Source organism: Gigantopelta aegis, chromosome 15 (assembly GCF_016097555.1).
Source record: "Gigantopelta aegis isolate Gae_Host chromosome 15, Gae_host_genome, whole genome shotgun sequence".
NCBI classification, from domain to species: Eukaryota; Metazoa; Mollusca; class Gastropoda; order Neomphalida; family Peltospiridae; genus Gigantopelta; species Gigantopelta aegis.
Genome location: NC_054713.1, coordinates 14,875,462 through 14,947,550, shown reverse-complemented (window position 1 = coordinate 14,947,550; position 72,089 = coordinate 14,875,462). Strand labels below are relative to the sequence as shown.

At 38.9% G+C, this 72,089-nt stretch overlaps 3 protein-coding genes across 4 annotated transcripts in view; all 3 read right to left on the bottom strand.

The window, feature by feature from the left end:
• The window catches only part of LOC121390704 (DNA ligase 3-like), a 37,085-nt gene extending 13,689 nt beyond the window's left edge, over positions 1 to 23,396 (bottom strand). For both annotated transcript variants that reach the window (XR_005960245.1, XM_041522593.1), the window contains exons 1-13: positions 22,589 to 23,396; positions 20,864 to 20,971; positions 18,673 to 18,840; positions 12,117 to 12,223; positions 11,393 to 11,437; positions 10,668 to 10,754; positions 7,603 to 7,682; positions 5,169 to 5,246; positions 4,292 to 4,454; positions 3,354 to 3,509; positions 2,470 to 2,601; positions 1,576 to 1,655; positions 1 to 66 (exon numbers count right to left, since the gene is read on the bottom strand). The exon at positions 1 to 66 is cut by the window's left edge and continues 22 nt beyond it. Coding sequence is in view for 1 of the 2 variants with exons in the window: in XM_041522593.1 (XP_041378527.1) it covers positions 1 to 66; positions 1,576 to 1,655; positions 2,470 to 2,601; positions 3,354 to 3,509; positions 4,292 to 4,454; positions 5,169 to 5,246; positions 7,603 to 7,682; positions 10,668 to 10,754; positions 11,393 to 11,437; positions 12,117 to 12,223; positions 18,673 to 18,840; positions 20,864 to 20,971; positions 22,589 to 23,147 (1,829 nt within the window). In the remaining variant the exon portion in view is untranslated. The remainder of the gene's footprint in view (positions 67 to 1,575; positions 1,656 to 2,469; positions 2,602 to 3,353; positions 3,510 to 4,291; positions 4,455 to 5,168; positions 5,247 to 7,602; positions 7,683 to 10,667; positions 10,755 to 11,392; positions 11,438 to 12,116; positions 12,224 to 18,672; positions 18,841 to 20,863; positions 20,972 to 22,588) is intronic.
• A 14,880-nt stretch (positions 23,397 to 38,276) lies between these two features.
• Positions 38,277 to 45,867, bottom strand: LOC121390517 (putative ferric-chelate reductase 1). The gene is made up of 4 exons (XM_041522347.1): positions 45,587 to 45,867; positions 40,418 to 40,631; positions 39,611 to 39,687; positions 38,277 to 38,891 (listed from the first exon to the last, which is right to left on the bottom strand). Exons 1-4 carry the CDS (start codon positions 45,780 to 45,782, stop codon positions 38,623 to 38,625), a joined length of 756 nt encoding a protein of 251 aa, XP_041378281.1. The 5' UTR covers positions 45,783 to 45,867; the 3' UTR covers positions 38,277 to 38,622.
• Positions 45,868 to 66,419: 20,552 nt separating this feature from the next.
• Positions 66,420 to 67,602, bottom strand: LOC121389645. Its single transcript, XM_041521289.1, has one exon. The coding sequence runs from the start codon at positions 67,349 to 67,351 to the stop codon at positions 66,749 to 66,751; it is 603 nt and encodes a 200-aa protein (XP_041377223.1). The 5' UTR covers positions 67,352 to 67,602; the 3' UTR covers positions 66,420 to 66,748.
• Between the last annotated feature and the right edge of the window lie 4,487 nt (positions 67,603 to 72,089).

Sequence of the window (72,089 nt, the reverse complement as noted above, 5' to 3'; positions counted from 1 at the left end):
AACATTATTCTGTTGGGAATTTCCTTCATCTCTTGTTGCAGTATGGCCCGGCGCTTCTTGATAGGTCTACAAAAGCAAAACAGTTTACATATTTAATCTTTTATCAGTCTTGTAAACAGAGAACATAGCAAATTTGCTGTTGTGTACAATGGGCTGTCAATGCTTTTTTTCAAAGAGTGTACAGTTTATTATTATACGGGCCTTGGCGGCACAGTGGTTAAGCCATCTGACTACAAAAAAGGGATACGAAGTGCAATTACAATAAAACATCTAAAACGAATTGAATACGAATTGAATATGAAGCTAAATAATGATGACACAATGTAGTGTCATTGAGTGTAAGTGTAAGAATTTAACGCCGTTCGACTCGTTTTGTTTTTGTGGGATTTTTTGGAGGATCGCTTTGTCAGGTATGTTTGCACAGCAGTATTATTAAATAAATGTTAATAAAGAATTTTTATATTTAAATTTCTTTTTAAAAGTCTATGGTCAAGTAAATTTTCTGGAAAAGTTCCATAGGAAAAAATATATCATGGCATTACGTGTTTTCGACAGAATAAGCGAAAGATATTACCAAAAAGCGAAAAATATTATCAAAAATTAGGAAAGATGTATATAATAAATAGACCATTTCATGGTGTTTTTTCCGAATGTAATTTTTATGTCAGGTCGTGATGTGTGAAAATATTCGAAAACCCCCCATGAAATAACCTCTATATATTTGAATATATTAGTAAGTTTTATATCACAAGCCTTGGTGGCTCTAAGACTGGTACGTATTGTGTTCTCATCATCCTACTGTCCTGGACAGACAACCCAGCTAACTGAGGTGTGTATTCAGGACAATATGCTTGAACCTTGATTTAGAAAAAAAACCCCTCACTTTTGTTTAACGAACCCACCAGAGCACCAGAGCACATTGAATAATTAATCCTCAGCTACAGGACAAAAACATTTGGTAAATCTGACACACAGCTTTCAGAGGAAACCCGCTACATTTTCCCCATTAATACATGTAGCAAACAATCTTTTATATGGACAATTCCCAAAGACAGAACAGCACATACCACAACCTTTTATATACCAGTTGTGGGGTTTACCCTACAATGGGTCCACCAAGAGGTTCAATCATTTCAAATTATTTTCGTGCTTATATCTAATTAAAGTTCAAGCATGCTGTTCTGGGCACACACCTCAGCTATCTGTCCAGGACATTGGGTTAATTGTTAATATTTAGTGGTCAGTGAGAGAGACAAGGGTGTAGTGGCCTTACACCTACCCACCGAGTCATTAAAACTCACTCTGGGTGGGAGCCGGTACCGGGCTGCGAACCCTGTACCTACCAGCCTTATGTCCGATGGCTTAACCACAACACCATCTCCAAGGCCGGTTCAATCATACAAGCCAAGCACCTCAGGCGAGTGCTCTAACAACTGAGCTAAATCCCGCCCCTGAACATAAACTAGATTTATGAACAAAAGTTCATTACAAAAAACCCTTTTCCATTCTTACTTCTACCAACTAAACTCATTCCGCCCACAAAACCTTAATAAACATAAAGTTTTCCATTCTTACTTGTCCATCAGGTTTTCTCCATTGATGTGAAGACAATCAAAAATGAAGAGACAGACTTGGGCATCTTTGAACGCAGCTTTCTGAAATAAATAAATAAAATCTTTAAATTCTACCCCCCAAAAACTATATACTGCTTAACCATCAGATTGCTCTACCAAATATAATTAGAAAGAAAATTTAATTATTATTCATTATTATTATTTTTTATCATGCTATAATTCTGTTTACTTGCTTATTACTCCAAACAAAAACTGATTTTTTTTTTTAGATCCTGCATACAGTCTGTAAAAATCTGTATTCTGTATGCATGACCAATATACATGTACGTTTTGCTCCAATCAGTCAACAAACAATTTTAGCGGTTTTGGTGTGAATGTGCCTTTAGAATACATCTTATGTACAGTATCCATTTAATCTCAACTCAATTTGAATCTGGATTATGACCAAGAAAATGAAGAAAACCAGTCTACTGTCTTTTGAAAGAGTCAATAAGAGGAAATGCCATAAGGGAGAGGTCAGGTTAAGAAAAACCCCAAAAATTGTTAACAACTCAGTTACACCATTTGTTCTCATACTACATCAATGGGTTATAAAAATTTGTTTTGCGTAAGCCTTGTTTTTAAAGAAACCCATTTTCAAAATAATGTAAAACACAAGAATATAATTTATTAAAGTGAATTTCATATAAATTACCAGCAAAAATTAATGAAAATGGCTGCAGTTGTTGACTGGAATGAGTGCAGAGATGAGTAGTACTGTACAAGTTCTCTGTCGTCTTCCTCTACATGTCTGACACCATACAAACAGCCTACCTTGTGTACTCCCAGAGTGAAAAACGGCATCGGTTTCCCGGTGTTCGTATCAAACAATGGTTATTGACCATGACCAGCCTACCTTGTGTACTCCCAGAGTTCCAAACGGCATCGGTTTCCCAGTGTTCGTATCAACCAGGAGAACCTCTGAGTCCAGAATCAGATCATCACCCGACTCAAACGCTTTCGGAATGTAGTCCTTGAAGTGGGCAACCTGCACACAAAAATACAAAGAATTTTGATATATACGGTAGTCTAAGAAAGAAAACCTGCTGCATTTTTTCCATTAGTAGGCACCATCCCATAGACAGGATAGCACATACCATGGCCTTTGATATACCACTCATGGAGCAATGGCTGGAGGGAGAAACAGCCCAATGGGCCCACTGATGGGGATCGATCCCAGACCGACCACGCATCAAGAGGGTGCACAAAAATACAAATGTGATGAGACTATCTTTAAAAAAAAAAGGGAAATCAGTTTGCATTTTATTTTTCATTCATTTACAACTAACAGAAGAGGTACAATCTACAAAGGTGATGACACTATCGTTTGAAAAAGAAGGTGAGTCATTATTTTATTTTTTTATTTATTTACAATTAACAGCAGAGGTTAAAATCCACAATTATTGACACTGTCATCAACAGGGATAACAAAAGACATTCATTTTTTTTTTTTTTTTTTAAATCCCACTGTCCCCATTCCTTTTTTCTCCTCTAAATTCCATCTTATTTCTTCCTTATCTGGCAGCTCCTATTTTTCAACTTCTTTGCCTGTTTACCTCCACATCCCAGTCCTTGTCTCTTCAACTGCAATAGGTACTTATCCCTAATTTGAGTTACCTTTCAACTTCTTTTTGCTGTCCACCTGTACATCCCAGTCCTTGTTTCTCTAACCACAACATGTGTTTGTCTCTGGTGGCCATCTGTACCACACACCTGTAAAATCCCACTGAATGTTCTCACCTTGTGTGCCATGACAGGCTTCAAACTGCGACTGAAGTAGCGGAAATCGTCTCCTTTCTTATGGACCTGCACTCTCTCCCCATCGTACTTGATCTCGGCGTAAAATCCATTCGGACATTTCCTCATCGCCTGCTCAACCGACCGGCAAGCTTCAGCCTGAAGAAAAGAATGAATGAATGTTTAACAACACCCCTGCACACAAATACACATTGGGTATTGGATTTTAGAGAAAAACAAATCTGTTTAAAGACACCTCATCATATTTTAACCTACAGCCAACTGATGTTTAACATTAGGTCTAGATAGTGACGGAAAAGAAAAAAGATAAATATGTGATGACATTGATTTATTAATCATTGGCAATTGGATGTGAAACACTGGGTAATTCTAACACAGACATAGAGGAAACCCATTACATTTTTTAATTAGCAGCAAGGAATCTTTTTATATGTACTTTCTGACAGACAGGACAGCACATACCACCCTCTTTGATATAGCAGTCGTGAGACACTGGTTGAGATGGGGGGGGGGGGGGGGAAACAGTGTCAGAGAATGGGTCCACCGAGGTGGTTTGATCCTACGATGCAAGCACCTCAGGCGAGTGCTTTACTGACTGAGATAGACCCGTATATTAGATCAATACAATGATATACTTATTAAATTATTACAAAAAAAGTCTTTGTTTTAAAGCATTTAAAGTACTTCAACACTTGGTATATTATTAACAAACACATGCCAAATTCGTCAATTGCGAATTTTTAGAACAATTGGTGAATTTTATTTTAATTTGGTGAATATTTTTTTTAATAATAATTGATATTTTGTTGGAAAATAGCTATAGGTTTTCATTTTTAAGATAATTTGGCGAAATTTTCTGATCACCCAATGCTAGCCCTGAAATGACACACAAACGAGACTCGTGCAAATAACATTCATACCAACATTGGTAGAACGGGCGTCATCAAGTTGGCTCGGATGCTGAGTTTCTTTGTCATCCCCGGTTTTGATTCGGTGGCGTTGCTCATCACTCGCTTGACCACGTCATGTAAGTTGCGGGACGCCTGAAACGCTTCATACGCATTCGGGTCCAAACCCTCGAGGCTGTGACAAAGAAATAAACTTAATACTACAGCGAATTTTTTTTTCAGTATCACGTCACAATTCGGCGTGAAAGAGTGGACTAAAATGCTTAAGAAGACACAGATATAAACAGAAACGTGGCTAGACAGACAGACATACAGACTGTGCATCTCGAACAAGACTGTTAAAAGGCTAAGAACCATGCTGAGAGTACTGCTAAAGCAATGCATGTCCCCTACCAGGCCCAACAAGTTTTGTATCTCCTAAATTCAAGGACCATAACTCTATCAAAAATTAGGCCAATCCACATAAAAGTCAAACTTGATGTGTAACTCTGTGTGATAAAAATAAACACTACTTTTTTTTAATACTATTAAATAGTCCGATCCTCTCTTCTTTTTCTTATTTATTTTTGGACTGTCCTTCTAAAATGCTCCAAATTATATAAATATTCGGTAGTCAATGTTTTTGTTTTTTTTGCATAACATTTTCTTTAATTAAAAAAAAAAATTAATTAACTTTTTTACTAATAGCTATTTTCAAAATTCTGCCCATTTTCAACTCTAACCTCCCCCTCCCATCCCGAGTCAGGCCACCGATCTTATCGGGGGTCAGACTCTGGATGGGCATGTTCGAAACCCTAGTGGTATATGAGCACGTTAAAATAGTTATCTATCTATCTATGGACAGGCAGACAGACAGCCAGCCAATGAGGCAGTTTATTAATGGACTCACATGTGTTTGGCACCAGCGTTGATTCTCAGGTCGTGTTTTATGAGCCGTACGACCATCTTTAAATCATTACCCGTACATCTAGAAGACAGAAAGAAAGGAAGGTTTGTTTAACAACACACAGAAGATGATTCAGCCACACGTGTGTCATCAATCTATATTTAGAGAAAGAAAACAAAAGGACTCTAGGTGTTAAAGACCCAATTTAAGTCACTATTAGTGTCATAATGGCTGTATAAAATATATATATGTAGAACTACATGACAACTCATTTCCCATGTTGTTTATTGCATGAGTTTATAGTGTGCAAGAATCAGTGGTGTAGTGTGGGTTGCCAGTGCCCGGGGCAAGGCAAGTATTGCGCCCCCTAACCAGCGGACCGTTAGCACTCCCCGAGTCCCTTCCACCAGTCCAGAATTTTGCACCCATGGCAACCGCCTTGGTGGCTCCACCCATGCTACACCATTGGCAAGAATAATATAGTGTGCAAGAATCAGTGGTGTAGTGTGGGTTGCCAGTGCCCGGGGCAAGGCAAGTATTGCGCCCCCTAACCAGCGGACCGTTAGCACTCCCCAAGTCCCTTCCACCAGTCCAGAATTTTGCACCCATGGCAACCGCCTTGGTGGCTCCACCCATGCTACACCATTGGCAAGAATAATATATCACGAGACTGCATAGAGATCGAGTGGTATAATGAGTGAAGTAAACAAACAGGAAATACAAATTGATTTTGCCCATGTGTAGCGAAATAATAAAAACTATTCAAATTATCCTGTGTATGAACAAGCATTCTGAGAATACAGCTAAAGCAACACATGTCCCCTACAAAGAAAGAAAGAAAGAAATGTTTTATTTAACGATTCACTCAACACATTTTATTTACGATTATATGGCGTGAGACATATGGTTAAGGACCACACAGATTTTGAGAGGAAACCCGCTGTCGTCACTACATGGGCTACTCCTTCCGATTAGCAGCAAGTGATCTTTTATTTGCGCTTCCCACAGGCAGGATAGCACAAACCATGGCCTTTGTTGAACCAGTTATGGATCACTGGTCTGTGCAAGTGGTTTACACCTACCCACTGAGCCTTGAGGAACACTCACTCAGGTTTTGGAGTCGGTATATGGATTAAAAATCCCATGCCTCGACTGGGATCCGAACCCAGTACCTACCAGCCTGTAGACCGATGGCCTATCTACGACGCCATTGAGGCCGTTCAAGGGCCATAACTCTGTGCAAAATGGGTAAAATGCCATGGAAGTCAAACTTGATCTGTAACAGTACAGGATAAACCTACATGTATACACAAAATTTCAGCTCAATATATCAAGACATTATGACAAAAAACATCCAGACAACAAATTTTCATATCTACTAAGTTCAAGGGCAATAACTCTGTCAAACATAGGTAAATTGCTATGAATATCAAAACTGATTTGTAATCGTACATGATAAAGTAATACACAAAATGTCAGCTCAATATCTCAAATCAATGTGAAAATAAAACATCTGGAAAATTATAAGTGGGACAGATGAATGGACAGACAGGACGAAGACGAAACCTATAGTCCCCTCCGTTTTGACGTTAGGAACGTGTAGCAAAAAAAGTTTGTTTTGTTTAATGTTTAGCAGACGCTGCATTGATTGAGAGTGGACGTCAAAAAAATAGGAAAAAAACACTTTTTTGGTCATTACAGGGAATACACACCCAATCATACGCTAAAATAGATTTAAAAGATATAGACCTAGATTATAGAATTGGCGAAAACTTGTGGTAAACAAAAGTCGCCAGTAAATCTGTTGAAAGTAGGAAAAACACTTTTTTGGCTCATTACAGGGAATACAAATCATACGCTAAAATAGATTTAAAAGATATAGCTCTTTGTTAATAATGTGATTATAGAATTGGCGAAAACTTGAAGTATCTGGTAAACAAAAGTCGCCATATTGCAAATGGCGGCCACACCTTGTTAACCGGCACACACAACAAGTAAAATTTGGAAAAAAAACTTGTTAACCAAGTGAACACACAACAAGTAAAATTTGGAAAAAACACTTGTTAACCAAGTGAATTACGCCAAAATAAATACACTATCGGGTTGTAACAATATGTAGGATAAGAAAAAACAATAAATGACTCCGAATAAATCAGAGCCAAATAAAAAGATGTCCAAACCAAACAGCAAAGGAAAAAAGAAGGAAGTTACAGTCATGTGACCGGAACTAGAGAGAGCATATAGTAGAAGAATTTAGGCAGTCCCATTGGCTTTTGGGATGTTCGAACCAGACTACTAGCCGGGGGTGTGTGGGGAGGGTGTGTGTGTGTGGGTGTGGGTGTGTGTGCGCACTTGTTTGAGGACAAGTAATGTGGAAAAGAAATAACCTTTGACGATATAACAATTGAAAACAAAAATCAAAGAATGTTCGCCATACTTGTTTGCAATCCTTTTGAGAATTCTCTGTTGATCATCCTCTCTGGTTACCTGCGACAGATCGGTGAGAAACTCGTCTACCTGAAATATCAAAATACATGTGTACTATTAACTATAAGAGCACTCTTAAAGGGACATTCCTGAGTTTGCTGCATTGTAAGATGTGTCCGACTAATAAAATATTTCTACAATTAAATTTATATATATTTTAAATATATTGTCTTGTTTAGAATATCAGTGCCTGTATTTTCAATGTGTTTCTGGTCGTCTTAATATTTGTAAGGAGGCCAAAGTGGATTGTTTCTTCAAATAACTTCGTACGTACAAAATCTTTTATTTTAAGAATAAAATGAAATATTTGATATTTAATTACAATCGTTAAAAAGTCTCTGTTGGTTGATAACATCTTAAAAATTGCAGCAAACTCAGGAATGTCCCTTTAAAGAATACCATGAATGGAATACAGTAGTATTGTTTGTTATTAAAAACAGTTAATAATGCTATTATACACTTAAGAAATAACATATTAATAAATAAATAAATTACTTTTTCAAACTGACAAAAAATGAAGTTAAAAAACAATCTATTAAAACACACCATGGCTTATATGTGCCCTTTAAAACCAGTGCTGTGACATCAGCAGAGGAAACCATTAAGTCACGTGGGTCGGCTTTTGTCTGCATACATGTGTGTGGGAGTGCGGAAAGAGAAGAAAGATTTAAAGACAAATGGCAATTTTGACAGTAAAACTTGAAAGCCAAAATAGAATATTTGCACTGATGGATATATTACACATGAGCAGGATATAGCTCAAGCGGTAGCGTGTCTGCCTGTGAATCGGTCGGTCATCGGATCAATCCTTCTCAGTAGACCCATTTGCAGTTTGGGCTATTTTCCATTCCAACCAGTGGTCCACAACTGGTTCTTCAAAGGCCGTGGCATGTGCTGTCCTGTCTGTGGGAAAGTGCATACAAAAAAATCCTTGCTGCTTATCGGAAAGAGTAGCCTATGTGGCTGCAGCGGGTTTCCTCTAAAGAAATATGTCAGAATGACCATATGTTTGACGTACAATAGCCGATGATAAGATAAAAATCAATGTGCTCTAGAGGTGTCGTTAAATAAAACAAACTTTGCTTTATATTACAGATATTTATCTTCAATAATTATATATATACTCTTCAAAAAAAGAAACGCAAAAGGGTACAAATGGGTTATAACTCCGATTTTATGTTTCCTACCGGTTCATGCTTTGTGAATATAAGGTCATTGCATGTCCCAAACACATTCCCACGGTTACATTCGATAAAACGCAGCTACTGTACAATAAAGTTCCAAAATGTGAATATTCGCAAAAACGCAGCCACGTGCAAACCATGTCACCACTGCACGTGCGTTGTCTGCACGTGCAACATGAACACCGACAGTATAAAAGTGCAGGGTGTTCGCTTGCCTGGCCTCTGTATCTGGCCGACAGTTGACAATCCAGGACATGCCACGTCTCAGTGAACCGCAGAGAAACAATGCCATCGGCCGACTAGACGCAGGCGAATCCAGAACGGCCATTGCCAGGGCATTCCATGTGTCCCCAAGCACCATCTCCAGACTGTGGGACCGTTACCAGCAACATGAATCAACACGTGACCTCCCTAGATCCGGTCGACCATGGGTCACTACCCCCGGGCAGGACCGCTACATCCGGGTACGCCACCTTCGGGAACGATTGACTACTGCCACCTCCACAGCCGCAGCAATACCAGGTTTGCGCAGGATATCCGACCAGACCGTACGGAACCGCCTACGTGAGGTAGGAATTCGTGCCAGACGTCCAGTTCGAGGTGTCATCTTAACACCACAACACCGTCGACTCCGACTGCAGTGGTGCCAGATTCATCGACAATGGCCTCAACTGCGATGGAGACAGGTGTGGTTCAGTGACGAGTCCCGATTTCTGCTCCGACGTCATGATGGAAGATGTCGCGGTGAACGTTATGCGGCAAACTGCGTGCAGGAAGTGGACAGATTCGGCGGGGGTAGTGTCATGGTGTGGGCAGCCATCTCACACACTGGCAGAACTGACCTGGTCCACGTGCAGGGCAACCTGAATGCACAGGGCTACATTGACCAGATCCTCCGGCCACACATCGTTCCAGTTATGGCCAACGCCAACGCAGTGTTCCAACATGACAACGCCAGGCCTCACACAGCACGTCTCACAACGGCTTTCCTACAGAACAACAACATTAATGTCCTTCCTTGGCCATCGATATCTCCGGATTTGAACCCAATTGAGCATCTATGGGACGAGTTGGACCGACGCCTCCGACAGCGACAACCACAGCCCCAGACCCTGCCCGAGCTGGCAGCAGCCTTGCAGGCCGAGTGGGCCACCATCCCCCGGGACGTCATCCGTACTCTGGTTGCTTCAATGGGCAGGCGGTGCCAGGCAGTTGTCAACACACGCGGAGGCCACACCCGGTATTGACTCCAGATGACCTTGACCTTGGTGGTGTGTCCTATCACTTACTCACAATGGACTAGAGTGAATTGTGAACAATCCTGCAACATTTTGGTAATTATCGGACTCACCATTCAATAATGAAATCAATTCTCCAAATGTTACGACAATGTGGTTTTGCGTTTCTTCTTTTGAAGAGTATATATCATAATGAAAACCCGGGTCGCCTACCAATACCATATACAAACTCGTAACCTTAAATACGAACTATTCTACTAGGCAAGTGAGCGAAGCTTAGTAACATGCTTATCGGATCAAAGTTGCACAAGTTTTTGGTGAATGCGACTTAAACACTGTTCGATGAATAACATTAAGTGGTATAGACAGAAAGAATATCATTCTAGGAATGGATTTCTAATAATATTTTGAAAATGATCAAAAATATTGCAATAATTTTTGAAATGTTTTAATGTGAACTGTTGATCTCTTCATGTAGTATTTTAAATGTGGTAAAAAAATATCAACCAGTTTTATTTATCTATCATTCAACTCAAAATTCCATAACAGGAAAGTTACATTTTCAAATTCCAGGATTTCCCTGAGATACAAACCTCTTGTAAACTAAGCAAGCTTTTCTTCTCGGGTAAAACCTTTTTACTTTTTTCAAAGAAAATCTTCACAGTCTCTGCTACGTCTCCCTGCAAAAACAACGGAAGAAGTTTAAAAGTTTATTTTGTTTGATGTCATCATTAGAAAACACCAGTAGAGCACTTGACCGAGGCATTTGGGATGTAGGATTAAACCTTCACAGCAGACCCATTGAGTTTTTTCCCATCCCAACCAGTACCCCACGACTGGTATATCAAAGGCTGTGGTATGTGCTGTCCTGCTTGAGGGAATGTGCTGTTAATGAAAATATGTACTGGTTTTCTACTTACCAAACGTTTAACATCCAATAGCCTATGACTAGTATTTCAGTGTGCACTAGTGGTGTCATTCAATAAAAAGCAAACTTTGACACTCGCCAAATTGGCCAACTGCGAATTTTAAAAACTGGCGAATTTTATTTTAATTTGGCAAAATAATTTTATGTTATCATTTAAATTTTGATATAAAATAACTGGGTTTTAGCTACATTTAAGTTTAACAGATAATTTGGTGACATTTTCTGCTGACCTAGAGCAAGCTCTGCTTTAGGTGAACTCTTTATCGAAGAACAATGACATGAAGAGATTTTGATTAGTGCTAAAATACAGAATTCAGGAAAAATCCGAAGGATTCTGGTTTCTGATTTAATCTGCTTAATGCCGTCTTATAAAACAGTAACATACATTACCTGATCTAAGTCTTCCACCATTTCTTGTAGGTTTGTTCCAAATATCTAAAAACAATCACAAAAAACACAATCAGTAAGGTATTTAATCAGAAATAATATCACAAACTAACTGTCTTTTGTTGTACTAATTACAGGCTGTTAATTATGACAAAATATCAAGTGAAACTGATTTCATACAACATGATCATGTTTATAATATACAATTTATTAGTATTATTTAAAAAAACCCACATTTATATTATGGGAATCTAATTGGATCCATTAATGTTTCTGTATGGGAATTGAATTCCCAGATTCCCACCAAACAATGAGCTATGCACTGTACATCATGGTTAGTTTAGAAATATTAGTAAAACTTAGACTAGCTCGATCACATTCAGCAATATTTATTCAAAATCTTTTTCATTTCAATTTACTTTCGTGCTTATAGCCAATTAAGGTTCAAGTACACTGTTCTGGGCACACACCTCAGCTATCTGAGCTGTCTGTGGGTTAGTTGTTAGTAGTTAGTGAGAGAGAAGAGGATGTAGTGGTCTTACACCTACCCACTGAGTTGTTAAAACCTGCTCTGGGTGGGAGCCGGTACCAGGCTGCGAACCCAGTACCTACCAGCCTGTAGTCCGATAGCTTAACCACGATAGCACTGAGGCCGGTTTTATTCACAAGTTCTCAGAATGTAACAAAGGAAAACAACTCTAAATAACATCAGCCATTACTAACTTACCTGACTGAAGAGTTTGACCAACTGCTTGTTGTTGAGATTGTAAACAGTTTTCATGACGCCCGGCAACAGAAATTTGATTACTAAATGCAAGTCTCCTTTGAAACCATCTGATGAATAAAAATAGAAACAAAATAAGTTTGTATTATAAAAGTAACTAATAAATGGTGGCGGATCCAAAGGAAGAAAGGAAGGAAGGAAATGTTTTATTTAACGACGCACTCAACACATTTTATTTACGGTTATATGGCGTTTGACATATGGTTACAGACCACACAGGTATTGAGGGAGGAAACCTGCTGTCGCCACTTCATGGACTACTCTTTTCGATTAGCAGCAAGGGATCTTTTATATGCACCAGCCCATAGACAGGATAGCACATACCATGGCCTTTGATGTACCAGTCGTGGTGCACTGGCTGGAACGAGAAATAGACCAATGGGCCCACTGACGGGGATCGATCCCAGACCGGTTTGCTTTGCCACTGGGCTACGTCTTGCCAAAAGGCTACAGGGTGTATACTACCAAATCAAATCCCATAGATGACAATAGTAACATATGTGGCTAAACCTCCTACTTGCATTGTATCAATCGACATAAATGCCATGGATATAAATACTACCACCCCTCACCATTAAAAATCACTGACACCATGGCTAGTGGAGTTTATAAAAATTCTAGAAGTTAATACAATGTTACTAAATAATAGTAATAGTCAGATATGTCACCTGAAGAGGGAGATCGAGCTTAAAAACACTAACATTGGGAGTTTGGGGTGGGGGCAGGATATTCATATTTACAAAATAGACTTAACTGCAACATTTGACACACACAAATTCATTAGCCATTGGGCATGGCAATAGAAGTTATTTACTAGCTGAAAACTGAATGTCCCTAGCTATGGTAGTGGGGCGACCATAATCTAGAAGCCCCGTCAGGCATAGCAATAGTAATTTATTTACTAGCCCAACACTGAAAATCACTAGCCATGGGAGTGGGGCAACCATAATCTAGAAGCCCTGTCTGGCATGGCAATATTAGTTATTTACTAGCCCAATATTGAATATCACTAGCCATGGGAGTGGGGCTACCATAAACTAAAAGCCCCGTCAGGCATAGCAATAGTAATTTATTTACTAGCCCAACACTGAATATCACTAGCCATGGGAGTGGGGCAACCATAATCTAGAAGCCCTGTCTGGCATGGCAATATTAGTTATTTACTAGCCCAATATTGAATATCACTAGCCATGGGAGTGGGGCTACCATAATCTAGAAGCCCCGTCAGGCATAGCAATAGTAATTTATTTACTAGTCCAACACTGAATATCACTAGCCATGGGAGTGGGGCAACCATAATCTAGAAGCCCTGTCTGGCATGGCAATATTAGTTATTTACTAGCCCAACATTGAATATCACTAGCCATGGGAGTGGGGCTACCATAATCTAGAAGCCCCGTCAGGCATGACAATAGTAGTTATTTATTAGACCAACACTGAATATCACTAGCTGTGGGAATAGGGCTACCATAATCTAGAAGCCCCGTGAGGCATGGCAATAGTAGTTATTTACTAGCCTAACATTGAATATCACTAGCCATGGGAGTGGAGCTACCATAATCTAGAAGCCCCGTCAGGCATGGCAATAGTAGTTATTTACTAGCCCAACATTGAATATCACTAGCCATGGGAGTGGGGCTACCGTAATCTAGATGGCCCATCAGGCATGGCAATTGTAGTTATTTACTAGCCCAACATTGAATATCACTAGCCATGGGAGTGGAGCTACCATAATCTAGATGGCCCGTCAGGCATGGCAATTGTAGTTATTTACTAGCCCAACAATGGATATCACTAGCCATGGGAGTGGAGCTACCATAATCTAGAAGTCCCATCAAGGAGTTGAGCTACCATAATCTAGAAGTCCCATCAAGCATGGCAATAATAGTTATTTACTAGCCCAACATTGAATATCACTAGCCATGGGAGTGGGGCTACCGTAATCTAGATGGCCCGTCAGGCATGGCAATTGTAGTTATTTACTAGCCCAACATTGAATATCACTAGCCATGGGAGTGGAGCTACCATAATATAGAAGTCCCATCAGGCATGACAATAGTAGTTATTTATTAGACCAACACTGAATATCACTAGCTGTGGGAATAGGGCTACCATAATCTAGAAGCCCCGTCAGGCATGGCAATAGTAGTTATTTACTAGCCTAACATTGAATATCACTAGCCATGGGAGTGGAGCTACCATAATCTAGAAACCCCGTCAGGCATGGCAATAGTAGTTATTTACTAGCCCAACATTGAATATCACTAGCCATGGGAGTGGGGCTACCGTAATCTAGATGGCCCATCAGGCATGGCAATTGTAGTTATTTACTAGCCCAACATTCAATATCACTAGCCATGGGAGTGGGGCTACCGTAATCTAGATGGCCCATCAGGCATGGCAATTGTAGTTATTTACTAGCCCAACATTGAATATCACTAGCCATGGGAGTGGAGCTACCATAATCTAGATGGCCCGTCAGGCATGGCAATTGTAGTTATTTACTAGCCCAACAATAGATATCACTAGCCATGGGAGTGGAGCTACCATAATCTAGAAGTCCCATCAAGGAGTTGAGCTACCATAATCTAGAAGTCCCATCAAGCATGGCAATAATAGTTATTTACTAGCCCAACATTGAATATCACTAGCCATGGGAGTGGGGCTACCGTAATATAGAAGTCCCATCAAGCATGGCAATAGTAGTTATTTACTAGCCCAACAATGGATATCACTAACCATGGGAGTGGAGCTACCATAATCTAGAAGTCCCATCAAGGAGTGGAGCTACCATAATCTAGAAGTCCCATCAAGCATGGCAATAATAGTTATTTACTAGCCCAACACTGAATATCACTAGCCATGGGAGTGGAGCTACCATAATCTAGAAGTCCCATCAAGCATGGCAATAATAGTTATTTACTAGCCCAACACTGAATATCACTAGCCATGGGAGTGGAGCTACCATAATCTAGAAGCCCCATCAAGCATGGCAATAGTAGTTATTTACTAGCCCAACATTGAATATCACTAGCCATGGGAGTGGAGCTACCATAATCTAGAAGTCCCATCAAGCATGGCAATAATAGTTATTTACTAGCCCAACACTGAATATCACTAGCCATGGGAGTGGAGCTACCATAATCTAGAAGTCCCATCAAGCATGGCAATAGTAGTTATTTACTAGCCCAACATTGAATATCACTAGCCATGGGAGTGGGGCTACCATAATCTAGAAGCCCCGTCAGGCATGGCAATAGTAGTTATTTACTAGCCCGACATTGAATATCTCTAGCCATGGGAGTGGGGCTACCATAATCTAGAAGCCCCGTCAGGCATGACAATAGTAGTTATTTATTAGACCAACACTGAATATCACTAGCTGTGGGAATAGGGCTACCATAATCTAGAAGCCCCGTCAGGCATGGCAATAGTAGTTATTTACTAGCCCAACATTGAATATCACTAGCCATGGGAGTGGGGCTACCGTAATCTAGATGGCCCATCAGGCATGGCAATTGTAGTTATTTACTAGCCCAACATTGAATATCACTAGCCATGGGAGTGGAGCTACCATAATATAGAAGTCCCATCAAGCATGGCAATAGTAGTTATTTACTAGCCCAACAATGGATATCACTAACCATGGGAGTGGAGCTACCATAATCTAGAAGTCCCATCAAGGAGTTGAGCTACCATAATCTAGAAGTCCCATCAAGCATGGCAATAATAGTTATTTACTAGCCCAACACTGAATATCACTAGCCATGGGAGTGGAGCTACCATAATCTAGAAGTCCCATCAAGCATGGCAATAATAGTTATTTACTAGCCCAACACTGAATATCACTAGCCATGGGAGTGGAGCTACCATAATCTAGAAGCCCCATCAAGCATGGCAATAGTAGTTATTTACTAGCCCAACATTGAATATCACTAGCCATGGGAGTGGAGCTACCATAATCTAGAAGTCCCATCAAGCATGGCAATAATAGTTATTTACTAGCCCAACACTGAATATCACTAGCCATGGGAGTGGAGCTACCATAATCTAGAAGTCCCATCAAGCATGGCAATAGTAGTTATTTACTAGCCCAACATTGAATATCACTAGCCATGGGAGTGGGGCTACCATAATCTAGAAGCCCCGTCAGGCATGGCAATAGTAGTTATTTACTAGCCCGACATTGAATATCACTAGCCATGGGAGTGGGGCTACCATAATCTAGAAGCCCCGTCAGGCATGACAATAGTATACTAAAACGCAAAAGAAACGCAGGTTCTCATTAAATTGGATATAAAATATTAAAAAAACAAAACGAAATGAAGATTTCAACATTTATTTTGGAGCTACACCAATTCGGCACACATTGGTGTTGGAAATGTTTGATTGAATTCCTTTTTGGCTATTGTTTCATGTCATAAAGTAGGGTGGGGGTCCATGTTAAAAATGTGAAAGAGACGACCTGTAGCATTGTCAAAGTCAGTATCGCGTGTGACCACCCTGGGCATTCAAACAGGCAGTGCAACGTCTCCTCATTGAGTTGACAAGCCGTTGAAAGAATGCCTGAGGGAGTGAGTTCCATTCATGGACCAATGCTGCCTCCAGCGCCTGCATATTCTGAGGTTGTCCGCGAGCCTGAAGGCGACGTCCGATTTCATCCCAGACGTGTTCGATAGGCGCCATGTCCGGTGATAAGGCTGGCCACGGCAACGTTGGGATGTTGTGCTGAGCCAGCAACGCCTGTGTTGCCCTGGCAGTGTGCGGCCTGGCATTGTCTTGCTGCAGCAAGCGCACACGTGGGTGAGCGGCAAAGAAGGGAACGACGTGATTGTTGATGACGTCATTTTGGTACACGGCGGCATTAACGCGTTGTCTGAACACATGAAGTTGTGTTCTGTGGTTGAATGAGAACCCACCCCACACCATCACACTACCCCCGCCCCATCGGTCGGCCTGCAGAACGCAGCAGTCGGAGTAACGTTCATGTCGACGTCGCCATACTCGGATTCGGCCATCAGCGTTGGAAAGATTGTAACGGCTCTCATCAGTAAACAGAACTTGTTGCCACTGGCCACGTCGCCATCTTTGATGTTGTTGCGCCCACTGTTGACGTTGTTGGCGGTGCCGAGGGGTCAATATTGGTCCCACATAAGGACGGCGGTTACGGAGTCCTGCTGCCCTCAGACGGCGTCGGACGGTATCGGCGGACACTGGACCACGCACCTGGTGAGCGGTGTTAGCTGCTGGCAGCATCCGATTCCTAAGGTGGGTCACCCGGATGTACCGGTCTAGGGCTGCGGTTGTCACCCTCGGGCGGCCGGTGCGTGGTCGATCGTTCACAGATCCAGTGATTTGGTGACGTTGAGAAAGGCGTGCGATTGTCGAAACATGACATCCCAATTGTCTGGCTACAGCAGTACGGGTCTGTCCGGCTTGCAACATCCCGATGGCCATCCCTCGCTGGAGTTGCGTCAGTCGCGGCATTTTTAAAATGTGATTCTGTTGTCTGTCACTACTCAAATTGAATTTATGCGATTAAATCCAGGTGTGTAGGCTTTATAAGCATTTCAATGAGTGTGTTTGCACTGGATTCATGATACGGATGATCCAGCACGTGCAAACAACGTGTTTTGAGAATTCGTGACGTCACACAGGTAATGAAATTGACACGCAGGTGGGACTGCGGTGTGGGTGTGTGCCATGTCCTTTAACACAGTTGAGGTTCAATTCCACCAAAGATACTGCTTTACAAAGTGCAATTCTTTCGCATTTTCAGGACCTGCGTTTCTTTTGCGTTTTAGTATAGTTATTTATTAGACCAACACTGAATATCACTAGCTGTGGGAATAGGGCTACCATAATCTAGAAGCCCCGTCAGGCATGGCAATAGTAGTTATTTACTAGCCCAACATTGAATATCACTAGCCATGGGAGTGGGGCTACCGTAATCTAGATGGCCCATCAGGCATGGCAATTGTAGTTATTTACTAGCCCAACATTGAATATCACTAGCCATGGGAGTGGAGCTACCATAATATAGAAGTCCCATCAAGCATGGCAATAGTAGTTATTTACTAGCCCAACAATGGATATCACTAACCATGGGAGTGGAGCTACCATAATCTAGAAGTCCCATCAAGGAGTTGAGCTACCATAATCTAGAAGTCCCATCAAGCATGGCAATAATAGTTATTTACTAGCCCAACACTGAATATCATTAGCCATGGGAGTGGAGCTACCATAATCTAGAAGTCCCATCAAGCATGGCAATAATAGTTATTTACTAGCCCAACACTGAATATCACTAGCCATGGGAGTGGAGCTACCATAATCTAGAAGCCCCATCAAGCATGGCAATAGTAGTTATTTACTAGCCCAACATTGAATATCACTAGCCATGGGAGTGGAGCTACCATAATCTAGAAGTCCCATCAAGCATGGCAATAGTATTTATTTACTAGCCCAACACTGAATATCACTAGCCATGTTATCTCACCTCCGTCGTTCCCATTCTTGATGTAGTCACTGACAATCCTCGTCTTCTCCGTGTAGCTACTCTCCTCGGCGATGTTGGCGCACAGTCGGCGGAACTGCCGGAACGAATTATCACGCTCGGTTGAAGCGTCGACAACTTTTGGGACATGGCCATTTTTGTCATTTGCATCTGGAATTTAAAAAAAAAACTTTAATGAAAATTTAAAATGTTTAGATTATGAAATTTATATACAGTAAAGTACACTTACAACGAACATGCTTAGAATGAACTACAGCATAGAACGAACTGATTGTAAAGTCCCGTTTTATCTCCCTATAGTAACTCTTTGAAGTTGTACATGTAGGTTGTTTTTCCTATATTACAAAAATATGAAATAATGTTTGTATAACATAAGTGAATACATTTCTAACAATGTTTCCTTTTATAATTAAATTATTTTGTTGCCATTGTTTGACTAAAGAGTAAAAATACATTATCTCGCCTTCATGTAAAATTCTTTAATCTCATTGGTTGTTTGCCATTGGACAAATCCCTTATAGCCCTGTGGGCGGAGCCAAATCCTCTTATACCCCCATCTGTAATTTCCAACAGTTTCCAGCCACCCCAGTTACTGCTAAAGCAATAATTAGATTATAAATAAATAAAGTTTAAAAAAAAAAATTAATATCTGTTTCAGACAATTTCATATTACAAACATTTGAAGTTAAAAACTTGTTTATCGATTGAACTATTTTTCGTCACTGGCAAGTGGTTTCGTTCGCGTCCGCATGGTACGGCTCCGATAATAAATTGTTAACAATTATTGTCTGACGTTATTTTGATTATTTGGCTATATGGTTTAACATGTCGGCAAGATAAATTCATTATAGAAGCATCTCTCGGGGTATATGGCTTTTAATGTACCCTCTGTGTGCTCTTTTATCCACTCGCCTTCAGCTCGGGGTAAAAGAACACACAGAGGGTACATAAAAAGCCATATACCCCTCGTGATGCTTCTACAACTTATATTATACATTAACTATACACTATAACTAAATCTATTCATTAGTAATACACGGCCATGCAAGTAACTTTGTGTGTAAATTATATCAGGGCTAGCTCTAGCAATCGCCAAATTCGAATTTTGAAAATAACTGGCGAATTTTATTTTGAGTTGGCGAAATAATTTTACTACATTTTATTATAAAATAACTGGTTTTCTGCCATTTTTGAAGTTTAATAAATAATTTGGCGAAACTTTGTGTTCACCCAGAGCTAGCCTTGTATATATACACAAATGTATCAACAAAATAAATATTAAATGTTTTTCTTTATAGTGTTCAAGATTAACAGTATCCCGATACCCTGGGGATACCAGAATTTAATTTTGGATACCAGACTTCAATAAGCCAGTATCCCGGTGGGATACCATATAATGTTTTTTTTATTTGTTTTTTAATCCTGTGTTTGTATTTGTCATTGAAACAATGAAAGTCGTCATTTACTGATGAAATTAAGTAACAGGTAAGTCCAAGTTTGTTATGATGTTATTTATGAATTTCATTTAAGTGGGATACTAAATCTCAGGTGGAATACCAGATTTTGAAATGCTAGTATCCAACTGGGATACTACGCAAAAATTTTAATCTCGAACACTGCTTTATAATTCTCATGTATTATGTTTAAAGTAATTATTTGTCATACATGCTTGTTTTGTCTTTTTACAGAAAAAGTACAATGTGACCACTTCATCTGTACACTTAGCTTTCTTTCAAAATGAAGCCAGATTATCTATTAAACTTTAAAAATTGCAAAAACATACATATTTTGTACCAAAATATCAATTATTATATAAAATTATTTTGCCAAATTGAAATAAAATATGCTAATTGTTTTTGAAAAAGTTTGTTTTGTTTAACGACACCACTAGAGCACACTGATCCATTAATCATTGGCTATTTGATGTCAAACATTTGGTAATTTTGAAATATAGTTTCAGAAAGGAAACCTGCTACATTTTTCCATTAGTAGCAAGGATCTATTATATACACAATCCAACAGACAGGATAGCACATACCACAGCCTTTGATATCGATCCCAAACTGACCGCGCATCAAGTAAGCGCTTTACCACTGGGCTACGTCCCACCCTTGGTTTTTAAAATTCACAATTGACGAATTCCGGAGGCAGCCCTGACTTGGTTATGCATTACCTTCGGTTTCTTGTTTTTTCTTCACTGGACTTGGCGTGAATGGTAGTTTCGCTTGCACTACAGCCTTCTTCTTGGCAGGAGATTTCAAATTAGCCTTGGCCAAGAAATCTGGAACAATGACGATGATCAGGTTAGTAAGTAGAAGAAAACCTGAACAAAACATGTTTTTAAAAGACGCCAAAATACGACTTGTAACACAAAGACATTGACAAATTTAGGACGTCACAATACATTATACAGATGATGATATCACTTTATATTGGAACTTTGTATTATTGAGTATAATAGTTCAAGAATACTAATAAGAAGGAAGGAAGGATATGTTTTACTTAATGACGCACTCAACACATTGTATTGACGGTTATATGGCGTCAGACATATGGTTACGGACCACACAGATATTGAGAGAGGAAACCAGCTGTCGCCACTTCATGGGCTACTCTTTTCGATTGGCAGCAAGGGATCTTTTATATGCACCAGCCCATAGACAGGATAGCACATACCATGGCCTTTGATGTACCAGTCGTGGTGCACTGGCTGGAACGAGAAATAGACCAATGGGCCCACTGACGGGGATCGATCCCAGACCGGTTTGCTTTGCCACTGGGCTACGTCTTGCCAAAAGGCTACAGGGTGTATACTACCAAATCAAATCCCATAGATGACAATAGTAACATATGTGGCTAAACCTCCTACTTGCATTGTATCAATCGACATAAATGCCATGGATATAAATACTACCACCCCTCACCATTAAAAATCACTGACACCATGGCCTTTGTTACACCAGTTGTAGAGCACTGGCTGGAGCGAGAAATAGCCTAATGGGTCCACCGACGGAGATCGATCCTAGACCGACCGCGCATCAAGCGAACGCTTTACCACTGGGCTACATCCCGCCCCTAGTAATAATTAAAAAAATAATATATCTATATATAAAATCTTATTTTTGTGCATTTGTTTCCCAATAAGTATTCACAATTTAATTATAAAGATTGTCTGTCAAACAGTGTCATTTCTTTTAAGTTCATTGGTGTATAAACACAACAAAAAATGCATGGTAAAGTTTTATTTAAAATTGGTACACCTCTGTTAAATTAATATATTACAATAGACATATATTACATATATATATTGAGATTTTTTGGCAAAAATATTGGGATGTTTTAGGGTCACTTTCATTTGGGAATGGGCTCATCTTCAGACCCATAGGATGCCTGGATAAACCCCTGCATAACTCGGTCAAAATGGGTAAATCGCCACAAAAGGCAAACTTGATTGGTAACAGTATTTGATACAGCTATGTAAAATTTCAGATCAATATGTTGAGGCATTGTAGAAAAAATGTCCAGAAAACTATATGTGTGACAGACCAACGGACGGATGGAAATAAAACATATACTCCCCTTCACTTGGATCAATAAGGGACTAATAACAGATAATCATTAACATTCAGACTACTGGATTAATTTCTGACAAAAAACACTTTTACTCACATACATGTATATTCACTTAATTTTTTGTTATAAATACATAATATAAAGTTCATGTTTGAATTGATAAGTATTATTTTCGTGGGTTTTTTAATTTTTATATTTATATCAGTTAATGTTGATTAAAATTAGACAAAACATCAAGACACAATACAGTGTACAATGTGTGGACTTGCATGACGTCGGGCGTGATAACTCACCTGCAGTAGTTAGAAGGTTAAGTAATTTGTACCTGAAATTAATTTGCTGATTGCATCTTTATCACTCTGCTCCAGGTCATCGAAACCCTCCAGGTCATCTGGGTCTTCGATCTTTTTCGTTGTCGCTCGAGCTCTGACAAATGTTTCAAAGATGCATTGTGGGTGATACCACTGTTTCATGTCGCCTCCTTCATCAGAAAACGGATTGGATACCACTTTGCCAATACGCAGCCCTCCTTTGGCAATTTTCTGCTTGCATTTTTTACAGCCTGACGTCCCAAGTTTCGCATATCCCGTGACATATCTATTTTCAGTCATGTTAGAAATATCAGAATGACACAAGGATAATGAAGTACACGAACTGGGTAAGGGTTTTGGTTTTAAAGTTTTATAGAAAATACAGACATTAAGTATGGATTGTAATGGATATAATTTTCTTTGTGGAAGATGTTGCAATGTTACAAATGTCTGTCTGGAGCTGTTATTTAGAGAAAATGATCTCAGTCGGATAAACAGACAGTGTTTAAAAGTTCCATGCAGAGATGTCCAAGCTTTTGGTATAATGCAAAATAGAAATGGTTGTATCGGCATCCACGACAACTGTTCCAAGTGATCAGCTCAATCTAAAATCAAATGAAATAAATTAAATTAAAGAAATTTTGAGTCTCTGCTAATACTAACAGACACAATGAATACAGGTTATAACCACCTCAGTTTGAAAACAGAGAAGACCCTGAAAATAATTTATCAAAATGACACAAGGGCTAGCTCTGGGTGATCAGAAAATTTCGCCAAATTATCTTTAAAAAAAGAAGCAAAACCTATAGCTATTTTCCACAAAAATATAAATTATAAAACAATATTTTTTTGCCAACTTAAAATAAAATTCGCCAATTGTTGTCAAAATTTGCAATTGGCGAATTTGGCGAGTGGCAAAGCTAGCCCTGGACACTAATACTAATAATGTGAAATGGTTAAAATGCAAATAATAAAAGGACCCTAAGTGCTATTAAAATACAAAAAATGCAACTAATTTTGCCTGACCTATTTTTCGGTTCGCACATTAAATTTAGGATACCATTTCCTATACATAACAGGTTTCCCAAAGAAGCTAATAATTCAAAGAATACCGGGGCACTGTAAAGTGGCTGGAAACAGAAAAGCCGACAAGTTAGCAAAAGAGGGATCAACGAATGAACAAGTCGACAACAATATCTCTTTCCAAGAAGCTAAATCTATCATAAAGTCTGCCATGAAAACAAAATGGAGCAAACATCACTCACTCTATGATAAACATGATGCTTATTATCAACTCGGCTATAGAAAACAAGTAATAATCTTCCAACTAAGATGCGGACACAACAGACTGAGACATCATTTGCACAAAACATTCAAAATTGGCGATTCCGAAGACTGCCCTTGTGGACAAACGGCTGATACACCCGAACATATCCTATAACACTGCAGCCTACACAACACATCCAGACAATTAATATTGGCAAACACAACAACACTTGCCACAAAACTGCATGAAACAGTCACTGAAATAATGAACACCACCTCTTTTGTGGGAATGACAGGTCTGATGATTTGACTAACGAAGAACGAGAAGAAGAAAACAGGTTTCCTAAATGTATTATGCACAACCCACAAATGACATTTCCATCAGAAAGTAAAGAAAGAAAGGTTTTATTTAACGACACACTCAACACATTTTATTCACGGTTATATGGCGTCAGACATATGGTTATTGACCACACAGATATCGAGAGGAAACCCGCTGTCGCCACTTCATGAGCTACTCTTTCCGATTAGCAGCAAGGGATCTTTTATTTGCGCTTCCCACAGGCAGGATAGCACAAACCATGGCCTTTGTTGAACCAGTTATGGATCACTGGTCGGTGCAAGTGGTTTACACCTATCCATTGAGCCTTGTGGAGCACTCACTCAGGGTTTGGAGTCGGTATCTGGATTAAAAATCCTATGCCTCGACTGGGATCCGAACCCAGTACCTACCAGCCTGTTGACCGATGGCCTAACCACGACGCCACCGAGACCGGTAAACCATCAGAAAGTAAACAGAAACATAACTCCACATCATGTATCCATTAACACTGGCTAGGAACAAGTTCTTTACCAAATAAAAAATATGGAAAAATATTGTTCAAAGATCGCAAATCTTAGCACAAAAAGTTTGTTTTGTTGAACACCACCACTAGAGCACATTGATCTATTAATCATTGGCTATTGGATGTCAAACATTGGGTAATTTTTACATATAGTCTTAGAGAGGAAACCTGCTATATTTTTTTCCATTAGTAGCAAGGGATCTTTTATATGCACCATTCCACTGACAGGAAAGCACATACCATGGCCTGTGATATACTAGTCATGGTGCACTGGCTGGAACGAAGAAAGGAAATGTTTTATTTAATGACGCACTCAGATATTGAGACAGGAAACCAGCTGTTGCCACTTCATGGGCTACTCTTTTCAATTAGCACCAAGGGATCTTTTATATGCACCATCCCATAGACAGGATAGTACGTAGCATAGCCTTTGTTACACCAGTTGTGGAGCACTAGCTGAAATGAGAAATAACCCATTGAGCCCACCGACGTGAACTGATCTTAGATCGATCGCGCATCAGGCGAGTGTTGTACTACTGAGCTATGTGAAGGCCTCTGGATGGAATGACAAATCATAGCAATGCTATGGTTAAATCTCACGCTGAAATGATTTTTGGTTTAGTCAATTTTCAGAAACATGTAATGATGTGTAAAGACTAAAATATTTCCTTGAAAATTATTTAAAAGTGGGTAATTTCTGGAATATTTTATTAGTCAACGACTAAATTTAGCTGTAAAGTAAAATTAACAGTTAATTTGGTAATGGACTGGTCCTGGTTCAGCCATACAGGGTTGCGAACATTATGAAAGTTTACATTCCCTCCCCCCCCCCCCCCCCCACCAAAGTTCATGTTCAATCATGTTGCCGCAATTTATGCAAATTATAACAAATAAACAATCACAGCCTAACAACAAAAACACTGTGGACTATCCTTATTGTCTATCTGATATATGTATATTTACTTAACGGTTAACCCCTGCAACACCAACCACTATTGCATAATGACATGAAATACGCACGTTTAGCGGCTTACATTTCACAATTACACAAGCATACTCATACTGATTGTAAATATAATGCCAGTTAAAAATAGTTAAGACAAAGCAAGAATTTAAAATGATACATATCACAAAATATGTTTCAACATTAAATTAAACTAATTAGCTGACATTGCTTCTAAAACATAACAACAGAAAAGAAAAACAAACAAGACAATTTCTTTGTCGAAGCCAAAGAACCGGATGCCGGTATCTTTTTAAACATTTTTACCGAAGAAGAGTAAAAAAGGGAAATAACTTGTTCAGATAACAAATGTTCTTGAAGCAGCTGTCAGTGTTCACCATCTTTTAAAGTCTAAATAGACATACAACTATATAAAGAATAAAATTAAAATTCATATCAAAACATATTATTAAGCAGTGGTGAATCCAGAAAATCCATTTAGGGGGCCCCCATTTGAGGGAGTTTTGGAGGGGTATGAAAATTAATATATAATAAAATTACAACTGTCGCAAAATTTGGAGGGGGGGGGGCCTGGGGCCCCCTAGATTTGCGTCTGTTACGTGTTAAACCAATACCAACTGAACTGAAGCATTTTAAGATCCACCCCCCCCCCCCCCCCCACACACACAAAAAAAGAAAGAAAAAAAAGGAAGATCAAAACCCAGTGCAAATAAAAAGTTTGAAATTACCATCAAATTGCATAGATTGAATCTGAATGTTTTGATACAGGTATGCAATCAACTGATGGAACAGCCAAGGTAAAGCACGCACAGTTCTACATTTAGTCTCAATGTACTGCATTATCGATTACTTCGATAACAATGCAGCTGAAGCTGTATCCCGGGCTGTGCTGAAAGTTTGGCTTCACCCCTGTATTAAAAATCAGATTTAATCTATATACAGGGGCGGGACGTAGCTCAGTGGTAAAAGCGCTAGCTTGATGCGCGGTCGGTTTTGGATCGATCCCCGTCGGTGGGCCCATTGGGCTATTTCTCGTTCCAGCCAGCGCACCGCGACTGATACACCAAATGCCGTGGTATGTGCTATCCTGTCTGTGGCATGATGCATATAAAAGATCCCATGCTACTAATTGAAAAAAAAATGTAGCGGGTTTCATCTCTAAGACTATGTCTAAATTATCAAATGTTTGACATCCAATAGCCGATGATTAATAAATCAATGTGTTCTAGTGGTGTCGTTAAACAAAACAATTTAATCTGCATTGTATATACTTTGATAGTAATTTAAGAAACGTGTTTTTATTTACACATATATTTTTAGTAAAAATGTTATTTGAGTTGGATTGGTTTTAAAACTCAATACATGTTTTAATATAAACTTTAACATTATTCCTTATAGAGTTATATATGTCAATTTTCCGTTGCCTTTTGATGCAAACGGACTCTAATATATTTCACTAATGTCAAATCAGGGGCGGATGCAGTGGCGGGGGCATGGACCCATGGGCGGGTCATGGGGTCCATCCCCCCCCCCCCCCCAATCAAATCTTTTTGTTTTCTGTTTTTACTATATTAAATTTTATAAAATCATACATTCATACATACATACATACATAATAGATACATACATGGTATGGGTTGCCTCCCCCAATATGGGTTAAGGACCCCCCCCCCCCCCCAAGATAAAATCCTGGCTACGCTAGTGTGCGGATACAGAGTATTGCTAGGCAGACATGCAACACGCTTCCGACACTGTACGCTTTCGCTCCCACCTCTCGCTCGATGCGTGGTCGATCTGGGATCGATCCCCGTCGGTGGGCCCATTGGGCTATTTATGCGCTCCAGCCAGTGCACCACGACTGGTATATCAAAGGTCGTGGTATGTACTACCATGTCGGTGGACTAGTGCATATAAAGGATCCCTTGCTGCTAATCGAAAAGAGTAGTCCATGAAGTGGCGACAGCGGGTTTCCTCTGTCAATATCTGTGTCCGACGTCATATAACCGTAAATAAAATGTGTTGAGTACGTCGTTAAATAAAACATTTCCTTCCTTCGCTCCCACATCTGTACACTCGCCCTTCTGTCGGACTACATACCTTCCCGCAACCCTGATATTGTAATATACGCTCGCGCACCCGCCTTCTAGACTGTACCCCTCACCCGCCATTGTTCGCCCTCCCTCCAGCCAGACTGAACAAATCCTATTAAACTGAACATCCCTCCACCGCTCTCCAACCACTGTACGCCCAACCACCCTTTGACCAGATTGTCCATTCGCCCTTCCACCACTGTACGCCCGCCTGCCTTCACACTAGACTGCCATTCTGCTCAACCGTTCGACCGTCCGTCCATCAACCCGCAGTTCGGCCGATCGATTTGTTTCATCATACACCAGTAGCGAATCCAGAAAACCCATTTGGGGGTGGGGTGGGGGTCGGGGACAATGACATCTGTTGCCAAAGGGATTCCTGAACATAAAACATAAAAAAAGAAGAAAACGTAGCCCCCCCCCCCCCATGACATCCGCCACTGCACTCCAAAAATAAATATTATCCATATGTAGATTTAAAGATAACGTTTATTTACTTTCATGTACACTTAAAATGAGAAATTACGAAAATGATATTACACTAAATATAACATGGATGACTGAATGGATGTATATGACATATGACTGAATGGATGTGTGGATGAATGAATGAATGGATGGATGGATGAATGTATGGATGGATATAGAGAATAAAACATGCGTGGCCGTTTGATACGTTTATTAAACGAGTTGTGAGATAAATGGTATCTAACGGACACGAATATATTATTCTATTTCTTGCATAGCCCTCAAAAACCAGGTTTTAAGCAAATTTTAACATCTTTTTCGACTAAACGTTATTTACAGCCGTTGCACTTGCAGCTAATTTACGCGTCACAGACACACAATTGTCGGGTTAACTATACGTCACAGTGTAATATATTTCCACTGTGTTGTTTTTCATTGAATGCATGACACTGGTGACCTGGTCATCACCTAGGAGCAGCCAGTCGTATGTCTTGAAATTGTTAACACACGTACGTGTGTAAACAACCCATGTGTTATCAAAAATGACGCATGATGTTCTCACCAACGGGTGTGCAAGAAAAATATATAAATAGATGAATGAATGAATGAATGGATGGATGGGTGGGTGGGTGGGTGGAAAAATGAATGAATGGATGAATGGGTGGACGGATGGGTGGATGGATGGATAGATAAATGAAATGATAGATAGATGAAAGGATAGATATATGGATGGATAAATGGATTGATATAAATATAAATGGTTGGATGGCTGGATCAGTGGATGGCTGGCTGGGTGGACGGATGGACGGGTGGATGTATGGGTGGCTAGCTGGATGGCTCGATAAGCAAAGTAATAGGTAAATAGGTAGACGAAGGGACAAAACCCCAAGAAAAATATCAAACAAATAGGAAGGTAAACAAATAAATAAACAAACAAGCAAAATCTACGCCAGTTCATTAAAAAAATCCCATCTTTTTTCTACACTACTCGAAACAACAGTACAGAGAATGTAAGTTCACGTATGTAGCCGTGTCGCAGGGAACCCCCGCCTCCGCCGCATCCGCCGACGCATCCACCGCCGCCACCGCCGCCACCGCCGTCACGCTGTTTTCCGTAACGCCGTTTTAGCACGGCGTGTTTGAGGAATTCCTGGTCTTGTCCGGTTTCTTCCCGGCCACGACGAAACACAAGGACACCCCCCATCCCCCGTTCCTCCCCAGACTCTCCTCGATCTCCAGCAACGCCGCGGCGACGTTCTTCTTCGGGATGTCAACGTGAACGTCCTGCCAGTAAGTTGGCAGTAGATGCTCAGCGACACAGACTCGATGAAGGCGAGTTGTCAGGTCAAGTCATACTAATAGGCTTAACGTGCACATTCAGAGCAAGCTGTTGTAGCGCACGCCTGTCATGGGCGCAGGTGTCAGCCTAAGCCGGGTCCTCCATCCAGGACAGAATATGTTGTTGTTGGCGGTGATGACGTCGTCGTCTCCGTTTTTCACCCGTGTCTTCACGGAATAGACTGGTACGTCCCGGTTGTTCTTGCGTTTCACGATGAAGCTCCACAGCTCGCGAACTGGGTGTAGTAACCGGTCATCGCGTTCAGTGTAAATGATGACGAACACGACTCCCGACTACACCCGTCTGCTTCGAGACGACGTTGTCTTCCGCCACGGCACCGGTTATGTCCACGCCTTTAAACAGAGCTGCCTTCCTTTCTTCGGTTCCGGGATGTCGTCCGCCAGCAGCTCAAGGTGGCAAAATGGCGTCACCGTTACCGTCTGCGTTGATCAATAACGTGGCGTCGATTATGACGACGTTGCCGCTGAAGTCGCTCCGCTTTGTGCTGCCGCAATTTCGTCCAAAATTCGAGTTAGCCTACATGACCCCATGATACGGGTTTTTTTTTGGGGTGGGTGGGGAGGGGGCAATCTGATTAAAATTAGCTCTACTGGTCTCACCAGCAGATCTAACAGCATTGCGTGGACTCCCATGTATGCGGCCATTGGAACTGATTGAACGCTGGAACGCTTCTCGTTTCGACAGCCTGCACCATCAGGTTGGATTCTTTTTTAGCGAGATTCCTTGCCTCCACGTCTTTTCTCCTTCTGACTGTCGACTTGTTTTTTTCGTGACTTGTATGACGGCCATTCTGCAGAACGCCACGGTTGTTCGCGTTTAGTCTCTACATGTCCGAGCCTGTCCTAGCAGCACTGGAAGATTGACTTTCCCACTCTAAGAAGAGATAGGAAGCGGGGTCGGCCCCTACTACTCTTTTTCTAGACTTTACCTTGCTTTATAGTGATACCATCTCGTATCCTCCGGAGTCGGGCCCGTCCGCACCACTATACCAACCCATGACGACTGGACTATACCCTAGTCTGATACTCTCTCTCGTTCAGACGAATCCGGCTTCACAAGATCTGTATTTCAGCACAGCACTACACCTTCAACGTCTATCGACTGTCAATCTAGGGGTTTTCTTGACGGGATGCAACCCATCTCGTCCCTTTAAGCTGTGCACCCAAAATGTTATGTCGAAATTACTTCTTTAAAATTTTTTTTTTTTTTATTAAATAGTCCGATCCTCTCTTCTTTCTCTTATTTAATTTTGGACTGTCCTTCTAAAATGCTCCAAATTATATAAATATTCGGCCGAGCAGTCATTTCTTTTTATTTTTGGCTTGTAACCTTTTCATTTTTTAAATTTATTCTATTAACGTTTTTATTAATTGCTATTTTCAAAATTCTGCCCATTTTCAACCCCCCTCCATCCCGAGTCAGGCCACCGATCTTATCGGAGGTCGGACTCGGGATGGGCGTGTTCGAAACCCTAGTGGTATATGGGCACGTTAAACTAGTTATCATCATCATCATCATCATCCCATGTCCAGGTAACATTTCATATATAAATAACAATTTAAATATCGACAATTACACTTCGCCTTCTATATATAACGTTATTTGGGAGCATACAAATTCTAAAAATATAGGTCGAGACTATTTATGCAATAGGCGAACTTGTTGGTCTATTTCAACATTTTGTTTTTCGTGTTGAAACGAATTTTATATAAAATTTTATATTGAAATTAGTTTCCGGCATACTTCGTAATTCACCCGAATCATTTCGTATACTCTCGGCATAATTCCGAATGTTTCAAATTCTTTTTCAAATCACTGGCATGATTTTGCAAGTAAGCTTTTGATTGGTCGAATGAAAGGTCAACTGGACATGAGCTCCAACGATGTGCACATCGTTTTTTCGGTTCATACTTGCATGAACCAAAAAATAATTGCGGTCAATTCTTAAATAAACATAAGTACGTTACATTGATCCTTTGTTGTATCCATATTGTTCACAGATTAAAATGAACAGTGAATTTGAATTATCAGGAAGAAAAATATACTCCATAACAGCATAAATAATAACAATAGCGCCATGGTAATATTATATTATGCACTTTACAAGTGTCATTAACTTCCTGTATCGGTTTCTCGTCTGCGTGTGTAGTGACATTTGTAGAGACTCGGTTATCGGTCTTACACTTAGCATAGTTGACAATGCAATTGAAAAATACACTGTTCATATTTAACTAGTTTTTTTCGTTTAACGACACCACTTGAGCACATTTATTTATTAATCATCGGCTATTAGATGTCAAACATTTGGTAATTTTGACATTTAGTCTTAGAGAGGAAACCCGCTACATTTTTCCATTAGTAGTAGCATGGGATCTTTTATATGCACCATCCCACAGACAGGATAGCACATACCACGACCTTTTGATATATCAGTCGTTGTGCACTGGCTCGAACGAGAAATTGCCCAACGGGCCCACCGACGGGGATCGATCCCAAACCGACCGCGCATCAAGCAAGCGCTTTATCACTGGGCTACGTTCAGCCCCCATATTTAATTATTAATATACTAAAATGTCTTAAGGTGTATGTGTGTGGGGTGGGGGGGGGGGAGCAAGTACCTTTAATAATACTAAAATTATCTAGCGTTAATGCTATATAGAATCTGACCGTTAAAACAGTTGCGTCGTTTCATCTAGGAAACGATGTATGTTTGTCGCTGACCTATAGTTGACTCACTCTCATAACTGAAATACCTTGACTGAATCCATAAAAGAAGGGGCGGGACGTAGCCCAGTGGTAAAGCGCTCGCTTGATGCGCCGTCGGTTTAGGATCGATCCCCGTCGGTTGCCCCATTGCGCTATTTCTCGTTCCAGCAAGTTCTCCACAACTGGTGTGACAAAGGCCGTGGTATGTACTATCCTGTTTGTGGGATGGTCACTATAAAAGATCCCATGCTGCTGATCGAAAAGAGTAGCCCATAAAGTGACGACAGCGGGTTTCCTCTCCATATATGTGTGGTCCCTTGCGTATTATAATTATTGATTATAACTAAATATATGAAGGAACTAGACTGAAAAAAGAACTAGTGTACATTTTCAATAGATCAATATTTTATAAAGCAATAATAATTTATTAATATGAATTCATTAATATGTCAGGTCAGGTCATAGGGTTTTACGTGCACATTCAGAACAAGCTGTTGTAGCGCACGCCTGTCGTGGGCACAAGAGCCGGCCTTGGCCGGCTCCTCCGTCCATGACAGGAAAGGTGGGGTAGGGGAGAGGAGGGACCGCCTGCACTAGCAGGTGCAAGGGAGCACCAGCAGCCCGATCAAATCGGTAGCAGGCGGGTAGGGGTGGTGGTGGTGCTATGGAATTTGAATGGAGCAGTTAAATGCCAAAGAAAAAAGGGTGCGCAATTTTGATTGAGGGAATTTGGCGCAATTTTGAACGGTCGGTCGAAAAGTAAATGGCCGAGCTAATATAGGTTTTGATATTAGTGAATCGAGAGTAGCTCGTTAATTTTAGACCTCTACGATGCTGTGGTGTCTCCCTAGGTTGCCCATAGCGCCCTTATAAAGGACCTGACCGCTTCTGGTCGTGGCATTAATATGTATACGGAACCCCCTACTGGCGAAGTCAGAGGTCGGATCCGTGGTGGGCGTGCCTGAACCTTCGTGGATATGGGCACGTTAAACGAGTTTCCATTCCATTCCATTAATATGTATTTTTGTCTTTTTCTAATAGACCTCGACGTGAAAAATATTGTGGGGAGCTGATGTCATTGAACTAATCTTAGGGAAGGCGCTTGACGTAGCCCAGTGGTAAAGCGGTCGATCTAGGATCGACACCTATCGGTTGGGCCATTGAGCTATTTCTGGCTCCAGCCAGTGCACCACGACTGGTACATCAAAAGCCGTGGTATGTGCTATCCTGTCTATGGGATAGTGTGCATATAAAAGATCCATTGCTGTTAATCGAAAAGAGTAGCCCATGAAGTGGTGACAGCGGGTTTCCTTCTTCAATATCTATGTGGTCCTTAACCATATGTCCGACGTCATATAACCGTAAATAAAATATGTTGAGTGCGTCGTTAAATAAAACATTTCCTTTTATAAATATCTATTTTTGGAAATGTAATATGCAATAATAACTGTTTCTGTTTAGTTTTGTTGCCAAAACAGCTGTTCAGACAATTAGACAGCCACTCTTAATCACTGGTTAGACATTTATCCGCAGGTCGGAGCTGCTTTAACTTTAATCCAGGGTTAGGGTATATTTAACTCATGGTTAGCGCTAGCCAACGTTCGAACAACGCATTTTTCAATCGGTGATTAAATTTAACTCTGGGTTAGGCACTTAACCCAGGGTTAGCGCTAACCTAGGTTTCGAACAACCGGGCCCTTGTCCTAAAATGTCAATATATAAGTTCTTGTATATATGGGCTTACAGAGGCAGATCTGGGGTGGGGGGAGGCAGGAGCCGGGGCCCCCTAAATTTTGTGAGTTATAATTTTATTGTATATTAATTTTCTCCTTTTTTTCACGATCCCCCTACAAACCTACCCCAAAGTTCCCTTGACATTCCGTCTTGTGTCATTGGTCCCCCCTAAATGGATTTTTTTTTATCCGCCACTGGCTTAAGACCTTACATAGAATAAAGAATTGAATGGATCATTACCACCATTGTCGTATTTTATCTTCTATACGTTCTGTTTCTTTGTTTTATTCCCCTTTTCCCCCCATTTTCTTCTTCAGATTTTTCCAAAGAAGATAATTTAAGCAGACGACATGGACACCACAGTGAAAACCTACATACCTATGCAACTGCCCCCCACCCCCACCCCCAGTTTGGATGAAATCCTCAAATTCGGGCAAAAACAATAGAGAAATTCGGGAAACATTAACTGGCCTGAACACTTTTCACCATGTATTTTCATAATTCTACCCACAATATTAATTGTAATCCATATATGGGTGGCGATTCATTTACAACCCTATATAACTGTTTGGCAATAATGCTAATATGAAAAAAGACCCGTTGTAATCCAGATTCGGACACTTCTGTTTAATTCGAGAACAAATCGGCCCGCTCCTACAAAAATGGGAGTCCGTAGGCCTATGGGGCCTGCATTTGGTGTCCATGTTGGAAATGACAGCCATTTTGATGCTGGTCCCATTGATTTCAATGTCGAGTACCAGTCGTTTCTGTCTGCACAGGATGGTACATATAAAAGATCCCTTGCTGCTAATCGAAAACAAATGTTGATTGTGGTTTACGATTATGGACTTATTAGGACAATATGTAAAACCGAAACATGTAGGGACCACAAACATACAGCACGCACTTTAAATACATCACTATCACACAGTATGCATTGACTAATGATAACAATGCATCCACCCACAAATAATGGCCAACCACCTAGTACTTAATGAAAAAAGTAAAGTTTGTTTTATTTAACGACGCCACTAGAGCACATTGATTTTTAATCTTATCATCGCCTATTGGACGTCAAACATATGGTCATTCTGACACTGTTTTTAGAGGAAACCCGCTGTCGCCACTTAGGCTACTCTTCTTTACGACAGGCAGCAAGGGATCTTTTATTTGCGCTTCCCACAGGCAGGATAGCACAAACCATGGCCTTTGTTGAACCAGTTATGGATCACTGGTCGGTGCAAGTGGTTTACACCTACCCATTGAGCCTTGCGGAGCACTCACTCAGGGTTTGGAGTCGGTATCTGGATTAAAAATCCCATGCCTCGACTGGGATCCGAACCCAGTACCTACCAGCCTGTAGACCGATGGCCTGCCACGACGCCACCGAGGCCGGTCAGTACTTAATGAGGAGTCGGGCAAAAAGAAAACTGGCTCCGAGTACACAATTGCTTGCACCCAGAGGGGATCGGACAAAAGAAAACCGCCCTCCCCCACCCCCCCCCAAAAAAAACCCCCCAAACAAAAACCTACCTGCTGCTGGTGTACTTGACGGATAACATCAGATGGGAGAGATGGAAGAGGAGGATAACATCAGATAGGAGAGATGGAAGAGGAGGATAACAACAGGATGAAAGAAAGGACAGATGGACACCAACAAGAACCTGCCGGCCTTGCCCCTCCCATACACAATTGCTACGAGTCTCCCCTGGATTGTCATGCCACGATCTGAACAGATCAGGCCCTTTTAAGGGCCCCTATGGGCAACCTAGGGAGATAACTCAACACCGTCTTGGTCCCCTTATCGAGCTACTCTCGGCATACTAATCTTCCAAAACTATACGTAGCTCCCTATCTTTAATTTTTTGGCGGACCGTTCAAAATTGCGCCTAATTTCCTTCATAAAAATGCGCACCCATTCTCTTTGGCTTAATCCTATGGGACTTTCTAAATTCCAACCGGCCTCGGTGGCGTAGTGGTTAGGCCATCAGTCTACAGGCTGGTAGGTACTGGGTTCGGATCCCAGTCGAGGCATGGGATTTTTGATCCAGATACCGACTCCAAACCCTGAGTGAGTGCTCCGCAAGGCTCAATGGGTAGGTGTAAACCTCTTGCACCGACCAGTGATCCATAACTGGTTCAACAAAGGCCATGGTTTGTGCTATCCTGCCTGTGGGAAGCGCAAATAAAAGATCCCTTGCTGCCTGTCGTAAAAGAGTAGCCTATGTGGCGACAGCGGGTTTCCTCTAAAAACATCTGTGTGGTCCTTAACCATATGTCTGACGCCATATAACCGTAAATAAAATGTGTTGAGTGCGTCGTTAAATAAAACACTTCTTTCTTTCTTTTTCTAAATTCCATAGCACCATACCACCAACCGCCTGTTACCGGCCCCGGTCGGACTGCTGGTGCTCCCTTGCACCTGCCAGTGCAGACGGTTCCCCCTTCAACCCACCCCACCCCTTTCCTGTCCTGGACAGAGGAGCCGGCACCTGTGTCCAGGACAGGCGTGCGCTTGTTCTGAATGTGCACGTTAAACACTCTGACCTGACCTGACCTGAATCGAAGAGAGTCGCAAATGAAGTGGCGACAACGGGTTTCCTCCCTCAATATCTGTGTGGTCCTTAACCATATGTCTGACGCCATATAACCGTAAATAAAATGTGTTGCGTGCGTCGTTAAATAAAACATTTCCTTCCTTCCTGTCTGTACACATATAACAAAGTACATGTATACCAATTGTCATACCTCTGTCGTGCTTTGAACAATTCTTGTGCACCTGGCCCGCAATCTGATTGAAATTAGCTCTATTGGTCTACCAGTTATTAACCAGTGGAGTTAATGTTAATTAGTTTGTCTGGCCCGTTCACTGCTGTTCTAAAATCTATCATCCAGACATCGAGCACCAGTATAGCCAAACCAAATCACGATCGAAGAATGGCAATCTAATTAAAATTAGCTCCACTATTACATGTGGATCTAACAGCAGTCCGTTGGAGCTCATGTCCAGTTGACCTTTCATTCGACCAATCAAAACTTTACTTGCAAAATCATGCCAGTGATTTGAAAAGAATTTGAAAACATTCGGGATTATGCCGAGGGTATACGAAATGATTCGGGTGAATTACGAAGTATGCCGGAAACTAATTTCAATATAAGACGAAAAAAAACCCCAACCCCGTGATGGTATAGCCATATAATCTGTTTATACTAGTATACAATCCAGAGTTTATTACTGCACTTTTACCCCTGTTTTTTCAATGTTGAAACAGACCAACAAGTTCGCCTATTGTATAAATGGTCTCGCCCGATATTTTTAGAATTTCTATGCTCCCGAATAACGCTATAAAAGGCGAAGTGTAATTGGTCGATATTTAAATTATTATTTATAGATGAAATGTCACCTGGACATAGGAGTCCACACAATGCTGTTAGATCTACTGGTAGACCAGTAGAGTTAATTGTAATCAGATTGGAAGAATGGCATTCGACCCGAGAACAAAACATTTAAAGGTGCAGTATCGCAGTTACAAGTACCATGTTTTGCTATTTTTATATTTATTTGTTATATAGTTAAAAGTGACAGTCTAGTTTTCAAACACTAAAGCATATTTTTCATTATCGAAACCGTTTTTGAAAACTGAAATCATACTTTACTTAGATTTTATTGTCTAGATTTTAAATGTCTGTACATCCGCAGTGTTTATAGTCATCTTGGTGTTTTTAACATAACAAAATGCATTTTTCATTTTTTCTTTTAAAAACGCGCGTGCGTCTAAGAAGTAACTTTTATGGAGTCGCGGTTTAGTCTATTTTAAGGGTATTTCAACGTCACAAACTCTTGTTTCACTCTGTTGTACCCCAATTAGTAAATTAACTAAACTGAGTTGCCATTTTTACAGGTTGAAACTGGAGTCTAGGTGAAAATACGCCTTAGTTTTAGTTTATTTTTATTAGTATTTCACCGTTTCAACCTAACAGACTCTTGTTTCACTAAGTTGTAACTTTATCCAAATGATTTGCAGGTTTGATTATTAACTAGACTTGGTGTCTATTTTTTTTACGGGCGGAGACCAGGGACTGCGCGTTTAAATATGTAATGTTTACATTTCAAAGCAAAAAGAAAGAAAGAAAGAAATGTTATATTTAACGACGCACTCAACACATTTTATTTACGGTTCGATGGCGTCAGACATATGGTTATGGATCACACAGATTTTGAGAGGAAACCCGCTGGAGCTTTGAATTTTAATTCAACACGAAACCAGATGATGTTTTAAATATTTATTTCCAAAAGAACAATAAAACGCTTGTGTAACACATTATCGTTCAATAGTACCAAATGTGTTTCATACCAGTGCGCCGAGGAGTTGATGCAGCAGGTATGGCAATAGTTGCTAATCAACAAATTCTTTTCTTTAGTGCAATAAAACTCGCATTACTGTGTTCTAATTATTATGTATGTATTACAAAATTGTCTATACATAACCTATATATATATATTATTGTATACTATTATTATTTTTCATGTCCAAAAGATATGAAGATCATTGTATCTCATATGGAATGCAACGTGTCTTTAAGTTTTAGAGTTGTGTGCCCTTCTTCATGATTATTAACCCTGGCGTCCCTGACCTTGATTGTCTCTGGATCCCACCGATTGAGGCGTGGCCCCTTGCTGTGCGCCTACGACGGTCGGATTGTAATAAGGATAATATGGATCATAGTAAATTTGGCTATTCTGTCCTTTGTTCGCTCCTTGGGCGTTCTGAGCACCATCTTTCACCATCTTGACCTGTTGTTCTCTAATGAGTTTCTGCTGAGCCAGTATCAGTTTTTGCTGTTCGGCCGCCATCTCTTGCATAACAACATCGAGATCACGATCTGTAAAACACCAGACACAATGTAAGCATTAAAAACTGATAGCATAATAGGACAACGAAAATCAACCACCAAAAGCAAAGCAAGAAATCCCCCCACAACAACAAAACAAAAACAAAACAAACAAAAAACAAACACCACCCCCACCCCCCCCAAAACCCCCCACAAAACAACAACCCCACAAACAAACAACCAAACCTGACAAAAAACAACTATATATATTTTTGAAATATCCCCCCCAAACACCCCCCCAAAAAAAAAAAAACCCAAACAAAACATCTACAGAAAAAACATAAATAAAAATAGCACAACCACCTCCCAAAACGCAACACACAAGCAAATGTAAACACACAAATACACGCATGCAAACACACACACACACACACACACACACACACACACACACACACACACACACACAGTAAATACGCGTGCGCGCAAATACCGTCACACAACAAACAGCAACAAAAACACACAGACACACAAATACCAACACAGACATGCAAATACTTAAACACAAACACACGCAAACACCAACATCAACACACAGACACGCAAATACCAACAAAGAAACACGCAAACATCAACACCAACACACAGACACGCAAATACCAACACACAAACACACGCAAACACCAACACAGACAGACATACAAATTCCCTTCCCTTCGCCGTAACTAAAAAACTAAAAAGAAAAGCTGAATCACAAATAGTGTGCTTACATTGCGTCATATCCGGTTCTAGATAATCGCTTCTGACGTTGCTCCAGTACAAGGTGAAGTTGTAAACAACAGTGGCACTACAAAAATAATTTAAAACCCTTATTAACAACAGCTACAACAGCAGCATATAACATATGTCTGCCGTGAGAGATAACTGTATAATAAAAACACGGAATGGATGCCTACCTACCATAGGGTAGGCAAAGATTCCTGCTTTAATACAACAATAACCCTATGTTTTTCGAATTCACCGATAATAAATATTTCGCATATTAAACAATAATACACACACTATATTCAATAATGTTCCGGTTAAATACGTAGGTACTGACGGGTTTCTTCCTGTAGTGTGTGTATTAGTAATATATATGTCAAATATTTCTTATCAGCGAACTCAAATATGATCAATGTAATGGTCTAGAATCGATCCCCATCGGTTGGCCCATTGGACTATTTCTCGTTGCAGCAAGTGCACCGCGTCTGGTATGTCAAAGGCCGTGGTATGCTATCCTATCTGTGCGACGGTGCATATGAAAGATCTCTTGCTACTAATGCAAAACATTTAGCAGGTTTTCTCTCTAAAACTTTCCCATAGACAAGACAGTATATACCATAATATTTTATGTACCAGTCGTGGAGCACAAAAGAAATTTTAACTTTTAACACGGTTATTTCGTCAATCGATGGCTATTCTTACCGTTAAAGCAGCAAGACATTTCCTCAGACAGGACAGTATATACCACATCATTTGATGTACCAGTCGTGGAGCAAGAAAACCAAACAAAAACACCCCACCATTTAACTTACACAAACTGGATGTTTCCGACGTGGGCGCGTTTCGGGGGAGTCCACACCAAGGTGATGGCCATTTTCGTGCTGTTGTCGACGTGAGTCATGCCGCAGCTGGGCACGGCCTTCTCCCCCATGGTGGTGTTGAGGACGCTGCCGTCGAACATCCCCGTCGTCGTGTCAGCCGTCACGAAGAAACCCTTGAACGAGACCCCGTTCCCGTGAAGAGTGACTGAAACATAACGAAGAACATAGTCTTTATTTTTACATGTACGAATATTCCTCATTATTATATAACATTTAGTGAAATATCTTAAAATATCAGTGAAATAAAAGTGTCATCAGTCACTCGATGACGATAATTTCACTGTAAGAATGAATGAATGTGTAAGAATGAATGAGTGAAGTTTGCAACCATATCATACTCGACGCGCAAGCGCGACTCGTGAGATATGATTGCAAACTTCACTCGATGAGATATAAATCATATTTGACAAAAAACATGAAATATCCTCTATTTCTTACACACTCGTCGGTGCGAACACCATGTATTATTTTTGATAACTCATGAGTTGTTAACACACGTACGTGTGTTAACAATTTCAAGACATACGACTGGCAGCTCCTAGGTGATGACCAGGTCACCAGTGTCATGCATCCAATGAAAAACAACAGTGGAAATAGATTACACTATGATATATAGTTAACTTGACAATCAAGTGTCTGTGACGCGTAAGTTAGCTACAAGTGCAACGGCTGTAAATATCGTTTAGTCGAAAAATATGTTAAAATTTGCTTAAAACCTAGTTTTTGAGGATATGTAAGAAATAGAATAATACATTTGTGTCCGTTAGATACCATTTATCCCACAACTCGTTGTTTAAAAACGTATCAAACTCGCTTTCGCTCGTTAGATACTACATTTTAAAACAACTCGTGAGATAAATGGTATCTAACGGCCACTCATGTATTATTCTCTGTTTACTAGTTAATGTACTATATATATTACATAGGTGTATATATTTTATATACTATTGTGTACCTATATACCTATATATATATATATATATATATATATATATATATATATATATATATGTATGTATGTATGTATGTGTGTGTGTGTGTGTGTGTGTGTGTGTGTGTGTGTGTGTGTGTGTGTGTGTGTGTGTATGTGTATGTGTATGTATATAAGATTTAAAAAAGTACATAATATTTACTGACGTCCTATAGAAAATGTAAATTGGAATAATTTGATAAATTCGGAATGAACTAATTTAGAAACCACTTTACAAACACTTTGCATGTATCACGAAGTGCACTGTTACAATTAGATGTTGAACTTCATGATACTTTCATATCCCACCATACCGTTTGTTGGTTTTCTATAATACAGTTTCAAGCCATATAAAGTTTCTTTTGGACGTCAGTATAGTTTATATCATTGGCGGATCCAGTGGTAGTGGTGGTGGTAGTGGTGATGGTGGTGGTGTGTGTGTGTTTGTGTGTGTGTGTTTGTGTGTGTGTGTGTTTTTATGTATGTGTGTCTATCCCTCTCTCTCTGTGTGCGTGTGCGTGCGTGCTTTTGTGCGTGTTTGTGTTTGTGGTGGTGTTTGTGTGTGTGTGTGTTTGTGTGTGTGTGTGTGTGCGTCTGTGTGTTTTTGTGTGTACGTCTCTCTCTCTCTCTCTCTCTCTCTCTCTCTCTCTCTCTCTCTCTCTCTCTCTCTATGTGCGTGTGCGTGTGTGTGCGTGTGCGTGTGTGTGTGTGTGGTTTTTAGTGTGTATCTCTCTCTCTCTCTCTCTGTGCGTGCGTGCGTGCGTGCGTGCGTGTGTGTTGGGTGGGGGAGGGGCTCACGGGAAACCTGTGATCTTCCACGCTCGTTACAAGTGTCCTTTTAATGACTTTAAAACAAAGTAAGTTGCTAATACTGGAAAATGTAGCGGGTTTCCGCTGACGATTATTTGCAAAATGTTAGACATTCAATAGCCGATGATGAATTAACCAATGTGCTCTAGTGGTGTCACTAAAATGAAATTTACTTTGTAACCGTTATGCATTTGATTACGTTATCTATTTAAATACTTTTGTGTGTACTTGTATGTCACATACTAAAGAATTTAAATTTAATTAATGTGCATTTTTGAAATTAAATTTTGCGGCACATTTCTGCTCGTATTTTATTTACAACAAAATAAGCAAAATGAAATGTAAGGAATACTATCTATTGCAGAGGCGGATCGGGGGGGGGGGGGAGGGGCCCGCCCCCCCTAAATTTTGTGAGTTATAATTTTATTATATATTAATTTTAAAAAAAAATTACGATCCCTTTCCAAACCTTCCTCAAAGTTCCCTTGGCATTCCGCCTCATGTCATTGGGTCCCCGCCCCTAAATGGATTTTCTGGATCCGCCACTGTATTGTATGTAGCAATAGTTTAATGCATCAAAGATAATAAAAGGACATTAACTGTGATCTAAACAACACATTAGATAAATCACATCGCCTATGTTGTGTATAACATATAGTTCTATCCTTGTATATGTAAAGAATACTACACGAGTGGCCGTTAGATACCATTTATCTCATAACGAGTTGTTTTAAAAAGTATCTAACGAGCGAAAGCGAGTTGGATACGTTTTTAAACAACGAGTTGTAAGATAAATGATATCTAACGGACACGAATGTTGTATTCTATTTCTTACATATCCTGAAAAAAAAGTTTTTAATGCCTTTTCCAGCCAAAAACCTAGATTTACGGCCCTTGCGCTTTTATTTAACTTGTGCGCCACAGGCAAGTCAATTGCAAGTTAACTTGTACGTCACGGAGTGATCGATTCGACTGTTCTTTTTTTTTCATTGGATTGTATGACATTGGTGACCTGGTCATCGCCTAGGAGCAGCCAGTCGTGTGTCTTTTAAATGTTATCGCACGTATATGTGTTAACAAGTATGTGTTATAAAAAATAACGAATGATGTTCTCACCAACGGGTGTGTAAGAAAACGTTATATCATACCATATCGCATCGCATCGCATCAAAAAAGTGCCGTTAACAATGAAAAATTAATCTATATCATATCATATAAAATATTATCATATCACATCGTGTCATAATGTATCGTAGCGTAGTATATCATATCATATCATATCATATCATATATCATATCATATATATATCTTATTATGTCCCTCGTGAAATCATTTTCATTTCAAGTGAAAATTATTTTACTCCGGATATAATTTTAATAATAACTGGGACCTCGTTTATTATCCTCTATATATCATATCATATCATATCATATCATATCATATCATATCATATCATATCATATATCATATATCATATCATATCATATATCATATCTTATCTTATCATATCATGTCATGTCATATGTCATATCATATCATATATCATCTAGAAATTAGATTGCATTATTACATTATTAATGAAATATCTAAAAATATTACTAAAATAAAAGTTTCGTCAGTTACTAATAAACACCCTTTTTCATTTAATTTTTTTTACTGTCATTTTACAAAAGTTAGAATCTTGATCAGATCAACATGGCCTAACACGAAACTAATGAAATGATACTGAAAATGTTGTTTTAAAAAACTATTTTTATACATTTATTTTCGTTTCTGTTTTGAATTTTCAACACCGCTTCATTTCACAAGGGATTTATTGTTGATTCAACTCAAACGTAAGATATTAGTAATAGTAATAGTAATCGTAGTAGTAAAAGTAATAATAATAACAATAAAAGTAATAGTAATAGTAAGTGTAATAGTAATAGTAATGGTAATTGTAATAGTAATAGTAAAACCCGGCAGACAGTTATTAATACGATCATCTTTCATTAATAAAAAAAAAACCCAAAACAATTGCAAATGCATTCATTGCAAATATAACAAGAGAATTATTATATTTGTATTTGTTTTTAGATTATTATTAGTAGTATTATTACTACTACTACTACTAACTACTACTACTAACTACTACTACTACTACTACCTACTACTAGTACTACTAGTACTACTACTACTACTACTAGTACTACTGCTGCTACTACTACTACTAGTACTACTACTGCTGCTACTACTACTACTACTACTACTACTAAGTACTACTACTACTACTACTACTAATAATAATTACTACTACTACTACTACTACTATTACTACTAACTACTACTACTAGTACTACTACTACTACTACTACTACTACTAGTACTACTACTACTACTAGTACTACTACTACTACTACTACTACTACTACTACTAGTAGTAGTACTACTACTACTAGTACTACTACTACTACTGCTACTACTACTACTAATACTACTAACTACTACTACTAGTACTAGTACTACTACTACTACTACTACTACTAACTACTACTGCCAGATGTGTTGCACAAAGACAGGAAACATATCTCAAACATCTGCCTGAAATAACGTTACAGAGTGTTTGTCTCAAATGAATGCACTCAATGTCGTCGAGCGTCCTCTAAAGACTGTTAATGTTTTACTACTATTAAATTTAGTTGGTTGCAAATTTACAGGCATTTAACTGAATGTATATATTTTACATTTCAAAACAAAAATTAGACACGAAACTGCCATTATGCAACTTTAATATTACACTTTTTTCTCTCCTTTTTTTGCCATCATATTTAATTCACATATTAACTGGAAAACAACAGCTTAAACCTAAACAGGATATATATTACATATTTTGCATCTAAAACACTAAAAAAAACCCCAACCCATCCGCCAACAAAAAAAAAAAAAAAAAAAAAAAAAAAAAACCCACACAAAAAACCCACAAAAACAAAACAAAGACAAAAAGCCCAAATAAAAAGTCAAAACAAAACCGCACGAAAAAATCACAACACTCCCCCCCGCCCCACCCCCCAAAAAAAAACAACAACAAAAAAAACCCCATACAAACAAACAAAAAAACAATACTAAAATGTCCAGAGACTGGAAAAGGCAGATGGCTTTATATCTCCACCATACGATTCCCACTTTCTAAAATATATATGAATGCATATAAAGAAAGGTAGCCCCCCCCCCCAAAAAAAAAACAAAAAAAAAAAAAAAAAACCCACACCCACAAAATAAACCAAAGAAACCAAACACGGTAAAAGAATATTTAAAAATTTTAAAATAAAAAACAACTTACTAGAAATTGGTTCTGACGGGCGGTATACTCCAGTAGCGTTCATAACAAATTTGTATGGCGCCGGTTTGTTATTCGGAAGGTTGGTTTCATGCACAGGTCTGTTAAAAGTCCCTGCACACAAAAAAGTCGGCGCGCCATTTTTGTAGGCGGAAACCGAAACAAACGCAGAAGCCGTCAAAAGAACCAACAGAAACATTTTGGGGAGTTTTGTTTTGCGATTGGTGCTAAACAGCGGACCGCGAGTTGCTCCAGATTCGTCCGAAGTCCTAAAGAAAATGACTTTATAGGACAGAGTTAGTATATATTTAAATGTCGTGAGAGCAAGATGACAAAGCGACTGTCATTCGTCATTGGCTGGGATTGTTTTATGACGTCCAACGATGATGACAGGTAAATGGGCTATTGGCCTATTCACGCGCGCAAACCCGAACATCGGACGTTCGCAGGATAAACTCTAGAAGGACACAAAACGAATTGACCTCATCCAAAGACAAAGAAAGGGCAAGCAATTAATTTAGAACTATGAAATGTTAGTAACAAAGAGAAAAGGCATAAACAAGGGCGGATACGTACATGTGAAAGGGGTTATACAATTTGTTTACGCATTTTGTTGCTAAAACGTATTTCTCGTTTAACTAATTATAACTAATATTTCACAGGGTCGAGGGTATTTTCGTTATTAACAAATTTAATTTTCTGATCAATATTAAACTTGGTAAACATTTTTTTAAACAAATTACAGACTTAGAAAATTACTAGCGTTCGTCAAATAAAACCAAACCTCACCTCACCAAATTAATTACAACATATTTACTAATGCAAAATACAAACAACTATATTTTTAAAATAAACTAATATATTACCGTTATTAGTTGTTATTGTTAATAACCTTCAAAGAACATAGAAATTGTTGCCATATTCTTTATACTTAATAACACGCATAGGCGTACGAGCTCCCAATTTTGTACGGGGAGGGGGGGGGGGGGGGGAGAGGTTAGCCTAATTTTTGCCTGAATTAAACAAAAGTGCCCAAATCTGGCTAACCAGATTTATTCATAATAGCATTACTGCCAAACAGCTATATAGGGTTACAAACGAATAACTATGCATTGTACATGGATTATAACTAATATTGTGAGAAATACATGTTGAAAAGTCTTTAGGCCAGCTCATTTTGCTCGAATATTTCTATCGTTTTTGCCCGAATTAGAGGATTTTCTGCAACCCCCCCCCCCCCCCCCAGTCTCGTACGCTTATGGTAACACGAAGTCGTGAAATAGCGCTCAATGCACTCTTCCGAGTGTTTAACCCTAGCAAGACTGGGTTTTTTTAAAGTTTAGAACACTATCTTTCCTTAAAGGGACATTCCTGACTTTGCTGCAATGTTTTAAGATGTTATCGACTAACAGAGACGTTTTGGCGACTGTAATTACATATCAAATATAATTTTCTGCATAACATATTAGTGGCTGTATATTAAACATGTTTCTGATCGTTCTAATATTTGTACTAGGTTAAATTTCATTATATTTCCTAAAAAAGGATTTTTTCGTACGTACGAAATTATTTGAAGACAAACTCCAGTTTGGTCTTCTTACAAATATTAAGAGGACCAGAAACACATTGAATATACAGACACTGATATTCTAAACAAGAAAATATATTTAATATGTAAGTTTAATCGTAGAAATATTTTATTTGTCGGAAACATCTTACAATGCAGCAAACTTAGGAATGTCCCTTTAACCTGTTATAAATATACAGATAAATAAAGAATAAATTTTTACATGTATACGGAATTATTTTGGACAAAAATCAATACTGACATACTATAAAACATTACGATGTCTTGAAATACATTGGTTATGCAGAGATATTCATATTCTAAGCAAGAAAATGTAGATATTTTATTCGCTGAAAACCTTTTAAAATGGTCATAAACTCAGGATTGTCCCTTTAATTTATTTTTTAAAAGAACAGCGAAGAATGGTATTTGGCGGTAAAACCTAAGGTGAATTGGCTATTTTTTGGTAGACAGCTTTTTAGTGGCATTTATTAGACTGGACCGGCCTCGGTGCGTCGTGGTTAGGCCATCGGTCTACAGGCTGGTAGGTACTGAGTTCGGATCCCAGTCGAGGCATGGAATTTTTAATCCAGATACTGACTCCAAACCCTGAGTGAGTGCTTCGCAAGGCTCAGTGGGTAGGTGTAAACCACATGCACCGACCAGTGATCCATAACTGGTTCAACAAAGGCCATGGTTTGTGCTATCTTGCCTGTGGGAAGCGCAAATAAAAGATCCCTTGCTGCTAATCGGAAAGAGTAGCCTATGTAGTGGCAACAGCGGGTTTCCTCTTAAACTCTGTGTGGTCCTTAACCATATGTCTGACGCTATATAACCGTAAATAAAATGTGTTGAGTGCGTCGTTAAATATAATATTTCTTTCTTTTTTTATTAGACTGAAGTTGACAGGGAGAGCATGTAATTTGCAAACAAGCATAACTTGTTAACAATGAAGGAAATGTTTTATTTAACGACGCATTCAACACATTTTATTTACGGTTATATGGCGTCGGACATATGGTTAAGGACCACACAGATATTGAGAGAGGAAACCCGCTGTCGCCATGCAATGTGCTACTCTTTCCAATTAGCAGCAAGGGATCTTTTATATGCACCATCCCATAAACAGGATAGCACATACCACGGCCTTTGAAGTACCAGTCGTGGTGCACTGTCTGGAGCGAAAAATAGCCCAATAAGCCCACTGACGGGAATCGATCCCAAACCGAACTATGTGTACCACTGAGCTACGTATCGCCCCTTGTTAACAATGAAGATTTCTTAATGGTAATTCTAGCTAATGCATAAGTAGTGCATTTAGTGTGAAAAATGGGCGCACTCCGGTCAGGTTTAGTTGGTGTGTTTGTTTAAACCAATATCCTGGGAGAAAGAGCTGGACAACAGCCCCAAGTTCGGCCAGCAAACGTTTCGTTAACGTTCGCGAACTATTTGATTTGTTCTCGACGTGGCCATTTGGTTTACCGTGAAGCGCACAAAGCAGTCTAACGAAAAAAATTCTGCTCGCTCTGACTGAACTCCCCTCTAGGGGTTGTCCTTTTCAGGGTTATGTGACCCAGGCAGGCAAAGGTTAAAAAAAAAAAAATCCACGGGCCTACTGGTATTAATCAAAGCCACTAACACCGCGTTATAGAAACATACTTGGTAAATAACTGTGGTTTGTTTCCATACAGTAGCCTACGAGCAGACGAATATACCGTGAACTGCGTGCTTGTGCATTAATTGGATACAACCACTAAAAGTGAATTAGCATGAAATGACATGGCCTGCCAGAAGCCAAATATATTATATGTGTCATGGCACGATTATGTAACATCTGACGTAACGGAAATTCATATTTTGTCCGAATTCTTGGCCTGTCTTGCCTTCAGTTGACACGAGCACCTGCCCCAAGTTCATCCAGCAAACGTTTCGCTAACATTCGCGAACTATTTGATTGGTTCCCAACGCGGCCACTGGGTTTACTGTGAAGCGCATAAACCAGTAGCGGGCATTTTTCTGCTCTCTCTCTGTCTCTGTCTTTCTCTGTCTCTCTCTGTCTGTCTGTCTGTCTTTCTCTGTCTCTCTCTGTCTGTCTGTCTGTCTGTCTCTCTCTCTCTCTCTCTCTCTCTCTCTCTCTCTCTCTCTCTCTCTCTCTCTGTGTCTGTCTGTCTGTCTGTCTGTCTCTCTCTCTCTGTCTGTCTCTGTATCTGTCTATCTCTGTCTGTCTGTGTGTGTGTGTGTGTGTCTCTCTCTCTCTCTCTGTCTGTCTGTCTGTCTGTCTCTCTCTCTCTCTCTCTCTCTCTCTCTCTCTCTCTCTCTCTCTCTCTCTCTCTCTCTCTCTGTGTCTGTCTGTCTGTCTCTTTCGGTCTCTGTCTATCTCTGTGTGTCTGTCTGTCTGTCTCTATCTTTCCTTCTGTCTCTATCTTTCCTTCTGTCTCTCTGTCGCTCTCTCTCTCTCTCTCTCTCTCTCTCTCTCTCTCTCTCTCTCTCTCTCTCTCTCTCTCTCTCTCTCTCTCTCTCATATGTGATAATGTACATGTATTTTCAATGAAAACGAACATGAGTGCACTATAGGGAATAACAAACATGTTTAATGACTCATGACTCAACTTGGTTCTCGACCCCAACAAATATTTGGATATTTTTTTTCAAAAGATATGTTAGGATATGCATCCACTGGAATATTTGAAGAGCTGGGCTAAAACTGTGCCGAACAAACTTGAAATTGCAACAAACTCAAAATTGTGCAACTAAACTCAACATTATGCCTAGCAAATTCAGAATTAGTCTCCTTGGAATGGGAAACGTTAAAAACGAATTCCTGTATAGTTCTACTCTTGTCTAGATGTCGAAGAGTGACATCTCGAAGTGCCATTTCCGTTATGTAATTCTTACCGAACCAAACAAGCGCCGCGTCTTGTATTTCGCCGAGTTGATGAATAGTCTTTTGCAGACATTTATCTCGAGATGACAGCCATCTTTGATCCTGTTACGAAAATAAAGGTGTCGCGTCATATATTAATCAAAAGTGTCTTAATTCTACTGGCTGTGAAATGTTTAATAACGATTGTAACGTAATAATGTTGTAGTTACTTTTATTTATCGGTTTTTTTTTTTAAAGGAGACTTTGTTTTGTTTAACGACACCATTAGAGCACATTGATTAATTCATCATTGGCTATTGGATGTCAAACGTTTGGTAATTCTGATTCGTAGTCATCAGAGGAAACCTGCTAAATTTTTTCCTAATGCACTTAGGGCTCTTTAATATTCACTTTCCCATAGACAGGAAAGCACATACCACGGTCTTTGACCAGTTGTGGAGCACTGGTTGGAACGAGAGAAAACCCAATCAGTTGAATGGAATCACAGAGGTGGTTCGATCCTGCGACGCAAGCACCTCAATCAAGCACTCAACCGACTGAGCTAACTCCCGCCCTTATGGTTTTCAGTAAAACACCTTTAAACTACACGCGCGTCTGCAGAGTGAAGAAGGGGCTATTTCATTTCATTTCAAATTATTTTCGTGCTTATATCCAATTAGACCGGCCTCGGTGGCGCAGCGGTTAAGCCATCGGACTACAGGCTGGTAGGTACTGAGTTCGGATCCCAGTCGAGGCATGGGATTTTTAATCCAGATACCGACTCCAAACCCTGAGTGAGTGCTCCGCAAGGCTCAATGGGTAGGTGTAAACCACATGCACCGACCAGTGATCCATAACTGGTTGAACAAAGACCATGGTTTGTGCTATCCTGCCTGTGGGAAGCGCAAATAAAAGATCCCTTGCTGCCTGTCGTAAAAGAGTAGCCTATGTGGCGACAGCGGGTTTCCTCTAAAAAAACACCAGTGTCAGAATGACCATATGTTTGACGCCCAGTAGCCGATGATAAGATTAAAAATCAATGTGCTCTAGTGGCGTCGTTAAATAAAACAAACTTTACTTTACTTTATATCCATTTAATGTTCAAGCACACTGTCCTGGGCACAAAACTCACCTCAGCTATCTGGGCTGTCTGTCCAGGACAGTGGGTTAGTTGTTAGTGGTTTGTGAGAGAGAAGAGGGTGTAGTGGTCTTAAACTAGGCTGCGAACCCATTGCACGAAGACTAAGGTTTTAATTTTTGGTTGTAGCAAAAAGCACTATAAAAAAAGCTATTTAATTTAGGAAACATAATTTCAGAGAATGTAGAGATCTACAAGTACCTTGCAATAATTTTTCATAAGTTTAATAAGTTTACTAATACTAGAAAAGCTTTGTTTTCATAATCCGAAAAAGTTATGTATTTTTATTTTAAAACAAGGAATGCGGTATGAACTTTCTGTACAAATTCTCTTGAAATTGTTTGATTGTATGGTACAACCTATGGTTGCGAGATTTATTAATATTATTATTTTTTTTTATTATTTTTTTTTTTGGTTGCGAGATTTGGGGTTTTAAAAACTTGTCTTAATTAGAAACGTTACAAAATAAATTCATAAAGTTTCTGTTGCCAGTTAAAAAGTCAACGCCTGTGGATATGTTATATGGAGAACTGGGAAGTTACCCAATCTGCCTTGATGTGAAATAAGAATGATCACTTTTTGGTTTAAAGAGACATACCTTAGATTTTAAACACCATTGGAGCCGATTATGATCACTGAAATAAAAAATTACTTAGATTTTATTGTTTAGATTATCCGTTTTCGTACAACCGAAGTTTTTCTGGTCATCCTGGTGTTTCTAATACCACAAAATGCATTTTTCATATTTTTAAAAACGCACATGCGTCTGAGAAGTAATGATTATGGAGTCGCGTTTTAGTCTATTTTTAAGGGTATTTCAACGTCACAGACTCTTGTTTCACTCTGTTGTATGCAAATTTGTTACACGTTTGTAAATTAACCAAACTTAGTGTCCATTCTTACCGATTGAAACTAGGGTCTAGGTGGAAAATATGCCTTAGTGTTTGAAAACTAGGGTATGTCCCTTTAAATTAATAACTGGAAAACACACAAAGTTATCATTCTTGATATATGTCTCATTGCTGAATGATTATATAATGGAATATGTGATCATAAATGGTTAATGTTTATAAAATCTGTTTTTGAAGACGCTGGATATATTGATGTATGGACTGCACAGTGTAACCAGCTACCAAATGTAAATCTATTAAAACAAAGAATTGTTGGAAGATTACAGGATCCGATCAGTTCTTATAAACATGGAACAAAGACATTGCTAATTTATCTTCCCATTGAAAAAGGCAGATGGAAAATAATAACTTTGACAAATAGAACATGCTTTCTGTGTACAAATAACGAAATTGGTGTTGAATTTAATTATGTAATGTGTTGTCCTTTTTTAAATATGAAAGAAAAAGATTTCTGGCAAAGTGTTGCCAGTCTAGACCAAATATTTACAAATTTAGAATGCTATTTGACAATAAAAAAACACCCTGGTGTTCTCAGAAAGCTAGCAAGTTTTCTGTAAACAAATTATGCATATTCATAAGTCCCATGGCTGAAATCTATGTTTTTACAAATTTATTTTATTTGTATAAACAATGTATGTCTTCAAATGCAAATATGAACCCATAGATATACACTTTTTTTTTACACGTTTGAATATCTGATGTACATTATTATTATGACGAATGTGCCATCGTGTCATTTATTTATTTACATATATTTTTATAATGTACCTCAAATACCGTTGAAATGCGTCCAGAGTGTAAATAAAGTTCAATTCATTTCAGTCGAAGTAAAGCCAAACTAGTTCTTCCCTTGTTTGTTTTAGCATGTGTTGTACCATGTTTCAGTAGCCTAGCGCCATATTGCTTTAATCAGCGTTATGTTGGCCTAAGATTAAACAAGTCATTTTCTAAAACTGCCTTTACAAAACGTTCAAAAATGTATTATTAATTAATAAAATAAGCCTGTTATATATGTTGCCATTCATTAATTAAATCAAACGCATTAATTACATTTATTTTTATTTCAAGTATTATTATTATTTGTGTCTAATGAAAAAAATGTCTTGAACATTACGAAAATGCCCCAAAAGTGTTTAGTCTACCATGCTTTGCCAAATTAATAAGGAAAACACTACAAACCGATTACTTTTCGATTATAACCAATCATAGGAACATCACCAGAATGCATATTTTATTTTGTTTACAAATATTTGTGCATGCATACTTGCATTAAAAAAAAACAACATATATCTATCGTTGATCAACATAGCGGAAACGTCAAACCTAGTGTCACGACAGGTTCAAATAGGCTACCGTTCAGTGGAAACCCATGAACCATTTATAACAAAACATCATTGGTATGACAGGCGATCATTTTAAAATATCTTTTTGATCGTGACGAACGAAGACATGTGGTTCCAAAGTTGAGCCACCACCAAAGAAACAAAGAAAGATTATTAAGAAGTAGAAAAAAAAAAAAATGGAGAAGAGAGGCTATTTATAAATTTATGATCACGTATCCATCGATCAAATTTACAAAAGACTGTTTTTCGGCACACATGCATGCATGACAGTACGGAGATGTCAATCAAATTCAATGACAGCTCATAGCCTCGGGGCACACCCAATGAACGCCAAGTACTGCAGTTTGTCATGATAAATATATATAAACGTAGAAGGAGGCTTACAAAGCTTGACACATTTGTGTCATTGGTACCCGCCCTTCCCACAGTACTCTCGTATACCTTTCGTTTTCAAGAACAGAAAAGGACCCAATCCCAAAAGGTTCCAGCAACGAGCTACCTTTCGATCAACTAACTCAAATGAACAAATTAGCTCTATTTTCAATGTTGATGAACCATTCTAAATTATGCGTAAAAATTACCTTCAAGAAAATGCGCAACATTTTCTATTTGGCTTTAATCCAATCTGATTAAAATTAGCTACACTGGTTAATAACGAGTAGAGCTAATTTTATTCAGATTGGCTTTAAAGGGACATTCCCTAGTTTTAGCTCATGAAAATAATTATTAACATTATGTTTACTAGTAGTTAATCTACAAACCTGTAACACATTTGGATAAAGTTACAATTGAGTGAAACATGAGTCTGTGACTTTGAAATGCTGAAATACCCTCTAAAAACAAACTAAACCTCGACTTCTTAACTGTTACCTCTCAGACGCACGTGCGTTTTTAAAAATATGAGAAATGCATTTTGTGATATCAAAAACAACAGGATGACCAAAAACACTTCGAATGTACGGAAATGGATAATCGAAACAATAAAATCTAAGTAAAGTATGATTTCTGTTATCAAAAACGGCTCTAATAGTAAAAAATATGTCTTAGTGTTTAAAAACTAGGGTATGTGCCTTTAATCCTACGGGGCATTTGCAAATTTAATAGCACCAAAACCAGGTAATATTGTTCTTCCATTTAAACTGCCGCACAAGTCTGTCTTTAAAATCATGGTACAGACATGATTGCCACATTTGGTTGAACTATGGCAAATATAATCCCATATGCGACAATGTTAACATGTGGCTAAATTATATATGCAATATATCCAGGGGCGGATTATGGTGGTGGTGCAGGGGGGGGGGGGGTCCCAGCACATATATCTAAATTTATGTCCACGTAAAATTTATAATTTCAAATTATAAACATTTACATATTGTTTCGGACCGCCCCCGTACCTAAAGCAAAATCCGCCCCTGACATCAACCATAATATTACCAATAAACATGCATACCACAACACCTACCCCCTCCCCCCCCCCAACCCCAAACAAAAGTACTAACTGAAGAAAGTGGAACCTTTTATGGATTATTTTCAATTTTACGAGATTTATTTTTTTAAACAGCGCCGTTGTTTTACACAATATTTTATACTTATATTTAGCTTTACAGGTACGTCATACATGTTTCAATCACAGTGGTACTAGGTACATATATTATGGATGAAATAGAGCTGCATACATTAACTGATCAGATAAAACATTTTTTTTTTAAAAGAAGAAAAAAGAAAGAAAAAAAAAGATACCGTCACATTTATCACCAATAGCAAGATTGGTAGTATTAACTGCGGTATGAAAAGTTGAGAGTACTTCGAACTTTGACTCTGTCGGATGTTAAATATTTGATGTAGTGCTACCCATAAACACTGCCTTGATAGTTTCTAAAGACACGGCGCGACAATTAATATGTGTCTACACTGTCACTGACAGGCATCCTTCAAACTTTCTTATAGCTCGACAGAATTAGGGGGTTACCGAGTTCACCGTTGGCACTTCATAGACAAAGGTAGTCTTGGTCGTCCAAGACTTTTGTAAACAGAACATATTTAAACTATAGTCCGTTTGCATTAAAAGAGAACCGAAGAATTGACATAAAGTTAAAAGTTTGTTTTGTTTAACGACAGCACTAGATCATATATATTTATTAATCATCTAATGGATGTCAGACATTTAGTAATTTTAACATATAGTCTTAGAGAGGAAACACGATACATGTTTCCATCAGTAGCAAGGGATCTTTTGTATGCATAATCCCACAGACAGGATAATACATACCACAGCCTTTAATATGCCATTCGTGTTGCACTGGCAGGAACGAGAAATAGCCCAATGGGCCCACCGACGATGAATTGACATATAACTCTGAAAAGTAATAATGTTAAAACTTGTATTAAAACATATTGTTGAGTTTTAAGCCCATGTCAATATTTTTTCTAAACATTTCTATGTAAATAAAAAAAGTTTGTTACCAAATTACCGTCATTCCATTTCATTTCAACTTATTTTTGTGCTTATATCCAATTAAGGTTTAAGCACGCTGTCCTGGGTACGCACATCAGCTATCTGGGGTAAAACTCGCTCTGGGTGGGATTCGGTACTGGGCTACGAACCCAATATCTACCATGAAGTGGCGACAGCGGGTTTCCTCTCTCAATATCTGTGGTCCTTAACCATATGTCTGACGGCATATAACCGTAAATAAAATGTGTTGAGTGCGTCGTTAAATAAAACATTTCTTTCTTTCTTTCCTGTAAAAAAAATTACCATCAAATTATAGAGATTAAATATCAGTTTAATATAGGGGAGAAGTCAAAATGTTAGACCAGCCATCTAATCGATAATGCAGTACAAAGAGACTGAAGGTAGAACTGCACGTGCAATACCTCGGCAGTTCCATCAGTTGTTGTCATACCTGTAACAAAAATAAGATTTAACCTGTGCAATTTGATGGTAATTTGAAAAGTAACTTTTTAATTATATTGAATTAAAAAAACCCACAAAACAAAACAAAACAAAAGAAAACCGGATACGGGTTTAAATCTTAATAATATATTTTTATATGAATTATATCTTTATTCACTATCGGGCCGTTCAATTACTACACACCGCTATTTTTGTCAAAATTAGACACCCTCCCTGGCCCTCTGTAACTAATTAATGGTATTAAATTACTGTGATAGCCACAAGAGACAAGCACCTGTTGTTTTTGGAGAGACAAGGACTGGGATGTGGAGGTGGACAGCGAAAGAAGTTGAAAGATAGGAGGAGTTGCCAGATCGGGAAGAAATGAGATGGAATTCAAAGGAGAGAAAGGTAAGGGGGCACTGGGATAAAAAAATATATATAATAATAATAAAAAAATTAAAATCTTTTTTTTTTTTTTTTAACTGTGATATATATTTTGACCGACAAAATTTCATACCACTTTTCTAACATATATACATATATGCCTAATTGTCTGCATTTTATTTTTGGTGAACCATGTGAATTTGTGCCCAAATTTTAAACTAGTGCACATTTGTATGGCTGAATTAAATTTTATTATTAGACTAAATGTATTGCAAATTTCTGTCCGATGCATACTCCCTACCCCGTCTTACTATGGGAACAATCCCTGATTTTACAAACAAATAAACAAACAAACAAACAAACATGGCCTCTTACCAACTAATTAACGGTATTAGCACAAACTCGGTTTGAAGTACGCTGTCATCTACAACGTATATACTATAACTGAATGAAGAACATTCAGTAATTAAAAACAAACAAATAAAAAATAAAAAACACACATTATCATTGTGTAATTCAACGTAAAACGTACACGTCCTAAATGCACTGTGTACGGTATAAAACGGTAGTGTGTACGAAACGTCAGGGACGAAACAAAATGGGTACGAATCGTCCCGTAACCAATTTATCAGTTCACTTTTGACACAAACGGCCATAAATACAAGCAATAATAAACACCCCTCCTTCCCCCTTCAAAAAAAAAAAAAAAAAAAAAAAAAAAAAAAAAAAAAAGAGGAAAAAAAAGAGGGAAAAAAAAAGAAGGAAAAAAACCAACAACAACCCCCACCCTAAACTTCCTGCGTCATGACTGACGTGACAGATATTCTTTTTTAAAGGAACTGTCCCGAGTTTCCTTTTTGGTGACTTATATTATATATTAAAGACATTTTCATGTGTTGCATATTAGTACGTGTAGTTAAACAACGTGTTCATTGTCATCCTAAAGTCTGTCATCGCTCAAAACGGATTTTACCTTTCAAAATTTAACACGTGCGAAAAATATGTATGTACATGTATTACGAAGTGAAATGAACAATGACTGTTATAAACATGAGCAAATACTTTGAATAAACAGACACCGGAATTCTAAAAACATTTTTTATTTAATATGTTTTTTTTTTTTTTTTTTTTTTTTTTTTTTTTTTTTTTAACGACAGCTCTTGAGTGCATTGATTTTTCAATCTTATGAAATCGACGATTCCACAAAGTCTTCATTGATTGATATTTTATTGCTTTTTAAAGAACAAATGGATTAGGCAACTTACTAGGCCTTCTCCAAAATACAAACATATTACGACAGTAATATATTTTTGCAATTTAAATATGAACAGAAATAAATATTATTGAAAAAAGACAGAATAAAGGAAACAGAAAAAAAAGAGACGCAATAAAGTTTTCTATGTATTCGATAATTAGACAGCAGGTTTGATAAAAGAAAACAGAAAACACAAACAACGCATCGCAATGCTTACGTAATGGCTACACAAATAATAATAATATCAATAAAATAATTTTAAAGATCCATACTTTATTTACTACTTAAGGGAAACAAAGTCTTGCATCTTGATAATTCTGTCCCGAGTCATGCCCCTTGCTATCCAAAGGTAGGACCCGGGATAGACATGCTCGAAACCTTAGTGGTATATAAGCATAATAAAATTATCCGCTCCACTCCGCATCTTGATACGGTAGGGGCGGGATTTAGCTCAGTCGGTTGAGTGCTCGTTTGAGGTGCTTGCGTCGCAGGATCGAACCACCTCGGTGGATCCATTCAGCTGATTGGGTTTTTTCCTCGTTCCAACCAGTGCACCACAACTGGACAAAGGCTGTGGTATATGCTTTCCTGTCTGTGGGAAAGTGTATATAAAAGATCCCTTGCTGCATTAGAAAATATGTAGCGGGTTTCCTCTGATGACTACGTGTCAGAATTACCAAATGTTTGACATCCAATAGCCGATGATTAATTAATCAATGTGCTCCAGTGGTGTCGTTACACAAAACAAACTATCTTGATACGGTCGCCATAGACAGACATGTTGCATAAAGACAGTTAACTTGCCGGGGGGAAAAAATACCCTGACATAACGTTATGGAGTGTTCGACTCAACTGAACGCGCCCATTCTGTATGTCGTCCACTAATGCTAGACTCAGGCGGTCAACTGTTACGACGAAGTTGGCCAACTAAACGGTTGCGCTGTCATTTCTCCAACTGACAATACAACTTACGATGGGTACGCTCAGATTAACAACTAATCGGTTGTAGGAGTTGTATACCACGAGAATCGAGTTGTAAGAGCACTCGGACCAATCGTGACTGCAGTTGGTAGTCTGACCCTAGCATAAACAAAAAATAATTTTAAAAATTCACTATTAAATTTAATTATTTGGTTGTAATTTTTGTGGGCACATATTTGAAGGTATAATGTTTACATTTCAAAGCAAAAATTAATAAATAATTTTGGCGGGAAGCCATCATTATGCAAGTTTTAGACTGAACCTTCAAAGCATAGCGGAATACCCACCTAGCAATAGCCCCAGGTACATGTTGAATTATCTGCGTATCTATTAAAGCAAAGACATGTTCGTTCTACCACACCCAATCTACGTCTATTTGGTGTCCAATATAACATAGGAATATGATTAAAGTTTGTTTAGTTTAACGACACCACTAGAGCACATTGAATTAGTAATCATCGGCTATTGTATATCAAACATTTGGTAATTCTGACACGTGGTCATCAAAGGAAACCCACTACATTTTTTTTGATGCAGCAAGGGATCTTCCCACAGACAGGATAGCACATACCACGGCCTTTGATATACCAGTCGTGGTGCACTGTGGAACGAGAATCATAGAAATTTGATTAAAGTTTGTTTTGTTTAATGACACCACTAGAGAACAGTGAATTATTAATCATCGGCTATTGGATGTCAAACATTTGGTAATTCTGACACGTGGTCATCAGATGAAACCCGCTACATTTTTTCATTAGCTCTTTTATATGCACTTTCTCACAGACTGGACAACACACACCACGGCTTTTGATATACCAGTCGTGGGGCATTAGTTGGACGAATACGATTAAAGAAAAGAAACGTTTGTTTAACGACACCTCAGCATGTCTTAAGGTTAAAGTTTGTTTTATTTAACGACACCGCTAAAGCACATTGATTAAATAATCATCGATTATTGGATGTCAAATAATAGATAATTCTGACAGTCTTATAGAGGAAACCCGCTACATTGTTCCGTTAGTAGCAAAGGACCTTTTATACACACCATCCCACAGACATGATACCACATACCGACATACACGGCCTTTGATATACCAGTCTTTGGGCACTGGAACGAGAAATAGCCAAATGGGAACACCGACAGGGATCGATCCTAGAACGACTGTGCATTAGACGAGCGCTCTACCACTGGACTACGTCCCGCCTCCACACTGTTAATGATTTAGCATTATATAGAACCATAGATTCGATTTTTTACGCGTCTGCACATCGAATCCCACGAACACACAAAATATTAAACACACTTAAGCTGGATTCATACTTCACCGCCGACTCTTGACGGCGAGTGGTCGACTCGCCCAGTTCTGCTTCTGATCAAAACCTAATCCTCATTTTTCAGTGAAGTCAGTGTGGTTTTAACACAGTTCATATCAAATTTTAGTGCCCGTTCGTTTAATTCTTTTCAATTTACCTAATAAAAAAAAAAAAAAAAAAAATGTAATTTCAGTTTCGCATGAGGTCAACAATCAAAGTATGAAGGGCGGGACGTAGCCCAGTGGTAAAACGCTCGCTCGACGCGCAGTCGGTCTGGGATCGATCCCCATCAGTGGACCTATTGGGCTATTTCTCGTTCCAGCCAGTGGTCCACAACTGGTGTAACAAAGGCTATGGTAGGTACTACACAGTCTGTGGGATGGTGCATATAAAAGATCCCTTGCTGCTAATCGAAAAAAGAGTAGCCCATGAAGTGGCGACAGCGGGTTTCCTCTCTCAATATCTGTGTGGTCCTTAACCATATGTCTGACGCCATATAACCGTAAATAAAATGTGTTAAATAAAACTTTTTTTTTTCTTTCAAAGTATGAATTGGTCTTTAAGCGAGCGATCGCACCCCCCCCCCCCCCCGATCCCCCATCCATCCCCCACCCGAAAACACTGCACGATGACACATTGACCGATAGTACGTTGCTCTCTCTGATGCACTGTTCGATGAGACACTGCCCGGAAAGGTCAATCACTGGAAAACATCTTAGAATGGCTGCAAACAAAGGCTTTTAAAGGGACTGTCCTGAGTTTGCAGGTATTGTTAGATGTTTTCGACTAACAGCCTTTTTGATGACTAGAAAACCCCCAACCCCCAAACCCCCCCCCAAAAAAACAAAAAAAAAAAACAACAACAACAACAACCCAATTTAGTATATCCATTGTGTTTGTGGTCATGTGTTTGTAACAGTCAGTGTTTATTTTCTTTATGATATATAATAATATTTATGATGTATATGTTTTCGTACCTAAAAAAATGTCGGAACGTAAAATCCGGTTTGGACTACTACAAGCATTAGGACGACAACAAACACCTTGTTTACACAGGCACTGATAGTCTACATAAAAAATATATTTAATATTTAATTTTAGTCAACGAAAATGATCTGTTAGTCGAACACGTCTTACAATGGAGGGGCGGGACGTAGCCCAGTGGTAAAGCGTTCGCTTGATGCGCAGTCGGTCTGTGTTCGATCTCCGTCGGTGGACCCATTGGGCTATTTCTCGCTCCAGCCAGTGCACCACGACTGGTATATCAAAGGCTGTGGTATGTACTATCCTGTCTGTGGGAAGGTGCATATAAAGATCCCTTGCTGCTAATTGAAAAGAGTAGCCCATGAAGTGGTGACAGCGGGTTTCCTCTCACAATATCTGTATGGTACTTAACCATATGTCTGACGCCATATAATCGTAAATAAAATGTGTTGAGTGCGTCGTTAAATAAAACATTTCCATCCTTCTCGCAATGGCAGCAAACTCAGGACTGTCCCTTTAAGAAATCTAACGTTATTTACGCATGCAGTGTAGACGTCAGAAGATGCCAGCAACAAGAGACCATTTATTATAATTCGCCAACCGGCCTCAGTGGTGTCGTGATTAAGCCATCGGACACAAGGCTGGTAGGTACTGTGTTCGCAGCCCGGTACCAGCTCCCACCCAGACAGAGTTTTAACGACTCAGTGGGTAGGTGTAAGACAACTACACTCTCTTCTCTCACTAACCACTAACTACTAACCCAATGTCCTGGACAGACAGCCCAGATAGCTGAGGTGTGTGCCCAGGACAGCATGTTGAATCTTAATTGGATATAAGCACGAAAATCAGTTAAAATGAAATGAAATAATTCGCCTTTTAATCGGTAGGGAAAGTTTGTTTTGTTTAATGACTCCACCAGAGCACATTGATTTATTAATCATCGACTATTGGATGTCAAACACATGGTCATTCTGAAATATAGTCTTAAGAGAGGAAATTTTCTTTATTTTTCCATTAGTAGCACGGAATCTTTTACATACACCATCCAATGTGAGTGCTTTATCCCTGGGCTACGTCCCCGTTCCTTTCACTGGGGTGGGATGCATACCTCAATGTTTGTCACGTACACAAATTAACAACTAACAGGATATTTTTACCTGACTTTTATTGTACATAATGACACTTTTTTCTTATCAATTGTATTTTAACACCACTACATTTATAATATAATATAAATACATATTATATGCACTACAAAGTTCTATTAAACGGTAATTTGTCAACTGATGAATAAATATGACACAATTTTCACTTCATATCAATACATTTCAATACTATTAAATGTACAATTTTAAATTATAATACAAATACACACGCACAATAGTTTTATTAAACGGTACTTCGATTAATAAATGTAACATAATTTTAATTTTTTATCGATATATTTCAACACTATTTAATATACAATACATTTTATAGGGACATACCCTGGTTTCAACCCGTGGAAATTAACACTAAGTTTAGTTAAAGGAACAGACCCTAGTTTCAACCCGTGAAAATTAACACTAAGTTTAGTTAATCTACAAACCTGTAACACATTTGGATAGAGTTACAACTGAGTGAAACATGAGTCTGTGATTTTGAATTGGTGAAATACCCTCTAAAAAATAGACTAAAACTTGACTCCATAACTATTACTTCTCAGACGCACATGCGTTTTTAAAACTATGAAAAATGCATTTTGTGATATTAAAAACACCAGGATGACCAAAAGCTCTTCGAATGTACGAAAATTGATAATCTAAACCATAAAATCTAAGTAAAGTATTTCAGTTGTCAAAAACGGCTATAATAGTTTAAAAAAAGATTCTTAGTGTTTAAAAACTAGGGTATGTCGCTTTAAGATTATAATATAAATACACATGTACTATATAATGATTATGTACACTTCTAAATTATTATATAAATACTCGTGTAGAGGACACCCGCTGTCGCCACATAGGCTACTCTTTTACGACAGGCAGCAAGGATCTTTTATTTGCACTTCTCACAGGCAGGATAGCACAAACCATGGCCTTTGGTGAACCAGTTATGGACCAGTTTACACCTACCCATTGAGCCTTGTGGAGCACTCACTCAGGGTTTGGAGTCGGTATCTGGATTAAAATCCCATGCCTCGACTGGGATCCGAACCCAGTACCTACCAGCCTGTAGACCGATGGCCTAACCACGACGCCACCGAGGCCGGTTAAATAGCCGATAACTGATTACGAATAAGGACATCCAAATAAAATTAACATATGAGGGGAGAAAAGGGGCACTTTAATAAAAACATTGGGGGGGGGGGGGGGGGGGGGAAGATCCTCTAACCCCTACCCTCCAACCCCACAGAATACTGGCCACACACATTTTCAAAATAGTCATATTTCAGGCCTGTTACTCTACGTGGTGATAAAATGTCTGTTGTCAACTTTTTACCAAGTTTGAAGAAAGACAGACTTGTTTGTTTATTCTTTAAAAGAGACCGTCTCGGATGTTTCCAACCGACAGCGTTCCAGCCAGTGCCCCACAACTGGTGTAACAAAGGACGTGGTATGTACTATCCTGTCTGTGGGATGGTGCATATAAAAGATCCTTTGCTGCTAACTGAAAAGAGTAGGCCATGAAGTGGCGACAGCGGGTTTCCCCTCTCAATATTTGTGTGGCCCTTAACGATATGACGCCATATTACCGTATTTAATATGTGTTCAGAGCGTCGTTAAATAAAACATTTCCTTCCTTCCAACCGATAGAACATTTTGAATGACTAAAATGACATATTATGAAATTCATTTTCTTGTTTAGAATATCAGTGTTCATATGAACAGTCTTTCTGATCACTTGAATACTGAATAAGTCCAGACTAGATTTTAACGCTCAATAATTTTTGGACTATTAGAGCCGTTTTTGATAACAGAAATCATACTTTACTTAGATTTTTTTTGTTTAGATTATCCATTTCCGTACATTCGAAGTGGTTTTGGTCATCCTGGTATTTTTAATATTGCAAAATGCATTTCTCATATTTTTAAAAACTCACGTGCGTCTGAGAAGTAACAGTTATGGAGTCGAGTTTTAGTCTATTTTTAGAAGGTATTTCACCATTTCAAGTCACAGACTCATGTTTTACTCAATTATAACTTTATCCAAATGTGTTACAGGTTTGTAGATTAACTAAACTTAGTGTTAATTTTCACGGGTTGAAACTAGGGTCTGTCCCTTTAACACATGGTGAAATGATTTAACTGGGGATGTTGCGGTGGAGTAGCCACTGAGATACACGTAACTGAAACTAGGGTATGTCCCTTTAATTGATATAATTTATCAAGAGAAAACGAAAATGAATACACATGATACATATTTACTCAACACATGTAGCACTGAATAGTATTATACAGACACTGATATTCAAAACATAAAAATTAATTCAATGTGTAATTTTAGTTTTTGAAAACGGCTGTTTGTCAAAACCTTTTTACAATGGCAGCAAACTCAGGACTTTCCCTTTAAAGAAACATACACTAGTTTTTAAACACTAAGGCATGTTTTTCACTATAAGAGCCGTTTATGATCACTGAAATCAAACATTACTTATATTTTATTGTTTAGACCGGCCTCGGTGGCGTCGTGGCAGGCCATCGGTCTACAGGCTGGTAGGTACTGGGTTCGGATCCCAGTCGAGGCATGGGATTTTTAATTCAAATACCGACTCTAAACCCTGAGTGAGTGCTCCGCAAGGCTCAATGGGTAGGTGTAAACCACTTGCATCCAACCAGTGATCCATAACTGGTTCAACAAAGGCCATGGTTTGTGCTATCCTGCCTGTGGGAAGCGCAAATAAAAGATCCCTTGCTGCCTGTCGAAAAAAGAGTAGCCTATGTGGCGACAGCGGGTTTCCTCTTCAAAACAGTGTCAAAATGACCATATGTTTGACGTCCAATAGCCGAAGATAAGATAAAAAATCAATGTGCTCTAGTGACGTCGTTAAATAAAACAAACTTTTTTTTTTTTTTTTATTTAGATTATCCATTTCCGTACAACCGAAATGTTTCTGGTCATGATGGGGTTTGTAAACCCACAAAATGCATTTTTCTGAAAAAACCCCACGTGCGTCTGACAAATAACGGTTATGGAGTCGAGTTTTAGTCTATCTTTAAAGGTATTTCAACATCACAGACTCTTGTTTCACTCTGTTGTATCCAAATTTGTTACAGGTTTGTAAATTAACCAAACTTAATGTCAATTTTTACGGGTTGAAGCTAGAGTCTAGGTGAAAAACATGCCTTAGTGTGTAAAAACTATGGTCTGTCACTTTAATAAACAATAGCTTTGTTGACAGTAGTGATCATTTTGGAAAAAAGAAGAAGTGCTATTGACAACGCCCACATTTTCGGAATTCTCAGCCTATCTCATTTTGATCAGCGGGTCTCGGTGAACTAGAAAACAGAGACCTCTGAGAATAGAACATTGGGGAAAACCACTTATGGATTACGCAACAACAAATTCAGAAAACTGATTTCGTCTTTGCATAACACTTCATGATCATGTAAATGATTTCCTAACTTTAATGCGCGAACAAAAAATTGATTAACCAAATCAAGACTGGAAAAAACGATGTGTGAACGAAACTAGCGTTCTCGCAATTTTTAGACGCTTGAAACATTTTCAAACTAAGGCGCATATTAAATTGTTCCCTAATCCGTATGTGCAAGCCTATACGTTTATATGTAATCTGCAATGCACAATCCGTCACAACCACTTTCTACCAAAATAGGTTTAGATTCCATTTATGCGCACAAGCGTACGAGGCAGGGGGCAGCGGGAGACAACTGCCCCCCCACCCCCCACCCCCACCCCTCCAGTGCTGGAGCAAAACCTAAAATACGTGCAAACATTATATAGATATTCGGGCAAAATGTACTAACCTGAGCTTTTTACCATTTATTTCAACCATTCTACCCTCAAAAATTTTTGTAATCCATGTAAAAATGGGTAGTGATTCATTTGCAACCTTCTCACTCCAGCCAGTGCACCACGACTGGTATATCAAAGGCTGTGGTATGAGCTATCCTATCTATCGGATGGTGCATATACAGGATCCCTTGCTGCTAATCGAAAAGAGTAGCCCATTAAGTGGCGACAGCAGGTTTGCTTCCTCAATATCTGTATGGTCCTTAACCATGTCTGACGCCATATAACCGCAAATAAAATGTGTTGAGTGCATCGTTAAATAAAACATTTCCTTCCTTTATAATGGACTCCGCTATTTTTTGATGAAGATGGTTACATTTTTGCACTCAAGCAGCATAAGGTAGAGCAATAAAATTATATGTTATTGCTGATTCTTCGTATAAAAAGATCTAGTTATGCTCAACCATAGTTGTCCATACTTTTCAAACAACCTAATATTGAAAAGACCAAACATTTCATGTATACTATCATAAATAAAACAGTCTATATTCAAACCATTCATGCACCTTCTAATCGTTAAGAACTTGAAATACAAAATAAATCTGTAAAACACAGCGTAGTAAATAAATATATCAGCATATTACTGACTGTTAACCAGCTTAGTAAAACAGCAGATCCAGAAGTGTCCAAATTTGGATTGAAGTCGAAACAGTTATTGTTCTTGACTTTAAAAAGTCGATCCACGCAAAAACCTCTTCCGTCGGAATACAGATCTCGTATTTTGGATCCTTTCAAAATGGCTGTCTGGCAGGCGGAGTACCAGGCGTCACAAAACCTCTCGCAGACGACAAGTCTCTCGCGGAAGTAGAAAATGTTTTGGTTTGGCGCGCAAATGTAGCACATGAGATAGTTCGTGTAACGCTGGCACGTTTCCGAAGCTCCCCGAAGCGGTTTTACTCGACCGAACGTTGCGGCGATTTCTTCCTGACGACAGCAGCTATTATCCTTGAACCAGGTGCAGTTCTTCAAACTGGGTTGAATTTCGGGAGCTCTGTTGTTGAAGAATGTACAAAACTGAAGTTCTATTTTGGCGACGTCTGCGGATAACACGCAGCGAAAACCGACGAATAAGGAGAGCCAAAGAATGGCGCATTTTAAAAGAGCGCTATTCATGACCATGTCAGTCAACTATCGAACTGTCGATCAGTTGATGGTTCCAACAAAACACACTGTCTTCTGATGTCTGTTAGGTCATTTGAACAGCCGGTTCGTTCTGCGAATTACTAAGATTCAGAGAGAAGTGTTCTAAACACAGACATGTCACACACAATTCACACACTATATAGGCCAAGCACTGTAACTAGATACGAAAAACAGCAGTTTCGACCATTTTCACTTCCCGAGAATATTATTGGAATTATCGATTTTCGGAATCGTTTCATCTTCCTTCGTGGGTAGTCGTGGTTTTTCGTGGCCAGTAATATTTGTACAGTTCTCTCGTAATCGATATTGTTTTGATTCTCAACAGTGAAGTTCAAACAGCATTATTAAAGGGGCAGACCCTAGTTTTTAAACACTACGGCATATGTTTCACTGTTAGAGCCGTTTTTTTATAACTAAAATAAGATATTACTTACATTTTAATGTTTAAATTATTAATTTCCGTACATCCCAAGTGGTGGTTATCCTCATGTTTTTAATACCAAAAACTAAATTTTGTTTTCACATTTTAAAAAACGCACGTACGTCCGAGAAGTAACGGTTATGGAGACAGTTTTGTACATTAACCAAACTTAGTGTCCATGTTAAGGGTTGAAACTAGGGTCTGTGACTGTAGAGGGAACTAGGCCTATGATGAGATGTCTGTCATTAATAAGTTGTTTCTGACTAACCGACCATTTTTGACAACTAAAATTACATTTTTGTTTTTAAACACCACAAACATTTAACAGAGAGACAAAGAAATTTTGTGGGTTTTTTTTTAAAGACATTACAAGCATGGATTATGATGAGATGAATGGTTAAGCCGCAGTATTTCCATTTCGGTATGGGACTACTTGACAAGGCCGTGCTCCACGCTTGCTGTCAGTTGAGTTATCTCGGTATCACCCGAGCCCGGGGTACACGGAACCTGCAGTGCCTATGTGTATGTAGCCTTACACCTACACATTGAGCCTAGCGGTGCACTCACTCTGAGTCAGAGCCGGTACTGCTATGAAAAATCCTCCCCCCCCCCCCCAAAAAAAAAAAAAATAAAAATTCCCCATTGCCAACATGTCAAAATTACCAAATGTTTGACATCCCATAGCCGATGATTAATTAATCAATGCGCTTTAGTTGTGTGGTTAAACAAAACAAACTTCTTGATCGTCGTACTATCTTTAGCTGCTTAAACTTCTTTTCTATTTTGTAATATATTTTTGTTTTGCACGTATGAAATAATTGGGAGGTAAAAACCATTTTAGAGTACTCGACGACTCGAAATACATTGAATATAAAGACATCGATGTTCTAAAATTAATATATATTTAAAAAAGAAAAAAAAAGAAGGTATTTAATATTTTCAGTAATCAAAACTTTGTTTTGTTTAACGACACCACTAGAGCACATTGATTTATTAATCGTCGGCTATTGGGTGTCTAACAATGGGCCCACCAACGTGGATCGATCCTAGACCAATCGTGCATCAGGCGAGCGCTTTGCCACTGGGATACGTCTCACCCCTCCTTCAGTAATCAGAAACGTCTTATAATGACAGTCTCTTTAAATATTTTAGATGGATTTTTGCAATAACAATTCGAAATGAAAAACCCATCTACTATATTGGTATTTAGTTACTAATTATGAGCTATAGTACTGAATGTTTAGAAACAGCCGAAAACGTAAATTATTATCAAACGTTGACTAGATCAAGCAAGATTCGTGGACAGAATTTATTTTGCATTTGTTGAATGAAGAAAAAATGGAACAAGGGCGGATTCAGGATTTGTAAAGCGGAGAAGGGCCACATAATTCTATATAAGGGCATATTCTGTTTGTGGAAGGCAAATGAGCAGAGATCCCAAATTGGAGCAAAATCTGTGGGGAAGGTTGGGGTGGATACTCCCCGGGAAATTTTGAAACAGAGATGCCCAAGAGACGCGTTTTCAGGACAAATTAGTGTTGTATATTGTGGATGATGAAATGATAATTTTTTATTTATTTAAACGTACGGTAGGAGGTGTGTGAATATGTGAGTGTGTGTGGGGGGGGGGGGGGGGGGGGGGGGGGGGGGGGGGGGGGCACGGGACCCCGGAGGTTTCTCTGTGTACGCCAATGTTGAAACAATATATATATAGTTCTAGCTAATATTAATAGTTTATAAGAATCAATGAGATGTGCATAGCAACAACTCATTTTATTTTTACAAAGGTAAAGATTTTTTGTAAAGGTGTAGTAAATAACCAATGAATGTACCATTGTACCCAGCAACTAATCATACCTATTTTTATAATTTTGTCCTTACATAAAGCAAGTTTTCGAATGTCCGCTAGGTTAAAACATAAAACTTTGCATACACGGCCAAATCAAATGAACAGTGAGAGTGAGGAATTTCTTAGGGGTTTGGGGGTTGCTTTTCCAAAACACAATGTGAGAACTAGATGGCCTGGAAGGAAGGAAGGAAATGGTTTATTTAACGACGCACTCAACACATTGTATTTACGGTTATATGGCGTCGGACATATGGTTAAGGACCACACATATATTGAGAGAGGAAACCCGTTGTTGCCACTTCATAGGCTACTCTTTTCGATTAACAGCAAGGGATCTTTTATATGCACCATCCCACAGACAGGATAACACATACCTCGGCCTTTGATATACCAGCCGTGGTGCACTGGCTGGAACAAAAAAATAGCCCAATGGGCCCACCGACGGGAATCGATCCCAGTCCGACCGCGCATCAAGCGAACGCTTTATCACTGGGCTACGTCCCGCCATTAGATGGCCTGGAATGCAATTTTCTGCATTCTACAAGTAAAAGTCATCAATGCAAAATACAAGACGTTTAAATTGCATTTCTCACGATATATTTGTGTTTTTTTGTATACGTGTGTATGTACTGGTTAGTTGAATATATATAAACATTAGTCGTGCTCTTGAGACCGAAGTAGCTAGGTGGGGTGTGTGAGGGGGGTGCCTTCACAGAGAAAAAGACATAAAACGAATACATTTAAAATGGAGGATAAAGCTTTTTAAGCATCTAAACATTCTGAAAAATTACCATTGGTATTTACCAGCATTTGTTATGATGAATTTTATTTTTAAAATGCAGCATTTATTGTATTTTTCGGGCATTAATAGTCATAATAATTGGATCGTACAGTTGTTCATTACATGTAATTAATTTATTTAATCCAACAATTTGGCACACAATTTTGAAAGAAACAACAGAAAATGCTTTCAATGTGTTTCCTCGCTTGACCAATATTAAATTGAGCATAAGCGTGAAATTAGGCGATGACCTTCGACCTTGGACCCCTCTATGTTTTGTCAAGTAAATAATTGTTTAACAAATCATCAAGTTAAAGGTCTTTTGGTGTTTTTTGTTTGTTTCATAAGTCTACTTATAAGTATATCTACTTATTTAACAATAACAATAATATATCATAAACAGGCCCATGCCAAAACATCCCAAAAGGTGAGTATCATATATTCACTGGCGCAGCCTGGGGAGGGGACATGGAAGCCAGACATATCCACCCTGTCCCCATAGCACAACTCGTAGACAGTGTTGTTGCACCCCTTTCCCCTCGAAAAAAAAAGAAAAAAAAGAAGAAGAAAAAAAAGAAAAGAAATAATAATAATAATTTTAAAAAATCTATGCCAATGAATGAATTATATCAGAATGGACATTATCTCCATGCAATTGCAATTAAGAAATATATATCGATCATAACTTGCTTAATTTAAAAAAAAAATAAAAAATATTAGGGGTTTTTGGGAGGGGGAAAGTGTACTTAATTCTGCACCTAGAACTGACTGACTTTCACTTTCCTTCTTTTAACAAAGAAAGAAATGTTTTATTTAACGACGCACTCAACACATTTTATTTACGGTTATATGGCGTCAGACATATGGTTAAGGACCACACAGATTTTGAGAGAAAACCCGTTGTCGCCACTACATGGGCTACTCTTTCCGATTAGCAGCAAGGGATCTTTTATTTGCGCTTCCCACAGGCAGGATAGCACAAACCATGGCCTTTGTTGAACCAGTTATGGATCACTGGTTGGTGCAAGGAACCCATTGAGCCTTGCGGAGCACTCACTCAGGGTTTGGAGTCGGTATCTGGATTAAAAATCCCATGCCTCGACTGGGATCCGAACCCTGTACCTACCAGCCTGTAGACCGATGGCCTAACCACGACGCCACCGAGGCCGATCCTTCTTTTAACAGTGCAGCCTATAAGCAGATGCACATGTACCAACAATCCCTGCAATTGAAAATTGTCGCCGAGTTTTTAATTCTCCGCGGCACTATTTTACCTGTGATCACTTTCTTAATAGCTGGGGTTGACCAATACACACATATTAGCTTACAAGTACCATTAAATGCAAATCGGAAACTACATTTTGAAAACGTAACAAATTAGCAAAGTAGTTTTTCAAGCAATGTCATTTTGAACAAATTCAAACAGTACATTCTTCACCTTTGGAAACTAAAATTACATTCCCTCAAACATTTGGATCTAGGATTTATTTCATAGCAGTTAAAACAGTCGCAACATATACTAAAATGGGAGCAGAATATGGTTCTGTATTAGAGTAGCCATCTGCAAATGGATCAATGCAACATCCACTAAAATGGGAGCAGAATAGTTCTGTATTAGAGTAGCCATCTGCAATGGGATCAGTTAAATACTACATGTATATAG

Coding starts and splice junctions, on each gene's coding strand:
- LOC121390517 (XM_041522347.1), bottom strand. CDS start 45,782: ATGTTTCTGTTGGTTCTTTTGACGGCTTCTGCGTTTGTTTCGGTTTCC. Junction 40,632..45,586: donor CCCGTCAGAACCAATTTCTA/GTAAGTTGTTTT, acceptor GTTATGTTTCAG/TCACTCTTCACGGGAACGGG. Junction 39,688..40,417: donor GTCGGAAACATCCAGTTTGT/GTAAGTTAAATG, acceptor TTATTTTTGTAG/TGCCACTGTTGTTTACAACT.
- LOC121389645 (XM_041521289.1), bottom strand. CDS start 67,351: ATGGTCATGAATAGCGCTCTTTTAAAATGCGCCATTCTTTGGCTCTCC.